The 58,391-nt window shown below is 50.6% G+C and overlaps 1 protein-coding gene and 1 long non-coding RNA gene across 2 annotated transcripts; one reads left to right on the forward strand and one right to left on the reverse strand.

Moving 5' to 3' along the window:
• Positions 1–243: 243 nt before the first annotated feature.
• LOC130158698 (BCL-6 corepressor-like protein 1) lies at positions 244–44,686 on the reverse strand. Its single transcript, XM_056359603.1, is given in 20 exon segments — positions 244–571; positions 2,938–3,085; positions 7,899–7,976; positions 8,917–9,062; positions 9,243–9,258; positions 9,261–9,408; positions 9,500–9,703; positions 9,816–10,061; positions 11,068–11,086; positions 12,662–13,058; positions 13,217–13,297; positions 13,543–13,708; positions 14,025–16,592; positions 16,866–16,956; positions 19,880–20,018; positions 22,617–22,783; positions 23,263–23,361; positions 40,372–40,487; positions 41,333–41,480; positions 43,889–44,686. Coding segments are annotated over 15 exon segments (4,611 nt in total). The 5' UTR covers positions 19,966–20,018; positions 22,617–22,783; positions 23,263–23,361; positions 40,372–40,487; positions 41,333–41,480; positions 43,889–44,686; the 3' UTR covers positions 244–354.
• Positions 44,687–49,559: 4,873 nt separating this feature from the next.
• On the forward strand, positions 49,560–51,756 carry LOC130158699 (uncharacterized). The gene is made up of 2 exons (XR_008825458.1): positions 49,560–49,692; positions 50,488–51,756. It is a non-coding gene; the product is annotated as an uncharacterized LOC130158699 (long non-coding RNA).
• The last annotated feature ends 6,635 nt before the right edge of the window (positions 51,757–58,391 follow it).

The following is a 58,391-nucleotide window of genomic DNA, read 5'->3' on the forward strand; positions in this document are numbered from 1 at the left end:
CTCTGCATCTTTTCAGGAGCAGTTTCAGGATACAGGTACATCCTGGGCACGTACAGAGGCTAAGCCATCCCTGTGCCTTGGAGCGCACCTGGGCTGGGGAGTAGGGAAGCAGGTGTAAAATGGGTCTTTCCAAAAGAAACAAATAACAAATATTATGCACACTCTGCTCCCAAGGGTGAAGCCAGACAGAAAATGGCTGCCCCACAGCCAGGGTTGCCAGGCACTAAAGCTGGACACCAGCAGTGGGGTTTGGGCACAGCTGGGCTGAGCTGCAGAGCTTCCACTACCAGCACCAGTGCAGAAGCAGGTGTCTGTGTGCTGGGAGGAGCAGCAGAGTCTCCCCAACAGCTTGTCCTAGTGCACCAGCTCCACTGTCTCTGCAGCACCCTGTGCCAGCTCGGGACTCTCCTGTACCTCCTCCTGTGCCAGCACCTGGCTGAGAGAGACCTGACGCTGGAACTCCGCCTTGGGCAGTGTGGCGATCTCAAAGTGTGGGAAGCGGGCCTGGAATATGCGGGAGGACAGCTTCAGCCACTTGAGCACATCAGAGAAGAGGAACCAGTTGCAGGGCCTGCAAGGACAGCAAGGGGATGGTGGGTTAGGGGTGGAGGAGTATGCCCACCTCACTGCCTCCCTGCGACACAGCACTGCTGCTGAGGCCCAGGCACTATTCTCCGTGGGGTCCTCCTCCGCGGGGCCTGGGCAGACCACACGTACAGGACCCAGGCTCAGAGATGCACCTCGCTTTGATCACTATTTTGCAGGTCACAGCTTTTTAAAGCACTCAGGACAGGAACATCGGTGTGGAAGGTATGCCACCAACGGTGTCCCGGCAGCATCCCCACCCAGCAATGCCACACCAGAGGCTCCGTTTCCCACCCGGCCATTTCTCCTGGGTGCCGTATGTGTCCCTCTGGATGGACAGAAATTGGCAGGCACAGAAACTCACTAAACAGAAAAGTAGCACTTTTGTTGCTGCCTCTTCCAAGTCGCCTTTCGCCCCGCTGCAATCCCGGCAAATCCAAGAGCCATGGTGTCAGAAGGGGTGGAGAAGGGAGGACTGCTCCAGCGCTGTGCCCTGATGTAGCCTTCCCCACGATGGAGGGGAAACAAGTCTACTGGGACCCATCAATGCAAGCCACTGCTGCCCATTGCTGGAGAAAAAGAGGGCTAGGAGCAGCATCAGGAGGAGGAGAGAGGGAGGCTTGCAGCAGGTTTGCACGCAGAGATCCTTTACTACCCCCGCCTGCTCATTGAGGGCGGCCAGGTCTGTCCCAAGCAACGCAGGTTGCCATGCTGCCGCACAGCCAGAACTCTGCAGGAACGTGAGCAGCAGGACCCCAAGAGATGCACACTGCCAGATGCTGACTGCATTCCTACAAGGCCCTGCCTCCAACCCAGTGTCTCTAACCTGAATCTGAAGGAAAAGCACCACCTAAGGTACACAAGCTGCTCTTAACCTCAAGGAGCTGAAATGACTGATATGCTGCTGTCTGTGAAGGGGACACCAAGCCTGTGACCACCTGTGGTACAGAACAGCAGGCATCAGACAGATGACACAAAAACAGCTATTCCTTTTGGCTTTACCTGTGCTGCTTCTCAGTTTTGTGTTAAACAAGTCGTCCCTTAAACCCGTCTTTTCCGAAACCAAAGGGGTCTTTCCTTGCTTGATTCCCCCATGTATAGGTCTCCCTCACCTGTAGTCCCTCATTCTTTCTCCTCTTTTCATTAACTCTGGGGGAGAGGACCAAGGACCAGCCCCATGTTTACTCCTGCCCTCATTTGGATAAATCCTGCCGTCAAGTCTTTGCTGACTGCAACAAGAAGCCAAGGTGACCACCTCAGAGATGGACTTCTGAGAATCACAGAATGACAGCATCACAGAATGGCTGGGGTTGGAAGGGACCTCTGGAGATCACCCAGTCCAATCTCCTGCTAAAGCAGGTTCTCCTAGAGCAGGTTGCACAGAGTCACGTTCAGGCGGGTTCTCAATGTCTCCAGAGGAGGCTCCACAGCCTCTCTGGGCAGCCTGTGCCAGTGCTCTGTCACCCCCAAGATAAAGAAGTTCTTCCCTCGTACTCAGATGGAGCTCCCTGTGCTGCAGTTTGTGCCCGTTGCCCCTTGTCCTGTCACTGGGCACCACTGAAAAGAGTCCCATCCTCCTGACACTTGCCCTTAAGGTGTTTGTAGACATTGATGAGATCCCCTCTCAGTCTTCTCTTCTCCAGGCTAAAGAGACCCAGCTCTCTCAGCCTTTCCTCATCAGGGAGATGTTCCAGTCCCCTCATCATCTTGGCAGCCCTCCGCTGGAGCCCCTCCAGCAGTTCCCTCCCTCTCGAACTGAGGGGCCCAGAACTGGACACAGCACTCCAGATGCGGCCTCACCAGGGCAGAGTAGAGGGGGAGGATCACACAATCAGTCAAACAAATTCCATCTTACCCTATATCTTCTACTTGCTTCTCTGACTTGGGGCTCACAAAGTGTCGTTTCTACCTTCACATTATTCTAAGTAAGAGTCTGTCCAATGCTTCATTATGAGATGGCTCATGACAGGGAGTGTGCCACAAGAGGGTTACTGCTGCAGCAGCAGCAATTTGCTCCTTCTGGGGAAGCTACAATAGCACCATTCCTCAGTCTCTACCTGCAGAACAGGGATAAAGGTATCATCTCCTTTGGAGGAGTGCTTTCTGGTCTACAGGACACAAGTGCAACTCTGTATGGCCTGTCTCCTTAGCACACAGTCAGCTTGGGCTCTCAAAGTTTCCCAGGCGGGTATGAATTTTATATTTCATGTTATCTCTCACCTGGAGAGCAGCCTAAGGCTTTCTTGTACTGTTGCTAGCCTCATAAGCTCAAGGGCTCTGTTCTGTGAGCTCGCCCTCCAGCCCAGCATTAATGTCACCCAAATGCTCTCTGCTCTGGGAAAAGATACTCACCCCCGAGACACTGATACTCGGAGGTTATAGCTGGGAAGCAGTGGCTTGTCTGAGAACTCAAACATGAAGTTGTCTTGCTCCTCTTCCTCCTGGTCTGAACTTCCTGGAGGGTTGAGCAGAAGATCACATCCAGTGCTATCTTTCCCCTCTGCAACAAGCAAAAGAGACATTGGCATCACTCACAGTTTCACACCAGACAGTGCTCATCACTCCCTGGGGAACAGCTCTGCCCAGCTGAACCGGCTACCACTGCAATTTCCCATGAACCTTCCCACAACATCACAGCAACTGTAAGAGCCAAGTCCCGGGGGCTCTTCCTGCTCTCCTTCGAGCCCCTCATCTCAGAGGAACTCTGTGTGAGCGCTGGCTGCTCTGCACAGCAAGACTCCACTTGGTGACCGCATCAGGTAGAAAGAACATCTTATGTCATAGCAGCAACCTTTAGGTTTACACTGATCCTGCACACAAGACGAGGCACGGCCTGCTTGCAAAACGAGCCACTTTGACTGGTAGTCTTTTCTTGGGCCAAACACGTGCTGGCCCCCAGGCTCTCCCTGAAACAGCCTCAGTCCCCTCTGCTTTGCCAGCACAGGTGTCCTCAGAGCCTGCGCCAGAGCAGGAGGTGGATGTATGAGGTGCTTTTTCTGCACAGATCCTATAAAGGAAGGCACTGCGCTCTGCTTGTTGAGTACTTCTCCATCCGGATTCCACTCTTGACAACTGTCAGCAGGTTATCTAGAGGTGTGTGCCAGCAACCGTGTCTAAGTAAGGACTGCAAGGCTGTGCCACCAAACTGAGCAGCAGATCTAAAGACTAATACAACCAAACAACACCAAGCATGACTTCAGAGAATCAGCCCTGCAGATTTCTGGCTTGAAGCTGGCTGTTCCAGGAGGTACCTCAGCTTCAGCGGGATTTGTGTCCATAAGAGATGGCAAATAGCGCACTTGATCCATCAGCCATTTAAAAGCAGTTAAATTTACCATTCACTAATCTGAATTGAAAAACCATCTGTTGAAAAACAGCTTGCTGTCTGGATTTCATTGTTAAGAAGTATCAATAGTCTTAGGTTTGCAGAGTGGTTTTTGTCCCGCTGAGATAAAAGAGAGTAACTCCAAAAACTTCCAGAAAATAGAGTTCAGATTCTACAGAAAGAAGTCAGACCAAATGTGCTAGTGAGCAAATAAACCAATCACGCAAAAGTTCAATACCACCTGCAAGAGAAAAGGCTGGGGAAAAAAAGAAATCTTATGGTGTGCTGCATGAGAAAGCTCCACGCACCATACTGCTCTACAAATAAATCCAGCACCCAGTGAGAATGTTATTTTAATAAAGAAACAACAGCAGATGACAGGAGATACAGGCTCAAACAGGGTCTCAGGAAAAAAAAGAAGGAATTTCTTAGTCCTGCCAAGGGAAAAAAAAATCCCTAAGAAACAGAAAAACAGAGTACTTAAATCTTCAAAACTCATTGTAGAATAGGACAAAAATAAGTGACATGAGTATTGGTCTGACATCACTGCTAGGCAAAGCTCAGATGCTATCACCAAAAAAATTCCAATTTCTTGAGCAACCCAGGGAAAAAAAGAATTAAATGCATTTAATGCGGCAACACAGTCCAATGTCTGTCCTGAAAACTCTTCACACTCGGTCCTGTCCGTTAGCCCAAGTGAAAGCTGCGACAAGAACAGAAACATTCTGTACCACTGCAGAGTAACAGGGAGACAATCAGACACAACAATGCTACTCCCAGGTGTAGAACAAGACCCTGGCGTGGGACTTTGTATCTGGAACTACAGTAGTGTGAAGTCCAAGATGCTGATGACTTTACCAGACTCAGACCTCAGAGATCCCACACCCTGGCTTCCCTCATTATCTTTTGGCTCGCAGAGATGTGCAGACCTAAAGGAAAATGTGGACAACATTCTTGCCTCAAAGAATAAAAACAGATCAAGCAGGGGCCTGGGATTTCTCCTCCACCCTGAGGGACATGCAATGCTTTGTGCTTCAGTTAGTGGACCTGATGGAAGGCAAATTTTGAAGGACTGAACCACTGAAGGAGGAGGACTTTTTTCTGCTGAGCTGGTTTGCTGCCTATGACAGCTGGGAGCAGCTCGGTTACTCCAGAGCTGAATGAGGTAATCCCCTGCCCTGGGCAGTATTTGCTCCTGGTGACCCGAGGTGACTGCTGAAGGTAACCAAGCCAAAAGGACCCATTTCAAAACACTCAGTAAACGCCACTGTAAAGAAACCAACCCCTTCTCACAGGCTCAGGCATCTTGCCCTTCCTTGCCAACTCACACAGTGTCCTGGCAAAGCACAGGTGACAGTGGTCTAATGCTGCCATTTCACCACTGCTGTAAGCTGATCTAGGTGTGGATGGAAAGGAAGGTCCCTTTCTGTGCCCGCTGAAAACAGACCTGGCAGGATAAAGGATTACTTCCCAACTGAGTTAGTTCCTTGCCACAACTTGCCACGCAGCCTCCCAAAGGCAGTGTCAAGGGCAGCACTGGGAACACTCCCTGCTGAGGGGCAAAAGAAGGGGCAGTGTGACTGAGCCTCTCACTGCAGCGTGGTGGTGATTTGGCTTGGGATCTCTGTCACCCTCTCTCCAAGCCAGAGACAGAAATATCCCACATCATCACCAAAGCCACAGGGTTTCAGAACATTTTGCGTCACTGACATTTCTGCAGGGATATTCGCTGATGTCTGGGAGGAACCTATGTTCTCCCAAGAGCTGTGCAGAGGTAACTGTTAAAGTTTGAAGCACCTGAGATGCAAGCATCAGGCCAGTCCACACTGGAAGGATCTTTACTGCAACGAGGATGAAATGACATTTCTAGGGAAGGGTACAGGCAGATAATGTGGGATTTGTCTGGCTTGTTAACCAGCTTCAGGTAGCGCAGGAGAGATGGAAGACAAAACCTGACAGATGGCACCACATGAATTACAGAGACCCAGCAGAGACGTACCCACAGTGGCCAGGATTTAGTGTGAAGTCCCAATGCAAGAGGTAGGACATGCCTGACAGGGAAAGTAGTCTTTTTCCACCCTCAATTGAAGAAATACTCTGAAAATCTCGACTAAGGTCCAGGGGAAGGAAAGGAAGTGCAGTGCCCAGCGCTCCCTGGGGAGATTTTCCATGTATTAGCCAAGTGTCTCAGCAAGGCCTTTCTGAGTGGTAAACTGCCACTACCGATGGCATCCCAGCACTCCTGCATTCCTCCAAGAAACACCAAAGACTCAATGGTCGTTTGCTTATTGAAAAAAAAAAAAGCCTTTTTTTTTTTTTGCCTATGGGGTGGAGGGCAGAAATGTGGGAAGACATGATGCAAGACAAGATATTTCAAGACAAGACAAGGGCTAGGGAAATGAAAGAACTGAGACAAGCAGCTAATTTGAACAAAACACAATTGGCTTGCTTTTCCAAGATCCACCCGTTCCATTTCAGGCATTAGGGTATATGAAAAACAAGATGGCACATTTCTAAATTACTTGCATGTGGCAGTGGGCCTCCTAGAGAGGGTATGACAATTGGCAGTTTAAATCTCATGCCAGGATCCTCAAGAGGAAAGGACGCTGATGAACAGGACACAAGCAGATACTAGAACTCAAGCACATCAGCTCTCTGGGCAACCAAGAACTCAGCATGCTGTAGTAATCAAAGCAAGCCAAACTCTCCTACCCACAAAACCACACACAATTTTCCTTCCTTGTTTATCAAGAGGAATCCAAGTGGGAAACAGTGACAAATCAAAAGAGGTAATATCTTTACTTTTAAAATATTCAGGTCAAAGAATAACTATTTTTCTTGTGGTAAAGAGGCTGCTTCTTAAAGGACTGCGATAGTTTCAGGAGTGAGAAATTCAGAGGAAGGAGGTTGTGGTTTGAACAGTCTTCTTGGTGTGCCTGAGGTGCAAAAGCCTACAAATAAAGTGTTCTTAGGAGTAAAGAATTTCTTTTACTCTGAAATGAAGAGACACCACGGTCCTCCAAGGATAAGTCCTCTACCAAGAGTACCCTTCCATATGTATCTGATTTTTTTTCATTTCTAGGAGGATGTTGGGAATGACTATGTGAGCAACTAAAATCAACAGCCTTCTAGCTTGCCAGCATACGTAACCCAAGTCTTTATGAAGGGCTTGACAGTGCTGATCTCCTGTCTCAGAAGTGGTTGGGAGGGACACTGCAGTCTGCCCAGTCCCCCAGCTAGATCCAGAACATCTTCACTCATGGACCCCTGGGGAATGGAGCAACACAGGGAACAATTTGTGGACCTTGTGCCTGTATCATTTCAAGAAAACTTCTAAGATGGTAACCACAATTTCAGAAAGTGACAGTAAAAGGTACAAATCATGCCTTCACTGGGAAATGCCCAGCACTGTAAGAAGAGGACCTCACCTGGATGAGTGCCTCCCCTCCAAAGCAGAGGAGAGGGATGGGCAGCTCTGGGAACCTGGAAGTTCAAGACTTCTACACCTCGAAGGAATAAGTATGTCCTCTGCCTTCCTTGGGTTTATCTTGATGACTGGTTAGCTGGGGAGTAGCAAGAACTGCTACAAGAATAACATGCTCCTGGATCGATACCCAAAGACCCTCAGGAGGCACAGCAGCATGTGGATTCTAGCCTTGCACACCGTGTTCAGCCTATTTGGAGGGATCTACACGTGCAGCTTCCCAAAGAAAATGTCCTTTTCAGGAGCAACTACCAGCATGCAACATGACAGCAAGATCTCTAAGACATGAGCTGGGAAGGACACGGACAGACCTGAGTGAGTGATGTGTCATTACCTAGCATTACTTCTCTCTGCTCTGGACTTTGGGTATTAGCTTTTCCCCACCCCGCCACCCCACTGCCCATGTAAAGCAATATAGGATCAAACAAGACGAGGCTTCAAAGTTTTAGCCCCTTCAGTAATGTATATATGTACAGTACATGAAAGGGCATAGAATGAGCTCACCTAGTACAGAGCTGCTGTAGAAGTCCCACGCTGTTCGAGGATCCCCATCAGTGCGCCCCTGGAGATCCAAAAGGTAATCTAAAGAGAAAAAATGGAGAGGATTAACATTTAGCTACTGGTCAAAGCATGACCCTGGCATGCATATCCATTGATCTGGGGTGAGCCAGTTCACCTCTGCTGCTTTTCCCCACTTTGCAGTTAGGCATTATGGGGAAAGCTGAAACCTGACTTGCAAGAAGGTACCTCAGGAGAGGACAACGCGACCCTGTGCCTGAGAACATGAAACGGAAGTTGAAAAGAGAAAATGGACAACACTAAGTGGGTTGGAAAGAAAGGTTCTTAGGGTGGATTTGAGTTCAAAATTACATCTCCGACACCTGCATGTATAGTTAAGCCTGGAGGAGCTCAGACAGACAGTGGCAAACAAGTTTTTTTCAACACGGGAGACTTTCTGCCTTGTATCTTTCTGGGAACCACTGCTACTCTAGCTGTCTCTTCCTTGCTGGGATGTAGAAGCCACAACACTCATCTTGCTTCTACACAAACAGCACAGAAAGCAGGTACGCTTCATTCCCGGCCATAGGGAGCCAAAATGGTCCTTTCTAACAACAGCAGGCAGGCAGCATTTGGGCAGAGCTGTTTTCAAGTAGAAGGCATCATCACTTGGCAGCAAAAATATGCTCACTCAGGTTATGCAGTGCAGTGTAACTGGGAACTGTGGAACAGTCTCCAAGCCTCATACACAGTACTGTCTTCAGTTGTGTGACCACGAGAGGTCACTGCCACCTCCTTGCATGTTAAAGACTGAAAAGTGACTTGCATCTTATTTGGAAAACCATATACAATTCTATAATCAAGGTTTGGGTGGTAAAACAACATACACATGACAGGACAGAACTAAAATTATTCAGTCACCTGCTGCTCAAGTACTTCTAAAACATCTGATACCTAGATTTGGTCCCGTATGCTGCCAGACAGGACGGATGGAAGCACTGCTGCTCCCAGGCTTGGCACCTACCACAGAGGAAGCGCTTCATCACTTCACTGGTGGCAAGCTTCACAGCTGTCTGCCCAGAGTAAGTGGCCAGAGTGGGATCAGCACCATAGGAGAGTAGAAGCCACATGGTTTCCAGGTTGTCATTTGCTACTGCATCATGGACAGGCCTGCAAGGACAGAAGCATTAGCAGAAAAAGAAGAGACTAGATGGGTCTGCAAAGCAAACGCTCTGTTTTGAGTTAAAACAAATCTAGCAATGACCAACAGCTCATCCTGAAAAACACGCCCTGCTCCCTGCCCCTACGCTTCTCAGTGCTTCCCCAGATGTTCCCCTCTCACTGGCTTGCTTTGTGCCATCCTGTCACTGCAGTTCACGTTGGCACCGTGCTCTAGCAGAATGTGGAGGATGTCGATCCAGCCTCGCGCACAGGCTTCATGCAGAGCTGTGTAGCCAGCATTGTCACGATGGTTCACATCACTGCTCTTTTTCTGCAGGCAATACAGCACTACATCCTACATGGACAAAAGCACTGCAGGCCTGGTTACACACAAACCCAGACAAGGCAGCCCAAGACACAGAGCAGAAAAGGGCACCAAAACTCACCTTATAGCCCAATCGAGCTGCTCGCTGCAGAAGGGTCTCCCCTGCATTTTTGTTCACAATCAGCCGCCGAGCTCCAGGAGGAACGTTCTGGGCCATGGGCAATTCAGGGGAACTCCCTGAGACCCGACGGGACTTACAAAGCGTCCACAAGTCTTGGGGCTTCTTCAGAGAGCGCATTTTGGGCTGGTTCCAGCAGCCCTTCCCCTGAAAAATAATGGAATACAACTCCTTGGCACATGTGGCCGTGTCTTACTAACAGGAGTCCCCTTCTCTCTCTTCTCCCCACACGTGTTCCCCTCATCTGTCCAAGCCATACCTTCCCCTCATCACAGATCCCTGCCAGGTGTTTGGTTTTACATTTGCGTTTTCCTGATGGTTTCTCCAGCTCTTCTTGGACAGGAGAACTGTTGGAGGGCTCCAGGAAGAAGCCATTCCGAAAGTCTGGGCGTCCTTGAGATTTTTGGGGCCTGCTCCTCAATCGTAGCTCTGTGCCTTTACCCTTCGCAGACTCCTTCTGCTTCCGGTACCTAAAGTCTAAAGGAGAAATGGGAATGAGAAGCTTCTCTAGGTATGGCACGGAAGGCCAGCAACCCAGACCTCTGCCCCCAGGCAAAACAAACTGCCAATCTTTGATGGCTGCAGACCCATGGCGGAGGCACTGCAGTAAGTAGAAGAGAGTGAGTGCACAGATTCTCCCCACCAGGGATGGACTCAGCATGGACACAAGACACAAGTGGTCCTGGTCCAAAAAGGCCAAGCTTAATGAGAGCTGGGGCTTGCACACAACTGACTAAGGCTTTTCCTTGGGTCTAACAGGAAGCCCAGTACAAAACAATCCAGCTCGTCAGCACGCTTCCCAGTAGTTTGATAATTGCATGCTGCTCTATGGTGTGTTCCCCTACCTGTGAGGCCGAGCAGGACTCACATGGGATACCCCTTGGAGCGACAGAAAATGCTGGAGGCATCCCCCTTAAGCTGCCTGCAAACAGTCATTGTGTTGCTACCCGCAAAACCAGACCTTGCCTTGCCCTCTCACATCTTCCCCTTAACTTAGTAGCACACTGCAATTTCAACTAGTATGCATGCAGGTAGGAAGTACCATGAGGCCTCAAGGGAAATCCAGTCTTTTCTCCCTTGTGTTATACAGAGTTGCAGGGCTGCTCATTACAGAGTCCCATGCATCGTGCAAGGACAAGCGCTCTGCTTCCCTGAAATAGCAACATCCCGTAGCAAGGGCACGACAGCAGCAGGAAAACAAAGTATGGAATAAGAAAGCAAAGCCCTGTGAACAAATAACCACCCAGACTTGTATGATGCCATACACCTCCCTCTGTGCAGACGATCAGTGCTGGAATAAAAAAGGTTACAAAGGAAGAGCCCTGCACAGACCAAAGGACAGATGAGGCATCTATACACAGCTCTGCAGTGTCTCTCAAGCCTGGCTCTCCCCGCAGCTTTGGGCACTTTGTTTGGGAACAAAGACTTTGCTTCATTTCTAGGTGAAGAGCTAGGGGATGCCCCAGTGGATCACTTCAAGGAATCGAAAGGATAAACTCCAGGAACAAAACTTTACGTCTGTTAGGGACACTGCTGCCTTCAGTGCCAAGGCAGGTTTTGCAGCACTCCAGTAGCAGCATCTTCAGCTTCCAAGGTACGCCGAGACTCTAGATTCTCCATGTCAAGCACCGCAATATAACTTCCATTTATGTTTTGCTACTGCTAGGAAGCATGGGCCACAGATCCTGCACAAAGAAATGGGTTTGGCCAAAATACCAAGGTAGAACCACAAATAAATCTCAAAGCAAGCACATCTCAAGTACTGCTGTGCTGTTCTGTCTCCACATCTCAGGAAGAAGAGAGTGGAAGTGGAGAAAGGCAACCAAAACAACGGAGGAGTGGAAAAGCTGCCCTACAAGAAAGACTGGGATTCCTCAAGCTGGAGAGGAGAAGGAAGAGGAGGATGTGACCAAAATCTGAAAGAATCATTCAAAGGTGGATCAGCTGCGTGGAGGAATCCTGTTCACCCAATCCTGCAGCACAAGACTAAGGAGCACTCCATGAAATGAGTAAGGGGTCAGTTAAAAAAAACAGACAGAAGAAAGGACTTTGCACAGCACAGAGAGAACTTCAGGGCTTCATTGCCACTGGAGGTGATGGAGGCAGATGTTATCTGCAGGACAAAAAAGGACTTAGGCAAATTCATGGACAACAGACCCATCAATGAGCTGTAGAAGGCCTGAGCAGGGACAACCCTAGTTTAGCTGTTCTGCATACTGGGGAAGCCTAGGCAGCCGAAGTCCAGGAAGCAACCGTGCTCAAGTCCTGGCCCTGCACAGCCTCTGTGCTTGCCGTGGTCAGAAGAAAACTGCAGGCTAGACAGACCCCAACACAATGCAGCATGCAGGACTGTACTTAGGCAAGGAACAGGAGACATCTCCTTGCTCTGAACAAAGTGGAGCGCACCCATGAGATGTGGTCTGGGGCAGAAGTTCTGACTTCCACCACACAAAACACGGCATTTGTTTTCAAGCTTAAGCACAACTCTCAGGCTACAACTAAGCAAAATTTTAGCAAAGAATGCAGCACGCAGCAATCACTAGCCTGCTTGCTGTTTTGGAAGTAATCACTGGACGGAGATTTCTGCTGGGCTGTCTGTAACACTGTCCTCCTCTTTTACAGCACTGCAACACTTTCACAACTAACCCAGGGCAATATACAAGGACTTGAGATGCTCCTTCTCCGGTATCTGATTCCTTCTGCCAGCGTGCAGTGGCTCTGTATTCTACAGCAAAGCTTTTAAAGTAGCCCATCAGTGTAGGTTAAATACTCCTCACTTGGCAGGTTGCCTGTCCATGTCAGGGAACACCTTCCCAGCAATGAACAGCACCCTTGGGCTGTAGAGGAGTCAGGTAGGAAATGGCATGAACCTAAGAAGAGTCGAGAACATGGCAAGGAAGAGCCAAGTCTCTTGACTGGTATGTGAAGAGAAAGGGGTAAAATGCTGACACATCAGACAACACATAGTGACATTAATAATGACGGAGTTTCATCATTACCAAAATCCCCACCAAAATCCCACATGTAACAAAAAAAGCGCAATAAAACAACAACACCCCGCGCTGGGCCGCAGCTTCATACTGGAATCCCCTTCCCAGATTGTACCTGCTTTGGATTTTCGCCTCCTCTCTCTCGGTCAAATATTCCCCCATCTGGTATTTCCGACTTTTCTGTCGTCTCCTTTTCTTCCTTTTGATGTGGCTGTCATCTTCCTCCTCCTCATTGGGCTCCCACAGCTGCCTGGGTGATGCCACTCTCCAGGGCAGCTCCCGATTCCTCCTCGTGTAACAGCTGCTCCTCTCAGACAGAGACCTGTCCCTGGCCCTGCGACTGTGATAGCGTGATGTCCTGTGGGATTTTCACAGCCTGCGACGTTTCAAGGATGTCTCCTCCTCCCCTTCCTCCTCCTCTTCTTCCTGATCCTCCTCCAACAATGGTAAAATCTCCTGACCGCTCACATCACACTCTCCTGTCACACCAGCCGAAGAGCCAGCGATGCTTCCTGCAAGAAAGTGAGATCTCTAGCTGACAAAAAAGCCAAGAGTATCTACAAGAAAACCCCTGCAAGGCAGGACAGAAGGCAGGGACAAGGCCACGTAAAAAGGGAAAGGCTCACAGTCCACCCAGGACTCCCAGCTGGGTCTCCTAGCACCAACTCACCCGACTGACTGCGTGTCCGACTGCTCAGCACCACCGGAATGAAATCCCCAAAGTTGTTCTTGGGCTTCTTCTCAAGGTAACCTGTGGGGAAAACTGCGCCTTGAGAAAACATGCTACAGATCTGTCCACGCAAGTCTGCTGGCCTGGGAAGGGCAGTTCAGCATCACATCGCAGCTCTGTTTTGGATCCCAACCCACTACGGGAAGCCACTAGCTCCAGAGGCTGTTCAGCTTCAGAGTAGCAACAGTTTGGCCACATGGGCATTAGGGTGACAGGAACCGCTGCAGCCTGACCCCGCAATAATACATTGCCATTCACAAGGGTACCTTCCTCGTGGCTGTCCCCACGGTGTGCTGGCGATGGGAACTCCGTCTTTGCTGGCCTCCTGCGCTTACACTTTACCCTGAGACTGCTGTGATCCTGCCCTGATCCCAGGCCGGTTCGGCCTTCTCGCTTGCCAAGGTCATGCAGATCGTCATGGTGTTTTCGCCACTGTGAATGGAGGACATGGACTGAAGCCTGAGCTGCCAAATGACTGAGCTGGAGTAGCAAAAGAGAAGGGACAAAACGCTGTCCCCTACTCATCATGCTGGTGCCCTCCAGCACTTTTGACACCCCAGATCCATTTTTGCTCTAGATAACCTGCAGACACGGGTACATTAATCCACTGCCAGGTAATGCCAAAGAGCATGGGCGGAAAGCCCTGTGCACTCAGCTGTGCCCTCCTCTGTGAAGAGCTCCCTCCTCGCCTGCAACCTCGCCTGCTAACCTTTGCCATAACCCAAGAGGCCCAGCCTATACCACCTACCTTCTGGCCATGCGCACTCCGGCTCCCCGATTTGCCTGGGGGCTCCTCACCATCCTGGGTTTGACACTTCAGTCTCTTGTGGGCCTGCCTGGCGTCCCCACCATGCTGCCGCTTGGACTTGCAGTGCACGCTGCCCTCTTGCTTGATTTGGCCTGCTCCTTTGAGTTTGACCTCACCAAAGGCCTGGGGAGCAGTCCCAGCTCGTAGACAAGTCCCAGAGGTAAATGACATGTCACAGTCCACTCGCTCCTTCCTGACCCTGCACAGATTCACCTGACGCACGCACTGGAGGGGCTCTACTGCTGGTGGCTCCTGGGAGCCTTCGCAGCCTAGCTCCTTGCGCTGACTCTCTGTGGGCACCTCTGAAATCATTCGCAGGCTCTGCTGCCCAGCTGCAGGCAGATCATGCGACAAATATGCTGCTAACACTTGGGTTTTAGGCTTTGCGTCCAACTGTTTGCGGCTACAGCTCCCCTGAGGAGCCTCAGTCTGTACATTACCCTCCTTACTGGAGTCAGCCTCTGGCCGATCACACTCTTGACTCTTCTGTGGAATGTCCAGCTTCCCCTTCCCCCCTTTCACATCCACAGCACTGGTCTGAAGAGATGGACCAGCAACCAGTGGGACTGGATTGGCTGGCTCCTCATAGAGCTTGGGCAAGGCCCGGCAGCTCTTGCTCTTGGCTACAGCTTCCCGTTCCTCGGGTGGGAGCCTGGGCAGCCCCTCCGGCAGGCTCTGGGCAGCTGTGCTGGACTCTGTGGGCTGCACGCTCGGGAATGTTGGGAGCTCACCTGCACCAGCTGGCTTACAGGAGCTGTTCTGGTTTGGGGGCAGCTGCCCTGCTGTAGAGATGCCGATCGAAAGCAGGGGGGGTTGATGATAAGGAGACCAGCCAAGAGGCAGAAGCTGAGGATTGGAAGGTTTTCCATTCACAGGGCATCGTGGGTACACACTTCCCTGGCCAGGATTCCAGGTGGACATGTCCTTGGACTGACACAAAGGAGCTCCTGGAGCAACTCTACCATGAAGTCTCCTGGCGGGATCCTGCTGTCCTTCTGTGCTGACCTGGTTGGACTTCTTCCCACAGGGAACCCCAGCACTGCGAGGCTCTCCCTGGTCAATGATGGAAATAGGCTCCTGCTTGGGAAGGTGGCGCGGATCTCTGCTGAAGCTCATGCCAGGGTCCTTGCTGAGCAGCAGCGAGGCAGGCACCGGGTTGGCGACGCCGACACAGGTGCCTGGAATGGTGCTGATGAGCGTGGTGTTCTTCACCCAGGAACCCTGCTCGCCATTGCGCAGGAATTCAGGGAAGATGACTAAGGGAGGGGTGGTGCCAAGACACAAGGTGACGCTGCTGCCCGTAGTCTGGGCTGCACGCTGGGACCTGGACAGGACTGTGGTGAGGAGAGCTTTGCCACTGGTGTGCACGGGTGTGAGGATGGGCATAGGAGGTGTTTTGCGTTGACTGGGTGGAGGCAGTTTCTGACGATTGGACTTGGAGGAGAGATCGAGAGGCATCTCGCTGCACTCTGGAGAGGAGACCATCTCACGCTCGAGCTGTGGAGGGGACTTCAGAGGAGAGAGTGAAGTGGCAGCCCCCGGTACTTGCGGCTCGGGAGCTGCCGGGGCTCTGGCGTGCGCACCAGTGCCAGAAGACGGAGCAGCACTCCCGCACGATGCTGCCAGCGCAGCCTGGCTGGATGAGAGGGAAGGGCCAGCGGTGCATGAGGGAGCGCCCTCAGCAGCAGCCTGGGCACTGCTTCCACCCGAGGGCGAGGGGCAGCTAAACTGATTCACCTCCACAGACACCACTTTGGCGTCTGAAGCCAAGGGTCTGGTGACAGAGAAGGGGTAGGGGTAGGAGCGCAACTCTGGGGAAGCGATAATGCCTGGCAGGCAACGCTCGTGTATGTAGGAAGGCAGGACAGGGAGGGTGAGGGTGGAGGAGACCCCCAAGGTGGCTGGCAGCGTAGCCACACTGAGTGGCTGCCCGCAGCTGGGTGGTGGGATGTACACCAGTGACTGGCTCGGGCTCAGAACTGCCCCAGCCTGAAAGGTCAGGGGTAGTTTTTGCATAGCAGGGGCCTGAGATGTGGGAAAGCACACTCTGTTCAAAGTAAAAGTAGCAGGAGTGGAGGCAGAGGTGTTGCAGCTGGAGACAACCACAGACAACGTCCCTTCTGCCAGCGTGCCTGGCCCCTGTGCTCCAGTGCTTGGGGTGGTTTTCTCCTTCCCAGCAGGCTCGCTCTCTGGAGCCACGGAGCAGGCTGGAGGAGCATCAGCCTGCTTGTCACTGTGAGGCTCTGCAAGTGTCCAGGCAGCATCAGCACCACCGCTCTCCTGCTCAGCAGCTCTGGGGACTGGAGGCTCCTGCCCTCTGCCATCCCCCTGGCTCACCAGAGGGCCCAGGGCATCATCTTTCACAGTCTTTCCCACACGCTCAGGGTTTGGGTTGGGATCAGGTGGCTGCTCTTCCAGTTTGGGCCCCAGCTTTTCCTCCACCGTGTTGCCATCAGCATCCAGCCCCTGGGCACTGCTGCCACCACTGCTGACTGCTGTGAGCTCCACCTGCAACAAGAAGGGAGAAGAAGGTGTTCCTGAGAGCTGTGAAAGTGGCTCCTAGCACAACAGGCAGGACCTTCTCTCTATGCCCCGCTCAGGACACAGAGGCAGAAATGGCAAACAGTTCTTGCCAAACTAGAGCGCTGCTTTGCCTTACTGCACCTAAGTGCACCACCTTCAAGAAGGAGCCTGCGGGACCCATTAGGGTAGATGCTTTTGTTTAGCTTGTTCCACCAGGGAACGCCTTCTTGAACCCAGATGTGCACACGAGGAGCTCACCTCGGAAAGGCTGCTGCTGACGCAAAACTCTTGAGACCCCAAGTGCTGGGAGCTGCTCGTTTTAGACTCCTCATCAGAAAGGGGGGCTCTCCTAGTCGAGGAACAAGACACAGCATTACGAAAGCCCAAGACACCCTCCCAGGATCCTACCCCTCCCTGTCCCCGCATGGGACAGCAGATCAGCTGGCAGCCTGAAGCAGCATGCCTGCTCCAGGTAGCTAGCTCCTCATCAACACAGGTTATGTGGCCACTGCAGGCTGAGGGGATGAGGAACACTGCTGTCCACTGTGGCCTCCCTCTCCCAGAGCTCTGCCCGCTGGATAGCACCTCCTCACACAGAAATGCTTACCCTACACCACCTACGGGCCTGACAAGACCTTCTCTGTGGCACAGCAGCTCTGTGCACCCTCCTTACCCATGGCCATTTTGGCACACACACCCTGGTGTCACCATGGGCCAGCCCAGCCCTCCCTGGCTGCGCTGCATCACACTCCGGCTCCACACATCCACTCCCAACCCCTCCGCTTCCTGTTCTGCCCCACCACACGTTTCCAGTCCCATCCTCCCCCGAGCCCCAGCCTGCCCCTCTCTTCTTCCACAGGCACCTCCGCACTCCCCATTCCTCTGTCTCCCAGCCACGCTCACTCCCTGCCCTGGGACTCCCCAGCCCAGCCCTGCTGCTCCCCGCCAGCCACAGGTGGACATCTCCCCCCAGCGCCAAAGCTATCTGGGCTCAAGCCGTCCGTAACAGAAGCAGCAGGTGCGGGCAGCCGCCTCGGTGTGCAGTGCCCTGCTGGCCTGCGCGTCTGACCCTTTCTCTTTGGAAGACAGTTTCTGAGCGGAAAGCCTGAATTTGGGGTACGGACTGTGAGCTCTGTGGAAATGGAGCACACCGAGGAGACAGTTGTTCTTGGCATCTGCGAGAACCCTGCACAGGAGACAGCGCTTGTGTCTTCAATGCCCTGGCCTGGGACACTCCTGCCCCAGCAGTATTTACCCCACAGGGATTCTCTGCTCTCGAAGGAACCAACCTCCAGCTCAGCTTCTGCTGCTGACATGATTTTTCTGGATTTGCTCCCCTAACCCCCAGGCTTTCACCACAAAGTAATGGACACAAGCTACAGGAGCCAGCTTTCTCCTCAGGCTCCCGCAGCCCCAGCACAGGCACCCCGCTCCGGGCTGCCTCACAACCCCCGTGACAGCCTGGTCCCTTCGAGGGGCTCCTGCCCCCTCGGCAGCAGTTTGGCAGGGCCCCTCCAGCCCAGACCGGCCACAGCAGGCCGGAGAGGCCTGTCACTAGCGAGGGGAGATGGGGGGCCGGGCCGGGCTGTGGCGCGGGGGCCGGGCTGGCAGGGGCCAGGCCGCCTCAGCACAGCCGGCGGGGCTCTGGCTGCCGCACAAGGGGGCCCGGACGTGGCCAGGCCCCGGGGCCCAGCCCCGCGCTGGGGCAGACCCGGCCCCGCCGGACCGGGAGGGACCTTTGCGGGGCGGGGAGCGGGGGTCCCGGAGCCAGCCCGCCGGCGCAGCCCGGTCCCCGAGGAGCCCTGCGGCGGCCGGCCGGGCGGAGCGCGGGCGGAGCGGGGCCGGGGCCGGGGCCGGGGCCCGCCACACACAGCCGGGCGACGCGCCGGTGAGACGCCAGGGGGCGCCCGAGCGCAGCTGGCTGCCCGCGGCACGGCGGGCGAGCGGCCGGGAGCTGGACAGCGGGACCCGGCCCTTCCCCGCCACCGGCACCGCCTCCTCCCGCCCTCGGCTACCTGCCAGGGCGGCGGGGCCGGCTCTGCCCCGTGCCGGGCCCAGGCCCTGTCAGCTGCCGGGACGGCCCCGAGGGCAGCCCCGGCCCCGGTGCTGCGGCCTGCCCCGCCTCCGGCCCCGAATGCCGCCGACCGGGGCTCCTCCACAGGCCGGCCCGTGCCGCGGCGTGGGGAGCCCGCCACACCCGGCTGCAGGGCACGGGGACGGCACGGCCAGCCGGTGCCAGCTGCCTCCCACCTGGCCCCAAGCGGGGCGGGCAGCCACGGGACAGCGCTCGGCTGCAGCCGGCCCGGTGTGCCCGTCTCACTCGCACCCCGAGCTTTGATGTTTGTTGTCAACTAGGAGTAGCTCCACGTGGTTTAGGAGAGGCGGAGGGCAACGCCATCCCCAGCTCTTATCTGAGGGACACACAGCAGGCCAAGCGGCTGCTGAGGGCTGAAGATGATCTCTGCCCGCATGTCTGCCTCAAGCCACAGTCTGAACTCTTCCCTGTCCCGCCGCTCTTCTGACCGGCCCTCGGAGGACTCGCCGCCAAAAGCCTCAACACCCACAGTCAGGAACGACAGGTGCGTGCTGCCTTCAAGCCCGTCAAACTTTTCTGGCTCTGGCAAATGCAATGAACACACGTAGTAGCCTCAAGGAAGCCACAAACTGATCAGTTTTGAGAACTCCCCCAAGAGCTGTGGAATAAAAAGGTGATGCAAAGCCACGGGGCAGGCCAAGAACTCATCTTGATCGATTCTGCCTCCCAGTCACTAATCCTCCCTAATCTCCTATTTGGTGGCATGTCACAACTCTCCCTTCTAATCATTTGGTCTGTACTAACCCTCCTGGGTCACCGCCGACAGGTCTTAGCTACTTGGCTCGCAGCGGGTCAAGCTCTTCCCCTCTCTGCCAGTTAAGAGCACACGTCTGCTGAAGCCAACAGCACATGCAGACGACTCAGCCTCATCACCCACCAACGGCATGGATGTACTACAGCTACACGCAGCCAGCAGTTCCTCTGCAGAGAACTCCAGCATGCTCTGCTTGTGGGCCCTCCTTGCTGGAGCACGGGATGTGGGGACCAGCACAGAATGCCACTGTTTAACCACACACCCATCCCCTCCCTGCAGCTCTTTCGCACCTCAGTCCATTTTACACCACAGGAAGAACAGGTTAAGCCAGCACCAGCTCCCTTCCCGTAGCCTTTCCCGATCCCTAACGCACTTTCTCCACTCTCTTCCTCCTTCCCCTACCACACCGCCCACGCACCTCACCTCTCCTCGTTGAGGCCACACATGCGAATCCGGTCTGTGCTGCTCCAGTTGTGCACCCCACTGTAAAGAGGTGCTGTAGAGATCATGACAGCTGCTCGTCACCAACCGGGACTTGCTGGGGCTCACGGGGCCACTCTGCCTACAAAAGAAAAACAGAGGATTAGTAACTCTCCCTGGGATGCTCGCATTCAACCATGCTTGAAAAAGAGCCATCCGCAGCTTCGCTGTCAGGCAGGTTTGGTGCAATACCCAAAATGCTACACCTGTGCCTGGAAGATGGCTAGAAGACATCAGTAGCGCCTTGGGACAGAATCCACGGTACGCTCATCCTCATATTAAACAATGTTACTGCCAAAAACCTCTAGCTACCCTGAGAGTTTCACACAGGTGTCTTTGCACACATATGCACCCCTCAAAAGAGTCCTCCACTCTTCTTCTTCCCCTTCCAGAGGAGCCTCCAGACCCCGGTAGTGAGCCACAAGACCAAGCTTCTTCATGATGGTCTGTTACAATGCTGGCATCCCCATAGCTTCATATAACTTTCATAAACCGGCACACAGCGGCTTCAAGGGGGAAAGCCTCAAACAAGAAGGCAGCTGGGGTGCCCTGCAGGGGAGCAGAGGTTTGCCAACAGGGCCGTCAGACAGTGCCATCAAGTGATTATCCCCTCCCTCTGTCAGGAAGGTGCTGGTATTCAGTATGATTACGGGTGGAAAACATGAGGAAATCCAGAGATCCATGAGCATCCAAGATTCACCGTCAGCTGGAGGAGCTTTTGAGGGAGAACGTTGCAGCCAATCGTGCAGCACTGCGTGTTCAAGCATTAAGGCAGCTTTGCTGCTCAAGTCCTATCAGGGAAAAAGCAACGAAGGAAGAGAGGCTCTACTGTGCTAACAAGTGGACTTGGTCGAACCAAGTAGGACTGATGCCAAAAGGCAGAGAGAGATGCTGTCAAAGAGGTTCTCGCTTCAGAGAAATACTAAACACACGAAAGTAAAGCAGGCATAGAGCCACAGCAATGCTCTTGGTGCAGCGGGTGAGAGTGGGAAGAAGCTGAAAGTGACACATGATCCCAAATCTCCCTCGGTTGCCTTTTCCCTGAAAAACCTCCTGGTGACAGGAGGACTGAACAGGACAAGAAGCAGCTTGCACCATCCGTTCATGCTGAAACGAGCCACGCAGGGATCTACCAGGCAGCAGCTCAAGGGATCAAGATGTGGAACTGAATGACACCTCTGAACACAGCTGCTGCCAGCCATCCTCACCCCAGCCCAAACATGCCAGTGAGGATCCTCCAGACAGGAAAGAAGGGTCAGGCACCCAGGAGAAATCGGGGCAAGGTAGCTTGTTTGCGAAAAAGAAGCAACTGACCCATCTGCACATATGAGGGCACAAGTGAGCAAACAAACTAGGGAAATCAGAGGTCAGGAGAAGAGGGGGAAACCTGCTAAAAGACACAAACCGTAAGATGGAAGAAATACTGTATAATGGAGGGAGACCCAGGCAGACGCTAAGACAGAGAGCAGGGTCATACCCAAAGAGAATGAGAGGTGGCTTGGAGCAGGAAGGGGAGGAGTCTTGTGATGCTTGGAGAGAAATGCAACATAAAGGAAATAGGGGAACAAACTATCTGCGGGGATTTCACCATCTTAGGCTAAACTGAAAGAAGGGAAAGAGAAAAGTTCTGCCCCTGAGCACAGTGGCAGGACAGATGCTTCAGAAGATATCAAAAGGGACCTTCTGTGCAATGGGGGAAGGGGATGCACACAGCTACACGATGTAGAACAGGAAGGAGTTGGAGATGAGCTGAAGCCTCAACTAAGCACAGATCAGGCATGACCCGAGAACGGGCTTGGCAAGGGAAAAATGATAGTGGCGTGGTACAAGGAGCTGGGAGAAACAGCACATTTTGAGTACTTGAGTGAGAACCGGTCAACAGAGGAGGCACAATGGCCATGAGAAGACAGCCAGCAGGACATAGTAACAGAGATAGTAACAGGACATTAGTGCTTTGCTACTGTTTGCCTGCAGTTTACATGGGAATTAAGAGATCCGTTCCTCTAGAGCAGCTCTGATGAGACACATGTATCAAATTCTGGAGAAGTGAATGATCTGATCTGGTAACCTAAAGCCTATTTCCGTTACATACCCTAATCAAAAGTCTGTTAGAGTAGACCTTACGCCCTGCTGTTCCTTGCCTTTTTAATGTTAGTGCGTTCCATCCTAGGGATTTTAAAAGAATGGCTTTTAAAGCAGCCTTTCCCAGCAAGCCAGATGTTGGATGAGTCACACTGGAATAAGGGGAGGGGAGTCTGTGGTGTATCCCTGTGGCGCATCACTTTAAGATAGTGCAGTGCACTCTAGGGCAAATAAAAGAACAGCAAATCAGGAGAGTTCAGCTGCTGTGGCTATTTACCGTACAGCAACTTCAGTTCAAGCCATGCTGATAGTTCTTGTAATGCCTTAAATCAAACAACAGCTGTCTGTGGTCTCAAAGTATGACATCCTAAACATCTGCTGGTTTCCAGGCTTGAAACATTGCAGCTGCCTTACCTGAAGGAAACGTTACTGTTAGCATACCAGGAATCTTGGTGCTACTGTCATGTGACATTTTCACTAAGGAACTAAGTGACTAGAGATTGTCACCTCACAAAACACTGAACAACTCCCTCTGGCAAAGATCCACTTTCAAGTACTTTGCAAAACATTGTGGTTATTATATTTTTCAGTTCCTTACACTGGCCGCAGAAATCCAGCCACAGGCTATTCAGTTTTATGCTTTACCAGCCTCAGGACTTCTCTCAGGACAGCTGGCAGTGACAGGAGAAGTCACATCGGTGTCTCCTCCAGCAGTCCCCTCATCCAAGCTGTCCTGGCACTGCTCCTGCTGACACATGCTTTGGCCTATGAGAAAGACCAACAGATGTGAACATAATGGAAGAAACCCAATAATCCCGCAAAGCAAAGAGTTCATTTCTGAATGTTCAGGGTTTGGTACTGAAGGGCACAAGCTATTCCAGACTTGTGTCTTCACCATCAGGTACTCCCTATGCCAACACAACAAAGGTTTCCACTGGCACTGGCCAACTGAAAGAGCTGGTACGAGGCATGTTTCATCTAATTGGCAACTGACTGTCACTTTTCCATCATTTGTCCTTCCTCCTCCAGTTCCCTACTATAAGTGCCCAGTTTCCAAACTTCACTCCAAAAGTTAAAGTCTTGCTGTACCTTACATCCTCACTCATCTCCAAGATCAATGTCAATTTGGCAGGCTGCAATGCGCACTGCAAAGAAAACCTTGGAAGCCACTCCTGCTGTGATCAGTCCAAATACACTTGCATTTAAAGAATATGAGTAATTGGGCCGAATTACCATGCCATTACCAAGTAACAGAGCTCCCATGGATCACGTCACAGTATTTTGTGCTTGGGTCATACTCCTGCAAGGCAGTATCATCTTCAAAATCTGCTCCGCAGATTCTCCTGGCGGGGCAGAAGAAGTAATGAAGGCGTAAGAAGCACATTCTGTCCTTACAGTGGAAATTCATTAATAAGCCCTCATCACGCATGAGCAACGACAGTAAGGATACCAACCTTTGAAGACACTGCTTTTGTCTGGGAGAAGCAAAATGTCTCATACACACACACACACACCCCCCCACACACACACACACCCAAGAGTCTCTTGTTTATGTGTTCTTTAAACCTTGGGTGTTCCCCTTACCTTCTCAAATGGCTCTGTAAATGACAATATTTAGGCCTGCCGAACTGCCTTTGTCTTGGGAAACAAAAAGAAGACAGAAGCAGCAGGACTCCCCTTGTATTTTAACCATAACAGTTGTTCTCTCAGGTGCCTCAATGATCACATACCACAGTAGCATGTTCCTATCCCTATTGTTACCTGTAAAAGCCACCAGAATGTGAAAAGCAAAGGCATTTAAAATGATCTACAAGGTGTCCAGACTGGAAAGCTTCAAGGAGGCTCTCAGCCTGGGAACACCTCTTTTCAAAGCCTATTTCCTAGAAAAGAAGCTGTGGCGAGGGCTGTCCAGATCAGGACGTAACACAAATGCCTGCTGGGAAGCGTGTAGGATGAGAGAGAAGGAAGGTTACGCCACCACTGTGATCTGAGACACAAGAAATAGCTATCTAGCCATTTTGAACATAGGTTGTTGTTCCTCTTCCCTGAGTTGGTGGTTTGGAAGCAGAACAAGCCTGTTGAGCCCTTTGCTCTTCATTCAAAGCCGTGGCGGAACAGTGCAGAGAGGCTTTAGCTCTGGGGAGCCGGAATCGAGCTCACTGCAGTGAAGGGTCACTCCTGGGCACTGTTCAAGCCCATTCCTGTGACTGTGCTGAGCCCAGTGACAGCAGGGCTGGGGTAATCATTCACACACTTCTTTTTTATTTTTTTTTTAAATACATTGTCGTGGTTTAACCCCGGCCAGCAACCAAGCACCATGCAGCCACTTTCTCACTGTCCCCCACCCAAAGGGACGGGAAGGAGGATCGGGAAGGAATGTAAAACGGGTTGAGATAAACGCAGTTTAATAGGTAAAGCAAGAGCCACACACGCAAACAAAGCAAGGAATTCATTCACTGCTTTCCTTCGTCAGGCAGCTGTTTGGCCATCCCCAGGAAAGCAGGGCTCCATCACGCATAACGGTTACTCGGGAAGACAAACGCCATAATGCCGGTTGTACCCCCCTTCCTTCTTCTCCCCCCAGTTTATATACTCAGCATGACGTCATATGGTACGGAATACTTCTTTGGCTAGCTTGGGTCACCTGTCCTGGCTGTACCCCAGTTTCCCGTGCCCCTCCAGCCCTCTTGCTGGCAGGGCCTAAGGAACTGAAAAGTCCTTGATTTAGCATAAACATCACCCAGCAACAGCTAAAAACATCAGTGTGCTATCAACGTTGCTCTCACACCAAAGCCAAACCACAGCACTGCACCAGCTACTAAGAAGAAAATTCACTCTATCCCAGCTGAAACCAGGAGAGAATCCCAGCACTGGACACAGCACTGCAGGTGCAGCCTCTCCAGGGCAGAGCAGAGGGCACCCCAGGCAGCCCTGCAGACACATTGGGTGCCTTTGTGCAAGCCACAGAGTGCCACCACTGCAGTGCGATGAGCTCTGTCCTCCCTCTACCCAGCAGATGCAGAGCAGCCCAGGCACACAAGGCACATCACACCACGGTCTCCATTCGTGCACCTGCATTCTCAGGCTGCTGCGTTTTCTCTCCACCAAGCTGTACTCACCCCCTGGGTGGTCCACTCAGGGAACACACCAAGCAGTTTCACAGGGGTCCTGTCAGCAGCACCTTGTCATTCCTGGAGATCTCCTTCATGCCCACCAAAGGCCCTCAGGGGCAGCAGATATCTTCAGGCCTGAAGAGAGCTTTGCAAGCTGGTGTTTCCAATGTCTAATGAGGGCAGACAGGGTCTCCACAGGTCTCACAGAGCTTTCTGGACCCTGGAAGCCCCGGCAGCTGGTGCTGCTTGGGCTCCTTGTTGCCTTTACTAATAAGAGCAGTGACATTTTGTTGTTTTTGTTGGTTTTCTTTTTAAATTTTTTCTTTTTGCTTGCCTTTAATTTGTTTACTTTTTTTTTTTTTTTTTTTTTGTCCCTTAGGCATCTTCAGAGCAGTAATACAAGTCAAATAAGGAAACACTCTGTCCAGGTCATCTTACAGACAAGATGCCTTCACAAAAGGAGCCTCTTGGGGCACAGGGATTCTTCAGCCACATTCACCCAAGCGAGCCTGCTGACTGCAGCGTTTTGAGAAGCATAATGGAATGCCATGTGCCCAAGCACAAGAGCTGTAGCTGAAGCGTGTGAGTGAGGAACAGCAGCAGAGGCACACCCTGCTTGACATCCAGCTGCTGGGATCCTTCACTTCCCTGGGTGGCATTGGGTGCTGCCCGCAGGTGTTCCCTGCAGCCTGACCCTGCAGCCAACTCAGCAGGGAGGGAACTTTGTACCTACGCCTGTCAGATGCCAGCTGCAGGAACAGCGCTGAAGGAGACTTGGAGCAAAGCTGCCTTTGTCCTGGATGGCGAGGTCATGGTGTGACAGCGAGATCCAGCACTGCACTGGTAGCTGGCCTAGGGAAAAGGTGCTGGAGCCCCGCTGGTCCTGCCATGGCAGGGGCAAAACTGGCTGCTCCCAGCAGGCAGGGGCAAGGCAAGATGCCCTGAGCAGGGCAGGGACAAAACTCAGTGCCCCAAGCTGGGCAGAAGCAAAGCTCACCATCCTGATTGAGGCATGGGCATAAAGAGCCCCCTGCACGGGGCAAGAGTATACCCAGGTACCCTGTGCAGAGAAGGGGCAAAAGCAGCCTCCCCAGGCAAGAGAGGGGGAACACCAGCCATCCCCAGAGGCACGTGATGATAAAAGCCACCCAAGCAAGGCTGTGGCCAAACTGGATGCCCCACGTATCTTGGTGTATCTTGGGGGACAGATGAAATTCTTTGGCAGTGAACCTGTACGAGCCCAGGTGCTTTGCTACACGAGCATCACAGATGCAGTCCTGTACCTGGGACCAGTGGAAAAGAAACCCTCTAGCAACGTGACTGTGCCAGCCACAGCTGTGCACGGGCAGCTTACAGCCCTGAGCGGATGTTCACTTCTCTGGCTGTGTGGCACAGGGAAGAGGTGGGAGCTGTGCTGGCGGTTAGTCCCTTTGCCAGCAGCATGTGGGGAAGCTCAGCGGCACCGGCTGCCGGCTGCAGGGGAGGTGCCCAGGCTGGGGCGGCTGCGTGGCCACCTTGTCTCCCCGTGCAGCCCCGTGTCACAAAGGGGCAGTGATGTGGCGCCCACCCGGAACTTGTGACCTCACCAGGCCAGGGCTTGACATCCTGAGCAGTGGGCTAGTGAAAGCCAGTTGGGCTGAGCTGCCCTTCGGGTAACTCATCTCCTTCATTGTCTGCTTGTGTGGTTACCTGTTTCCAAGCATTTATCATTTACTGCTGACTGCTCCTCAGCTTCCACCCTCTTTCAAAGGTAATTATGGTGTGACTTTTGGGAGAGATCCTAGAGGAGGTAGGTAGGGGATAAAAGTGTAGGCTGATCTCTACCTCCCAAGCTGTGTGCTGGGGTCTTCCTCCTTTCTAGGCTGGTCAGAGAGGCGCTGTGGGTAGAGTTCCTGTTTGCTAATTCTTATTTCTTTGCCATAGTCTAGGCTACGGAAGTAGGGAGGTCTTGAGCCCAGCCTAGACTGACCAGAAGCCCACCTTGCACTGAAGGAGCGGGAAGGAAGAATGAAAAAGGAGCCCGGCATAGGCAGCTGTTAAAGTAGCGGCCAAAAGCTGGTCACTCCTGCAGACAAGGTGGAAGAGGGTGGGCTGGAGAGCTGGGCGGCTCTGCTGCTAATGGTAGCCACAGGCAGTTACCACTGGAACACTTTTGATGGCAAGTGCTGGTCTGTGGGTTTCGTTTGTGTTTGGTTTTAATGATTTTGTTGAGCTCCAGTGATTTCATTGCAATCAGGTGACAGGATTGGCGCTGATCTTCTCTTTCTGGAGCGCGTCCTGACATCCTTGGTCAGCTTTCCCCTCTGTCCCTGAGAGGAGCAACGGCTGCAATGGAAAATGACTCCCGTGAGTAACGGCTTCGCCAGCAGGCTTGGGCTTTGTGAACCCCCAAATGCAATGGGCACGGCTGGTGCTCCATCCCTGAATACTGATGTGCTGACAGCCTCGAGGGAATTCCAGGGTGTTTCCTGAGAGCAGCCAGACCTACCCAGGGCATTTCGACTGGACGCAGGAAAACACATTTGGTCACTCCTCTGCCATTCTATACAAGCCTTTGAATGATGACATTGCTAGTAGAATGACCTGAGGTCAGTAGGGTTCCCTTCTGGGCTAGGTGCTTGCTTGTTTTCATCAAGTTACAGCCAGCGAAAGGGAAGACTTGACCTGATAATGCAAGACTCTAGAGGGAAAGACAGGTAGCCCAAGCCCAGAAATCAGAGTGTGGGTTTGTTGGACTTCCAGCAAAGTAAGCAGGTGAACAGACCATTTTCCAAAACGCTTTCCTCACCAGTGAATTCCAGTGGCAGTGTTGGGCTTCCCGCAATGTTTCTGGCTTGGGGGTTGGAGCTGGCTGTCCTGGGTGCGCCTGCAGACAACTCAACTTTTCAAATATGCTTTTGCGCAACAGTACCGTCTCAACTCTTCTCAAACATCATTTCCCTGCAGTGGTTGCCGATGGAATGGCTCTGCCACAAAGGATCCTCTTTCCCCCAGAGAAGATTTGCATGGAGTGGCAGCAAAGACAGAGAGCTGGAGCAGGCCTCTGGAACCCAGGCACTACGTGCTTTGTCAACGTTGTCCTGCAGTGCCTGACATACACCCCACCTCTTGCCAGCTACCTGCTCTCTCGAGAGCACAGCGGCTCCTGTGAGTATTTATAGGAACATCTCCTTGTCAATCTGTCGGGCACTTCCCAAGGACCCCCAGAACCTGGAATTAGAGGCAGGTGAAAAGTAGCCTTTCTTTGTCAGCTGCTCCCAAGTCAGTGTTCTTGGAACACTCAAGCCTGGAAGCTGCTTGTCGTATCGAGGTGTGTGCACTGTCAGAAAGATGCCTCCTTCTAGCCCTGGGTGTCGTTCCCTATTCCTGCAAGTTAAACTCTCTGCCGGTTGCACAGAAAATTTCTGTCAGTGAAGCTCTCAAGAAAGTTTACTGTGCACTAAGATGTCCTGGGCTTGTGGGGCACCTTGGGAGGAGTGGAGGCTGTTCTTAGAACTCCAAGATCTCCATGAGGTTACCCATTGCTATGGGTATTTTTCTAACCTGAGAAGCTTGCTCCCCTTCCTCGCTCTTCAGGTCACCAGCAAGGCTTCTGCATGATGTGCATCATGGAAGCACATGTTAACGATGTCTTGCACACGTCAGCCAGCGCCATCATGCCCACGGCCATCATCAATGCCCTCCCGCGTAAGTCATCCCAGGTGCTTTGACACGTTATCCTCTGTTATTATAGGACTGAAGTACTAACTTCTTCTTTTTTAGAAATAGGAGAATGTTTCAAGCTTGGCATGCCAGGGGACGCCTGTGAATTCTTCCGCTGTACTGTAACTGCCATGCACAGGGCTTGTATGAGTGGACACAGCGAGTAAGCACAATCAAACTACCTTTCAGTGTTCCCAAGCCTTTTGGTCTCCTTGATGTATCCCCATCAAGGAAACCCTATGGCCAGGGCTTCCAGACAAAGGAAAACTCTTGGAGGAGGTAACTCTCTGCCTTCCCATTTCCTTCCAGCTGGGACATCTCTACTCAAGCAACTACCATCATCCATCAAATATTTGGGGGCTTTATGAGATCCAGAGGTATGTTTCCACAACCATTGCTCTCCTTGGACTCGTCTGTGCCCTGCTGTCTGCCTGTGAGAAAGAGATGAGCATGTGGCTGGCTCTAGTAGGGATGAAGAGCATCAACCAGCACAGTCAGTCGACTTCCCCTATTGCTGAGCATTTCCATTTGCCTTCCAGTCACGTGCTGCAGCTGCAATGCTGTTTTTGATTCCTGTTTGTCCTTCCTGGATATTTCTTTGGATATCAAAGTAAGAGAGTTTGTCACTGTGCTTCAAGGCGTCCGAAGCCCCTTGTAGCTTTCTAGAATCAACACAGTTATCTTAAAAATGTCTGCTGTGAACACAAGAGAGCTCGGTGGGGGGTGGGAAGCAGTATGGATGGTGTCCTTCTGCAAAGGCCATGGCAGTGGTCTCCCTTGGAGGTGCTGGCTTTAAGCTGCACAAGCATGCATTATCCCCTCAGCACCCCTGAGGGACTCTCAGCCTTCTTCTCTTTGCCCTCCCTCAATACCCATCTGGCTCCTAGGCTGATGGCTTGTGTTGTTTTCATTACTGACGACCCTGCACACCGTCAGTAGCTGAACTGAGCGGTGGCACGGTGAGGTAGCTCTTCGTAATGCCAGGAACCTCTGGGAAATGAGGGAAATGTTTGGCATCATACCCTCTTTCCATCTCCCTCTGGCCATGGTTTGCAGGGTCACGGTGGGTCTCCTCAGCGGCAGCCACCTGTGTCTTGTGGGCAACTCCTCCTGAGTGCTTGGGCGAGGGCATTTCCCCCAGCTCAGAGCTCTCCTTTCTCACGCCTCCAGGCAGCCTCATCTGTCACCGCGGCTCTGGAGAACTTTGTGAAACCTGAGCAACTGGGTGGTGAAAACAGCTTTCGATGTAGCAAGTAAGATGATTACTGACAACCGATTAATACTTGTTCCTGCGTGAAAGTGCTGCGTGTCATCGAGCAGAAGTAGCTTCAATGCACAATCATGAGAGACAACTTTTTTTTTCATATGGCCTTATGGTACTGAAGAGTCTTAGCATAGCGTAAGGATGTGCGAGACAGGAAAGGTTGTCTGGCCGCCTTGGGGCAAGACAGGGTGCTTTTCAGCACTTGGCTCTCTGCTTGGTTTCAAGGTGTGACAAGATGGTTACAGCCTTCAAGAAGGTTACAATCGATCGCGTGCCCAGGGTTCTCACGCTGCAACTGAACATAGCTGATGCCACTGGCGAGAAGATCCACAAGGTGTGTAGGCAAGTGGAGGGCAACTCTTTCTCTTCCTGGAGCAGATTTGCCAAACCAGGGCACTCTGTCACAAACTGTTCAGGTGGAGCTTCTCATGTTCCCTTCTGGGGAGAGGAGAGCTCCCGTGGGAAGGCAAGCATATACTCCGCCCTGACCAAGCTGTTTCAGCCAAGAACAGTCTCTTGCCACCAATGCCACCAGCATGATGTCTTGCTTCAGGGAAAACCGAGTGTTGATGAGCCCCAAGGATGTATTTCTACACTGCTGGCCTCTGGTCTTGGCTGGATATTTCATGTAGTATTCCAGGATCCTTCCTGAGCCCTCTCGGTCTCTCCGCAGTTTGTGCAGTACCCCCCGTGCTTTGATCTCCGGCCATACATATCTCAGGCAGCTGCAGAACTGCTCCCTTATGCCTTATATGCTGTTGTGGTGCACATCGGTGACAGCTGTCGTCAAGGTCACTTTCTCTGCTACACAAAGGTAAAGAGCCACTTCCTTCGTAGCGGGGAGGAATGTGTGCTGGGGAAGGCAAACTTTGATGGCAGTGTTTCTGGTAGCCAGGGTTTTGGGGGAGAAGGTCTCCTTACTGGCTGGATGGGATTTGGGTTGGTGGACTCTTGCTTCTCCATTTTTCTGCCCGTGTTGTTCTGGAGAAACTATGCGGTTCATCTCCAGATGTCCTTGCCTTTCTTTGACAGGCCAGCAACGGGCTGTGGTACCAGATGGATGATGTGTCTGTGAATTGTTCTGACCTGAACACAGTTCTCAAGCAGCAAGCCTATTTGCTGTTTTATGTCAGGTAATAGGCAGTACTAAAACGTGTCCGGAATGCATTTCCTTTTCCCGGTTTTGCTGTTTTTTCTTCTGATCCTACTGAGTCTGTCTTAGGAGACAGTGACTACCTGCATCATCCAGTGCTGATGCATGTGAACTACCCCCCAGCAGTCCTTACCTTCCCTTGCTGGGCTTTGGGCTGCTGCCCTGATGTAAACTGCTCCTTGTCTGCTATCGGTAGCTGGCCGATAGACAGAAGAGTACGTGAAGGGGGCCTACAGGGAAGATGGAGAGGGACTCCTTATCAGGGAGTGTAGTGGTAGGGTGAGGGGCAGCAGTTTTAAACTTAAGGAGGGTAGATGCAGAGTCAGTATTACAAGAATTTGTTTACAGTGAGGGTGGAGAGACACTGGAAGAGGTTGCCCTGAGAAGCTGTGCATGCTCCCTCCCTGGAAGTCTTCAAGGACAGGTTGGATGGGGCTTTGAGCAACCTGGTCTACTGGAAGGTGTCCTGGCCCATATCAGGTGGTCGGAACTAGATGATCATTAAGGTTCCTTCCAACCCAAACCCTTCGGTGATTTTATGATTCTATTAAATGGAGGCCATGGTGCATAGGAAGACAAGGTCTTGCTGTGACAGGGGTAGACCCCGTGGGAAGACCCCAAATGAATTTCCCATTTGTAGACTTGACATGACTTCTCACTGTCATAGAAACCGTTCCAAGTAAATGAGCGAGCCCCAGTGAAAGCTGCAAGAGCAGCCCTAAACAGACATCACTTTTTTTTTCCTTTTTTTTTCTTTCCCCTCCCCCAGATGCTCTGATGTGAAAACTGGTCAGCAGACTTCATCCTCATCTGTGCTATCATATGCCTGCTCATATGAAGCCTAGAGAGTGAACAAAGGAGGGGAGAAGTTAGGGAAGACTCCATTGTAACTTCAGGGATCAGTCGACGGGCGGAACTTGTCTTCTCCCACACAGGAATGGCTACCGGGCAAGAACTTTATTCTGTGACTAACGCACGCTAGCTGTTGTTAGCCGTATGGTTTTCAGCTTCTTTTGCAGTCAGTGTGCTATCACCAGCAACCTTTGAACCTTATTCTACCACAAACTTGTACATTGGATAATAAAAGCCTTCAGGTGAAGTCCATGTTTTGTATAAATCCTCAGAGATTTGAGTAGTCAATACACGGGATTTGACTCAGTGACGCTGTCAGCGGGGCTCCCTGAAAAGGTTGGTCAAATCACCCCCTGATACGGTGGTCTGTCAAAGTGCAGATGGTGGGCAGGCTGGTCAGGCACAAGGGTCTCGTCTTTCTTGGGAAACCGACGGGCTGATCAAATAGAAAGGGCTTGAGGAAACCTCACTTCTTAACATGACACCCCCTCAAGTTCCAAATGTCCCCATATGCAATTCCTTCCTCCATTTTCCAAATGACGCTGAAGGAACTGGGGAAAAAATGTACTCAAATCTCAGTAACCGAGATGATTTTCACAGAATCACAGAACGGTCGGGGTCAGAAGGCACCTCTGGAGATCACCTAGTCCAACCCCCTGCTAAATCAGGTTCAGCCAGAGCAGGTTGAACAGAATGACATCCAGGCGGGCTCCGAATATCTCCAAGCAGAGAAACTTTTACTTGAATGTGAACAGTCTTGGGGAAGGTAGTAAAAACGCCTTCCAAACCTTTCCTCTTATGTCACAGACTTGTTTTGCAAACATCTGCACAGCAGCAGCGGTTGCCATGGCTATCTCCTCCTGGAGATAACATTCACAGAGACCAAAACTCTCACCCTGCCTGAGGCTTGCTTCTTCTCACTCTCCCTCTCAAAGACCCCAGACTGAATTCCTGTGGATAACTGGCTAGCTGAAAAAGTTCACATACACATAGTCCAGCTGGCTGGACAAAAATGCACATTGCTCTCAGCTTATCTGAAGTAAAGCAAAAATAACTGTCTTTGGCTGTTCTTGTTACACAATAACAGGAAGATTTTGGTGGGAAAAGAATGTTGCAGGTGGGAACAGATAACTACAGAAGAGAAACTAGGGGCGGGCTTGATATTTAGGCAACTAACCAATAATGAGCTTAACTTTTGTAATATGTATGAGCTAATTATAACAAGGCATAAAAGGTGACTGTAAGGGACAATAAACGAAGTCTGCTGATCACTCATATTGAGCGACTGCGTCTTCCCTCCGTCGCGACAAATGGCGCCCGAACAGGGACCCTAGAGAGGGCTGAACCTGCGAGCCACGGTTCGACGGAGATTCGGGTACCGGTCCTGAAAGCAGCGCAGGAGGCGGAAGGGCACAGCCCCCGCGCCCGGGAGCACCTACAGAGGGTCCCGCCGGCCACGCGTCGCCGAAGTCTCGCAAAGGCTGCAACAGCGCTGACGAAGGTATGGAGAGACAAGCGACGTACGATTCGCTCATATGCTTTTTAGAAAAGCGGAGCGTTCGGGACATAGATTGTAAAAAGGCATTACCCGGGTTATTAGCGTATGGGATAGCATCCAGGACCCCCGCGGCAGCGGCGAGCGGCAGCGTGCGGCCCGGCAGGCCCCTTCCCGGCCGCGGTTTCTCTCCGAGGCGGCACCCCCCCACCCCCCCCCCCATCCGATCGGTGCCATGGCGATGCAAGCGGCCAAGCGAGCTAACATCTGGCTGCCCCCAGAGGTCAATCGGATCCTTTATATTCGGAACCTGCCGTATGAAATCACAGCGGAGGAAATGTATGATATCTTTGGGAAATACGGACCTATTCGACAAATCAGAGTTGGAAACACTCCTGAAACAAGAGGAACAGCTTAAGCTTCTCAAGGAAAAATACGGACTTGATTACAAACCCACCAAAAAAAAAAAAAAAAAAAAAAAAAAAAATGCTTCAGATGTCACCTACAAGAAATGCGTTTCTGCTTTGAACTAGCAAACATCTCTGTTTTTAAAAAGAAGCCTTTTTGCCTTGATGGAGATAATTTATTCTGTATTCTGTATTTATGCTGTATTCTGAATGTGGAAATTGGTTGGGACTAGGAGGCTGGCTTAAAGGCATTTTGCAAATGGGATTATTATTTTTGATCATTATTGTAACAATAGTTTCTTGATCAAAACCAGCCAACACTATTTGTAAGCATTAGGCATATCTGAAGAGAATGCCTTTATTTGAATCAGCAGTTAAGGTGTAGTTTAGTTTGATGCTGTGGTTTTATCTGCTTCTGGTGACTTTTTGAAGTGATGAAATCAGAGATACTAAGAGTTATGAGGTAGTAAGGTAATAATCTAAGTAAGGGTGCTGTCTTTTATATCTACAAGTGCAATATGCTTTTATGTAGCACAGAGAAACTTTGACAATAATGTTGCTTGAGCGAGATGTGCATGTGACAACTTGGGAAAAGGGATATCACAACTGGAGTGCAACAGTGTTTCTATGTCTGGCAGAGTGAAATCTTTCAAGACCTGAGTTTAGACAGTCTAAAATAAATTGTCAGTATTCAGAAAACCCATCTTAAGCCTCTTTTGCTTACATAGTGTTATGGAAGTCAACTGCTATTGTAGAGAATTAATGATTTTTTAATACATATTAACAAATACTACTATTTTAACTTGAGGCAGTTGAGTGAGAAATACGTGTAGCATTTGAGGGAATGTCAGCATAAACCGCACTTACAGTAAGACTGCATTTTTAATTACTGTACTCGTTAAGATTCGATGATGCCATAAGGCTAAGGCCTTATATCACAGATTGGTTCTGAACTATAAGGTGTGTGCACATGTAGATATGCACATTTGTGTTATTTTCCTTAATTGGCTACAAAATAATATAATTAGGTTGGGGACTAGATCTTAGGAATTTACCTATTATACTTCTGTTTGTTAAGGAACGTGCATAACACAGCACCCATGTAGGCTTGGCTTGTGGCATAGTTGTCAAATTTAGCATAGACATTCAGACAGATAAGCAACGTACTCTTCTTGTGTGTATCACCTACAAGCCATTATGGCTTAGTGTGTAAATCTGTATGTAACTATTGAAAAATCCACTTATGAATGTATATAGCTTAGAACTAATTTTTTCCCTTTGTTAATTCTTTGATATCAATGAGGAATTCTTCAGAAAATGTATGGACTGGTTGGTTGCATAAGGGCAGTTGTTATTTGGACAGAAAATTCTTAATGGTCAGGGATTTTCCACTAAAATATTTGCAAATATTCCTAGTCAAACATCAGTTTGGTTTCTTTTTGGGTTTTGAGCTTGCATTAGTCCATGTTCAGAACTTTAAAATTACCTTTGAATTTTTTAAACTTTTTATATCACTGGAACAGAAAGAGCATCTAAATTAAAGCTTCAAGCTAACTTTATTTTTCAAGTATTTCAGGAATTATACTTCTGAACTGAGATTTTATAAGTTGGCTGTGTATTTTCCTGTGTTAAAATGCTGTTATTGAAAATGGTCAACCAAGCCTATGTCGCCCAAAATAAAAACGGGGGAATTGTGGATAACTGGCTAGCTGAAAAAGTTCACATACACATAGTCCAGCTGGCTGGACAAAAATGCACATCGCTCTCAGCTTATCTGAAGTAAAGCAAAAATAACTGTCTTTGGCTGTTCTTGTTACACAATAACAGGAAGATTTTGGTGGGAAAAGAATGTTGCAGGTGGGAACAGATAACTACAGAAGAGAAACTAGGGGCGGGCTTGATATTTAGGCAACTAACCAATAATGAGCTTAACTTTTGTAATATGTATGAGCTAATTATAACAAGGCATAAAAGGTGACTGTAAGGGACAATAAACGAAGTCTGCTGATCACTCATATTGAGCGACTGCGTCTTCCCTCCGTCGCAACAAATTCCCAGTGCTATTTTCTTTTTAAAAGAAAGGTCAACCAAACAGCCACCTGCAGCAAAACCAGGTGGAAGAGGCTTGCTTTGAACCAGACGTCAGGAGTTTCCCTATGCTGCAGCTCGGTCCATGGGCCATGTGGTCCATATGGAGGTACCGTCCAGATCACTGGGTTATCCTTAGGTCCATTTCAGATTTCACAAACTGGCAAGGCATTTTTACTTGCACACTACAAATAACCCTTACACCAGTACAGCTACGAGTATTAACAGCAGTTACAGAATGCTGTGCAGGAAGTTTCGGAAATTGTAGCCACATAAGGTAGACACTCCTGATCTGGCTCTGGTCAAGCTGGGATGAGCACTGGGAACCACAGAACTTGGCCAGCACTCGGTCTATTAGGAAGCAGGTTAAATGAGGCAAAGGAGAAGCTCACAACTCTGCTGAGCTGGGTTCTTGGCACCAAGGTACCTCTGTGACACCTTCACTGTGCTGCAGTGTAAACTTGGCCTGCGATTTTCAAAAATTGAAGATCCATCTTTAAAATGCAGCTCCTTGGACAATAAAACTGTTGTGTCAAACAAGCACACGCACCCCTCACCAATGGTGTTTTGGGGTTTTTCTTCATACCTTTGCTGCTTCGGCACAAGCCAGCAGTACAGAGGGCTTAGGCTACACTACGAAATGTGGCTTCTGTTTTGGGAGCTCTAACTAAACATGCAATGGACAGTCTTTAAGTTGGGAAAGCTGACAAAAAGCTTAAAACCAAATAAAATACAACACTTCTTTCATTTTTATAGAACTCCTTAGATTTGCATTTTTTATATAGAAATGAGAAATCAGGGGTTAGTCATGCTTTTTATGCTGTCTAAAGGCTTTATTCAGCAGTGCCTCCCCTGTCCATTGTTGTGTCCATCTTTTTTCAGATTCTCTGTAGCTGGAAGAAGTTTTTTTGCCAGCCACTGCAGACGAGTTTTCCTACAAGGCACAACTGGTCCATTTAAGTATTCCTTCAGCATGATAATGATTTCAAAACTGCGCCTGCTGGTCTGAACCCAGATTTCATGTTCTACTTCCCCCTAACAAAATAAATATAACATTCTTTTCTGTAGCTGCTGCATTGCAACAGGGTCTCCAGGAAGGGATTCTGCATCCAGCCCATCATAAAGAATCACACAGAATTCAAGAGACTATTTTAAGACCAACACGCTCTACACTGATTATACACCTCAGTGGTGAAGATGAGAATGAGGAGTACAATGAAGAGGAAGAGAACTGTAAACCGTTTTTTTCTTTCTTTTACAAGGAAGAAGAATGGTGGGGTTTTTCCAACTTTTGCAATGCACTGCACAAATGATTTCTTAAAATAAGCATTACATTTCTAGAAAAGAGCTGTCAACAAGTTTTTGAAATAGTTTGCCACTAATCTTCAAAATATTGGAGCTGATAGCCACCAGCTGTAGCTGACGCAGTCTTTTCTAATTCCTGTGAAATGCCTAGCTGCCTATTTCCATAGTGGTATCATTCCTAAATCTCCGTTTCTTTAAAGAGAGTTTAAAATGGGATCCACCAATCAGGTGATCAGGTCCACAATTCAGATGGTCATCAAAGAGTCTGCAAAATTTCTCAAATTTCAGGTACTTCTTTATGGGAAGCATACTCTTTGCTACTTTAACAGAATGTGTAGGTGTAGGTGTAGGTATTTACAAAGAGGCGTTTTGTAAAACGTTAGTTAAAACGTTGACTGTCTCTCACTTAGAGATGAGAGATTCTGAGGGAAGGAATGGATTGCACGTTCCCAGAGAGTGAAAGCGAGAGAACACCCTGCTCCCACGCGTTCCCTCCGTAAATGCCTGTGCTAGTTCTCAGGCGGCCCCAAGCTGCTTTTCACATCCCCCCTGCCCTTCAGGCTGGCTGGCAGGGCTGCCTGTTAGCACTCCCTCACTGCCTTTCAAGCTGCGTAAGCCCCAATCCCATCAACAAGACAAACGGGAGGGCTTTGCTATCCTTATTATCCTCAACGGAGACAGAGAAGGAGCACTCATGTCACCAGCTCTGCTGGCAGGCATCACAGGACAGCAGGTCTGAGCAGAGGGTTTGTGTCAAGCCCTCCCTGGGGACACGTTGATCCCAAAGGTTTCCTTTTGGGTGTCAAAGGGTGATTGCTTAGAAAAGGAGCGCTGAGGATGGCTTTGGAATCATTTAAGATCAACAAAGAGTAGCTTCTGAGTACGTGTTGGGCCTGCAGTTCCGTTGCACTTGGCAAGAGCTGCTGTTAAGGACTCCTTTTCCTGGCCAGAAGCAGAGTTTGTGGGCAGACAAAAACCAACAGAAAATCCAGAACCAACAGAAAATTCTTAAATCCCTTGCTGAGGAATTATCAAAAGCTTGACTCCGTTTAGTGCTTCTGGGTCTGAAGCTGAATTTCAGCAAGCAAAAGCATCTGCGACAACTCTTAGGTTTTGTGTCCTTTTGATGCTGCAAAACATAAATAATGCTACTTGCATGCATCTCAGTTAAATGTACCGTGGCTAGCTTCTTCAACCAGTCTGGAGCTTAAAGGTCAGCTTCAAAATGCTGCCTGGTGTACTTTTTTCTAAACATAGCTTCAGTCCGCTTGGAAGAAAATGCGATTGGCTACACAAGTCTTGATGCAAGGTAGAAACAAAGCCTATTTGTAGCCTAACATGAGTGTCAAATAATAATTACCTGATCAACAGACTGACAACCTGGCTGAAGACAATGCTACCAAAGAGGATAAAGTACAGGCTACGATGATACAGTCTTGCTGTGAATACAACCCAGTCAAGTAACTGTCAGGTATGTTCTTTGAAGGTTATGGGAACATTGTAGAGATGTTTGTTTTAAGAAGATAGATACATGCATATGTTTTCCTTTTTTTTTTTTTTTCTTTTACAAAAAACTTCTAGTTACATGAAAGACCCCTGGGATCCACGTCCACCATCAAACATTTGTTTTTGTTGTGGAAACCCTGGCCACAATAAAAAGAACTGCCCAACAAAATGGGTCATTTTGTGGGGCACTTCTGATGCTACCGAACATTTTAGGGTTTTTACCTTGGCATTTATGTGACAAAGACATGAACACTCCCAGTCAGAATTGTTTCTCTTGGGGTGAAATACAGAGGTTATATGGCAATGTTGCAAAGCCCTTCCAAATTCAAGGGAAGCCTGGAATTATGAATTACAGCAAAGCAGTAGTTAAGTCACAGTGCAATTTGATGGCATCACATGAATTTATCAGGACATTTAAGCTTTTGAAAATACTTCAAGGACAAAATGCTTAAAAGTTTTTACGATGGCTGGACAAAAAGTGGGATGATGCAAAAAACAAGGGTTCCTTTTGTCACTTTTCACTAAGCTTGCAGAATGTAACTTATACAGAGATACTATAAAATGGTGCATAGGCACAGCATGTTAACCATAACTGAGGATGTGTGTCAAAGGTAAAGCCGTTGATTTGGTAACACATCTGTAGTGAGAATGATGTTGCTGTCTGCTGGGAGAGGGGGGGAAGAGAGTAAGACATTCTGCCCCTCTACGCCTTGCCCTTAACATATTGTTATCATGCCCGAGACAGATTTTTTTTTTATTTTTTTTATCTAGGAAGAAGGAGATTGAGTTCAAATCTCTATTCTGTGTGCTGCTTTTTAAAACCCCAGGGCATCTGTCCTTTTTGGAGTAAAATGGTGAGTCTAGCCTATAGCAGGCCAGGGAAAGGCTGCTGAGTACTTCCTTCCCTGCGTTTTCTCCTGCCCTTTTTGACTGTGGCACTGAAGGCCACTGCTGCTTGGGAGCCCCCATCCCTAATACAACAGCCCAACATTCCTGTTGAAGCTGAGTAAGCTTGGTTTTGGTTAGCTAACAAATATGAAGTCGTTCTCCTGAAGCAAGTGGTGGAGTCATAGTATACTACCGCGTGTGGGTTAGTGTCCCACAACCCAGGGGAAAAGTGTCTGAGCTGCAGCAGCTAGCAAACTAGTTGTCCAATACAACAGTTGAAGGGAAAGTCTGGCACTTCCCCTGTTCCAGCCTTGTAGTCCTGCTACTTCTTGTTGTGCGTGGTGAGCATAAGGACCGCTGAGCTGACTGGAATTGGCTGAAATAAGGACTGGTCGAGCTGACCAAACTTTTTTCTAGGTGAGTCTCCCCTAGAAAAAGACCATTACTATAGTCATAGAGCAAACACCCTAAAAATCATTCTTCTTGTTTAAGTTTTGTAAGAAATATATATATATAAATATAAAGAAATATTTATAGAACTGTATAGATCTGTGCTAGAAAACCTAGGACATCTACTTACAGGTAGCTCAGTAGAACTCCTTCTTACTGATTCAAAACAATCCATCCAAGACACAAGCTGAGGAAAAACTTCTTCTGTTTTTGAGTCGATTACTGTACTCTGGCAGCAGCACATTGCTGGAGACAGAAGAGGAGAATTAATGTCTTCTGGAAGAATACAGTGTCCAAAAGAAATGCAAACCCAGCATCATTAAATCTGCACCCCAATCCAGAATGTTAACTGTGTCCTCAGCAGCATCAAAACAGGTTTGCAAATGCATGAAATTTATAACTATTGCATGTATTGTTGCGATGACATAATGAAAATAAAAGGCATACCCAGTGACTAATGTTCACTCTGATTGAATACTTATTTCCATTGAATTTTAAACTCACTGGGTAAAAAACTTGCTCAACTTTTTTTTTTTTTCCTGGAAAGGATCCCTTTAGCAAGTGTTGTGACCATTCCTTAAATGGTTTTCAGTTCATCGGTTCCCCTAAAGAATTCTCCAGTTAACCTCATTCTATTATGCACGTGTGAAATATTTTTTTCCTTCCTAGCCTGAAGTTTTCTTTTAACCTAAACGTAGATAGCTTAAATTGATATCACCTAGGCTCTTTTATCTTTATGCTACTCTTTTCCAATAGCCATGATGTTTTGTTTGCCTCTCAGATGGGAAAAGTGTGTGGTTGTAGAATGGTAGTGCATTTTTGTCTGTGGGGCAAAAAAACAAGGGCATATTGGAACCCCACGGTTACAGCTCTGAACGTTAAAGCTTGATCTGTTCACGCATTCCTGCTTGGCAGCATTTAATCCTGGCACAGAAAGGGAATTCTGAAGTCCCTGCATAGGTGATACTCAGTTCAGTTGAGCAGCTTAGCAGCAGGCTACTTCTAGATCTAACAAAAAAGAGTGAAAAGAATAGTGATTTGAATTTGAAAAAAACAAGGGACGGACACACACCAGAATACAGTAATATTACCCAGAAATCCTGTGTCTTTGCATCTCACGTACATTCTCATTGTTTCTTCACTCCTTTCCTGTTTGCACAGGTGAAATGGATCAGCACTTCATCTGGCAAGTTGTTTTTCTTCCCTTCCTCCTGAAGGGGAGGCAACTCCCTGAAACTCCTGGAGAGCAGATAGAGATAAGGAGCATTAGATGCGGGAGCTGGAGCAATATCAGAAGACTGAGGCCTATGAAGTCTTTAGCAGGAGAGCACAAGACAGACAAAAAGGCAAATCACACAGACAAGGTATTGAACGGGACAAAGAGATGTGCCTGGAACAACAGAAGATTCCCAGCTGGCTGTGCAGACTGACTCTCGTTTACAGCCTTTGATTTAAAGGCTTGTTAAAATGTGGATGCTCATCTCAGGGAGCTCACCTGTGGGCATGAAACAGAACATTTTTATTCCCGCAGATCCAGGTTTCATAAACATGGCATATAGCAATATACACTAGAAACAGCAATTGTCATCAGCAGTGGCCAAACCATTGTTAATTGTTCTCCATTGTTCTGTTATTGCTTGTTAAAGACAATGTGTTTTGAATTAGGAAATTTAAAGTGCTGAAGCAGCTAAAGTGGCAGAACCAGGCCTCGTCCCCAGTATAGCCCTAATCCAAGCCTGGTTTAACACCCAGTCCAGTTAATCAGTGGGAGAACAGAGAAACAACAGATCATCCATTTGTGCACACAGGTGCACAATTTCTAGAAAAATTAGTAGATGTGACTAGGAATTGCTTGTTCAAAGACTAAGTGTGCTTGAAGGAGTGTGTGAGTTAAAGCTGGCAGAGATCATGATCCGAGGAGGAGCCTGGAACCCAGGCAGAGACTGGAACCGAATAGATCAGTCAGCTGGGACAGGGTCAGGTGAGGGATTTGCAGAACTGACACGACCAAAGGAAACTTCTAAAAACTTCGGACACTGACTAATGATTTGGTAAGTGTATATAAGCCGTGCTGTATCCCTTTGCTCTGCCACTCGCTGGGGTGGTAGCCCAGCTCTGAGTTGTGATTAAAGCAAACCAAATTTAACAAAGTTGTGATTATACCAAACCAAAGCTGCCGGCAACTAGGTGAAATCACCTGATGAGACTTGGACATGGGTAATTCCAGACACAGACCTGAAAGTGCTCTTGCGTTTAAATTTTAAAAATCGCAGACTGGTGAGGAAGGTAATCAATTTGATAAGAATGGAAAATAGACCCAGCATTGGAAGGGGGGCAGCCCTTGCTGAGGTTTTAGAGAACTGGGAAAAGATACCCCCGGCACAGGCTTTGCTGAAATGAAAATTCATTATTTTGTGCCAGGAGGAATGGCCATTCCTGACTCGTACTAGAGGAGGACCCATGGATATGTGGCCTCCTAGAGGAACTTCTAAGCCTCATAAACAAAAAAATGTTGAGAGTAATTTTAGAAGACTTTGGCAGCCAGGATATTGATTATTGGTATATTCGGTATAATTTGGCACAGCAAAGACATGAATCACCTAGAAGAAGGGTCCTAGCTAATGCAACTGCAAATTATTTTTTTTATTTGTTAGTTGTTTAACTTATTCTCACCCTCACATACCCTTCCCCTGAGTCGTTTGCCTCAGTATCATGTGTATTCTGTGTATTAGTTAACAATTGTTAACTAGTTATTTTGCCCCTTCCAAATCTTTCATCTTTGTGCATTACATGCCCAAAATGTGGGTGAAAGGACAGGATAGAGGCTTTTCTATAGGCTTGCTTTCCAACTAATCACCACCAACAGAGAGAGGAACAAACTCCAAAGCAGGGAACATCTTGAGGTTTGCCTGTGGCACACTGTGAGCTCACAGGAATGACTTAATTGCCACTCATCCTCTTGGCTTCATACTACTACTATAGCAACCTCTGGACAACACTTTTCTTATGGTACATATGCACAACTGTTCCAGTACTTCTAATCTCTCCCCAGATCAGCATGTCCCTGACATCAAGTTAGTTTCAGTTTCCCTTCTGGAATTTAACTACTACTTTTAATTAAACAAGGACCTCACAGATGAAGACAAACTACAAGAAGGAATGTCAAATGCATCTATCAAAAAATAAAACCCCAAGCCACTTTCTTGTCAAACTTTAGTTCCTTCGTGTTTTACTCACCAAGAATCAGTGCGGGATGGCACACAACGTATAGTATAAAGCAGTAAGCATAATGCCTTCAAAGACACCATGTACTCCCAGAGGAGTACAATGTCACTTTTCTGACTCACAAGGGAGAAAATGAATTGTGGCCGCTGAACATCCAGCATTCAGAAAAAGACGGAATGCAGCACCAGCCTGCGGATGGGGCTGGCTGAGCTGGAGGGACGCGTGCTGCTCTCTGTACACGAGGCCAGCCAGCTCTCCCCAGCCAGCTGCGTGCAGCTGTGCAACACAGGAGAAAACCAGAGGCACTCAAGAGATGAAAATGGCAAATGGATGAAAATTTGTGATCCTATCGCAAAAAATCTGAGGAGGTAAGGCATACTTCAAGGACAAAACTCCATGCTTTTGCTCCGGTGAGAACTTACTGCTATTTCATCTCCCCTCCTCAGGCTTCTGCTCAGCGTTTCCAGCAGGATCAGAGGGCTCATTCTGCAGCTGCCGAACCTGGGACAACTCCTCTGCCCCATGTGGGTTATTCACTGACTGTCAAGTTCCACCACCGAACGAGCTCGTCTGAAAAAGCCCAGAACAGCAAAACCCTTGAACCGTCGATGCCCTGCCTGGCAGCCACCCTGACAGCGGCAGCTGCATTTTACCCGAAAAAAGCCTCCTGCAGCATGTGCGCTCCCGTGAGGGGCCCGTTCTCTCTAATCCCCCCCGGAGCAGTCTCCCCCCGTGCCCGGCCGACCCCCCCCTGCCGCGGGGGCTCCGCAGGCGCCGCTCCCTGCCCGCACCGGGGCTACCGGCACCCGCGCCAAGGCAGCGCCCGGCGCACCGGGCCCGGCTGAGCCGTCACGGCAGGGCCGGGGGCGGGGGGGCTGCGGGCCCGGCTGCGGGGGGCAGCTGCGCGGGGCGAGCGGGGCAGCGGCAGGCTCGGGGGAGCTCTGGGGAGGCGCCAGCCGCCGCCGCCCCCCCCCCCCGGCTCTCGGGGCCCCCGGGCCGCCCCCCCCGGGGCCGCGGCGGAAGGAGCCCCCCCTCGGGCCCGCTCGCCGCCCCCGCCGGGCTCGCCCCCCGCAGCAAAGCGCCCCCGGCGCCGCTCCGGCCCGCAGCGCCGCCAGCCCCCGGCACGGCCCGGGCAGCGCGGCCGCAGCCGAGTGCCGGCAGCCGGCACCGCCCGGCGCTCCCGACACGGCGCGGCCGCCCCCCGGCAGCGCTGCCCCCGGGCCCCCAGCGCGGCTCCGGCCCCCCCCGGCCCCGCTCCCCGCCCCGCCCCGGCCCGGGCCCCGCCGCCCCCCCGGCGCTCTCCCCCGCGCCCGCCGCTCGCCGCCCCGGCCCCCGCTCACCTGCCCCGGCGCGGGCGCGGCCCGGCGGCGCTCAGCGGCCGCTCCGCTCCCCGCCCCGGCCCCGCCGCCGGCAGCCGCCCCGCTACAGGGAGGGGCCGCCGCCGCCGGCCCCGCTGCCCGCCCCGGGGTCCCCTCGCCCCGGGGTCCCCCCGCCCCGGCCCTCAGCCGGAGCCCCGCGGGGAAAGGGGCCCTGGCCCGACCCCTCCCCCGGGCTCCCTCGCAGCCCCCCGCCCGGCGCTGCGGCGAATGAAGAGACGGGACGCAGCTTGATGCAAGCAAGTGCCCATTTATTAGTGATTTTCTTACAATTATATATGTTTCTGCCTTCTACATATTACACACTGATTGGTTAAATCTTAAGCGTAAAAAACACTGATTGGTCAATATTTAAGGCACACCGTTAGAACAACAGGTACTTACTAGTTTATCTTGACCTAGCAATAATTTTTATTCCAAGGTTAGGGAGTTTCTACGCGGCTTTCTTAATTACATATTGGCGCCATCCGTTCCCTTATCTGGCTACTTGTTTCTCTGTCCGTCTGGTTGCCTCCTCAACTGTGCTGGCTCAGGGGTCTGCAGTTAGCTTGTTCCTTTGCTCCCAGGGCTTGTGCCCTACAAGTTCTAACAAGTCTCTATTCATCAGGCTCTCAGTACTTGGACTCTTGTCCTTGAGGCCTTGTCCTACACGGCGCCGAGGGGGCGCGGACGCAGCCGGGGGCGGCGGCGGGGAGCGAGCCCCGGGAGCGAGCCTGCTGCGGGGCTGGAGGCCCCCGCGCCCCCCCTGCCCCGGGACGCCTCGGCCGGCGTTCCCCGAGCCGCGCTCGCCGTTCCGGGGGGCTCGGCGACACTCCCCTCCGTGCCCGCGCCGGGACGGGCTCCCCAGGGCACGGACGCCCCCGGCCCCAGACCCGCCCCCCCCCCCCCCCCCCGGCATGTGGGCACATGAAGGAGACCCCAGCGGGGCGCGGAGGGGCTGGGGCGGGTGCGGGGCGGGTGCGGGGCAGGGGGAGCTGAGCTGAAGGGGGCGCTGGGCGAGCGGGGCCGCTCGGAACGCGGCGCGTCCTCTCGCAGCCCGAGCGGGCTGGACTCTGAACGCCGCTGTCACGGCTGCTCGTTGCGGGTTTGCACACGTGCCTGGCACAAAAGCAAACGCTCCGGCTGGTGCTGGAAAATGCCTTATCCCTTCCGTAGCTGTTCCGCCTGGGACAGAGTTAATTTCCCCCTGGTAGCTGGCACAGACCTGTGATTTGCTGTGGGACGAGCCCCAGGCTAGTAACACGCTGTTGCGTGCTGCCCGGCAGCGCCCTCGCACCAGCGAGAGGGCTGGGGGCACCGGAGGCTGGGAGGGGACACGGCCGGGACAGCTGACCCACTGGCCAGAGGGCTGTGCCATACCTTATTTCATGCTCAGTGTATAAACCGGGGGAAAGCTGGCCAGGGGGCCGTGCTCGGGAGCCGGCTGGGCAGCAGTTAGTAGGGGGCGAGCAACTGCGTTGTGCATCACTTGTATACTCTAATTCTTTTCTTATTCCACTTCCTTTTCTGTCCTGTTAAACTGTCTTTATCTCAACCCACAGATTTGACACCAGCAACACCCCGCCACCACCCCCCCAGTTCTACCCCCCAACCCGCTGGGGTGGGGGGGCATGGGGCAGGACAAAATGAGCCAAAGTGCCACCTGTGTGGTATTTAGCTGCTTGCCAGGTTCAACCACACCACCGCCCTTGCAGCACCGCTCAGGGAGATAACCCCATGAGGCCGCAGGACGAGGCTGTACCATCATCAGCATCCAGGCTTACGGATCCACCGCAACAGCCACAGCCCTTGTGCTGCTGCTGCATGTCTTGCTCGCTTGGTCAATAAAGCCCAAAGTGTAAAACTTCAAAGAGCAAAATGAAAAATAAAGAACAAATCTCGGTAATTCACTTTCTACTAAAAAAAGTGTGGGTATGTTTATGTGCATCCAATAAAAATACTTACAGTGTGGAAGTGTTTGATTTTTGTTTTGCACTATTGGAACTTGCATAGCTGTGAACTGGTACTATTAAATTACCCATCTCCAAAATACAGTTATAATTTGACTAGGGTGGGGGTTTTTGTTACATAATTGGGAGTGACATCTGGCCAGCTGTGCTGCCCAAGAGAGATGCTACTGATCTGCCAGGGAAATGTGCCATTGCAGGAAGGAGACAAACAAAGTACTTCGGAGCACTCCTTCAAAACATCGGGGAAAATCCCATAACATTCAGCTGCACCTTTTTAAACATTGATGCCAAAATGGCACAGAGTAACGGCTCCGAGACAAATTTTGTCTGTAAGTAGCAGCTGGTTCACACCGGACAAACTAGCCCCAAAGTTTTCAGTGAAAAGTCAGGTAATTTATAGTTTTCATGAGAGGTTACAACATCTTTACATACACATTCGTTTGATTTCTACATCTAATCATTCTATTCATAATAGGTGGGATCTAGGTGGAGTAAACCTTTCAGTTTTCTTTGTTCAACGATCTCTTGACTCAGGGTCTCCTTATCTCCTTCAGGTGCTCACCTTACCTTTTCTAGTTATTCAGAGTACATTCCTTTAACGTGGTCAGTGGAACCTTTTCTAATTATTCAGACTACATTCCTTAACTTTAACACCGTCAGTGGAACGGAACAGGCCAGCCATGCCGTCTTCACCTTATCTCAACACAAAGTTTTTCATCTTACCTCACACAAACGGAGCATCACCCAGAGCATTGTACCAAACCCATCCTGACTGATCTTTTTAAGACCTTGCTCTGTTTCAACATTGAGAACAAACCCCTAACTGCTTAGGGACACCTAATAAATTACGTGCTACCCCCCCACTCGACCCCACCCCCCAAACGACCCCACACCCCGACTCGACCCCACAACCCCAACTGACTCCAGCCCCTACACTTGACACCACCCCACACTCGACCTTAATCACCAAATCGACCCCACCCCCCCACTCGTCCCCACCCCTCGAATCGACCCAACCCACCGACTCGACCCCACCCCTCACTGGACACCACCCCCGACTCAACCCAACTCCACAACTCGACCCCACATCCCCACTCGAACCCACCCCCCGACTCCACCACACCCCCGACTTGACCCCTCCCCCCCATTTGACCCCACGTGCCCACTCGACCCCACCCCCCCACTCGATCCCACCCTCCCTCTCAAATCCACCCCCCCACTCGACCCCACATCCCCACTCGACCCCGACCCCTACTTGACCCCACCCCCCCATTCGACCCCACCCCCCCAACAGGACCCCTCCCCCCCACTCGACCCATCTCCCCCACTCGACCCTAACCCTAACCCTGACCCTAACCCTGACCCTAACCCTAACCTAACCCTAACCCTAACCTTAACTCTAACCCTAACCCTAACCTAACCCTGACCCTAACCTGACCCTGACCCTAACCCTAACCCTAACCTAACCCTAACCTAACCCTAACCCTAACCCTAACCTAACCCCAGCCCTAACCCTAACCCTGACCCTGACCCTAACTCTAACCAACCCTAAACCCTTCTGCAGTACCCAATTTCTGTCGCTAGATGGCAGCAGCGCCCCACCAGCCCTGTGCTGAGCACCGGCCGGGCGAGCACTGGGCGGGATCTCAGCCCAGTTTACACCACCGGACCCCGGGAGCGCTCGCTGCGGCTGCGGGGTTCCCTTCGCTCTGCCCTTTGCCCACTCGCAGCCCGGGCATTAATGCTTATTGCCTCCGTATGCAAAAGCACCCACGTGGCTCAAGCTGTTAAATGCTTTCTGCATGACGCATTCCATTTTGCTGTGGGAAACAGGGGTGCATTTGCTCTGTTTGCATTTGGAAGCACGTTAGTAACAGCGATTTTAAATATATTTTATTGAAATAGAAGCGATTTTGCAGGAGTGCACTTTTTGAGTAGGACAAAGCGACTGCTGTGAATGTGTGGCTTAAGAAAAGCTCATACAAGTTTTCCCCTGCACAAGTAAGCCATTAGGAGCTGCTGCACGGTTTAACCTCTTGAGCCCATAGCCGTTCCGTGTGAGGGAAAAGTGAAGCGTTACCGGAATGAAGGGGTGCGGAGTACGCGGCAGGGCTGGAAGGTGGGACAAGGGAGCGGGGTCTTTCCTCCGCCTGCCTCTCCCCGCCCCCCCCTCCCCCAGGCAGCCGCTGTGGGCACAGCCCGCGCCCCGCGGGCGGCCTCCGCAGAGCCCCGGGGGCCGGCAGGCCGAGGGGAGCCCGCGGCGGCACCGAGCCCCTGCCCGCCCCGGCGCGGAACGGCAGCCGCAGCCCCTCCTCGGCCGGCTCCGGGCCGCGCTGCCCGGCGGGGCGGGGGCGGGGCCGGCGGGCGGGGGCGGGGGCGGGCCGGGGGGGGGGCGGTGGGCGGGCCGTGGGCGTGGGCGCGGGCGCGGGCGGGGGCGGGGCCGGGGCGGGAGGGCGGGGGCGGGGCCGGCGGGCGGGGGCGGGGGCGGGGCGGGGGGGGCGGGGGCGGGGCGGGAGGGCGGGGCCGGGGCGGGAGGGCGGGGCCGGGGCGGGAGGGCGGGGGCGGGGCGGGAGGGCGGGGGCGGGCCGGGAGGGCGGGGGCGGGCCGGGAGGGCGGGGGCGGGCCGGGAGGGCGGGGGCGGGCCGGGAGGGCGGGGGCGGGCCGGGAGGGCGGGGGCGGGCCGGGAGGGCGGGGGCGGGCCGGGAGGGCGGGGGCGGGCCGGGAGGGCGGGGGCGGGCCGGGAGGGCGGGGGCGGGCCGGGAGGGCGGGGGCGGGCCGGGCCGGCCCCGGAAGGTGGGTTCATTTCCGGCCCGCGCGGCACCCTGGGGCGGCTGTGGCGGAGCGGGGCCTTCGCCGGGAGCCTGGAAGACTTTCGGGCCGGGGCGTGCGCCGGCGCGCTGGGTGAGCGGTCGGACTGTGGGCGGCCGGGGACCGGTGGGCGAGCCCGGGCGCGGCCGTCGGGCAGCGGCCGCCTGGGGGGGACGTGGCGGGCCGGCGCTCGGCCGCGGCAGGGAGCGCCTGGTGCCGGCGGCGGACGGGCTGAGGCGGGCGGCCCGGCCCGGGACCGGCGGGGCTGCCGGCGGTTCTCGTCTCCCCGGCAGTGGCGGCGGTCAGCGGGCTGCTCACGGTGCTGCCTTTTTTTTTTTTCTCGGAGCTGCACCGCTACCTCAGCGAGGAGGCGAGGAGCGGCGGCGGGGCGGCCCCGGTGCTCCCTTGTGGCAGCGGGGCCCGGGAGGGGGGTCGGCCCGCGGCGCCCTGCCGCCCCCCCCGCCGCCTCCGGGCTGCCCGGGCAGCCGCTGCAGCCGCCGCAGCTCTGCGCGAGGCTTTGTCTTTCCCCCAGCCGCTGGCCGGGCCGTGGCAGCGGGCTGGGGCCGCAGAGGCTGCCTTGGGGCCTGCGGTAACGCTGTCGCAGGGGGGTGGCTCAGGAGCCTGTTCAGCCCCTGCGAGCGGGCAAGGGAAGGAGAAGCAAGCCGGCGGTGGAATCCCCACTCCTCGCCCCCGAGTGCTGATTTCTCTAAAAAGTATTGCAAAGGGCAAGCGTTTAACTGCCGGGGAGGGTTGGGAGGCAGCAGCTCAGGTGTCTCGCTGATCCTGTGTCATGACAGTCAGCTCCTGGGCCGGAGCAGCCGAGGGGAAGAGGCCTTTGGATTTGCTTCCCAGTGAAACGGGGCTCTTTTGTTTTTCCTTTGTACTTAGGTTCGTCTGGAATTGTATGTTGACAAATCAAGGGGAGCTAAACGGAAGGTCAATCTAGATGTTACTTTTCCACATGTGCCTTGTGCTTGTGAGTCAGACTGCTGCCTGTGAAGGGATAACTTTTGTACTTAGGGGTAGGGACATGCATGACTTCTGCCTACTAGATGTTTTAATCACTCCTACCATCATGCAGATGATTGTTCCTGAGTTGTCAAGGAAGTTGGTAGTAAAGACAGTAGCAACAGCATAGGAGGCAGTAAGATTTTCACTGCTGCAGCCTCATATTTGATGTCCTACACTAAAAGCATAAAGAAAATCTGAGATAAAGTGATAAATTGTGTGCAATTACATAGATGAACTGAAAACTTAAAGCCAACACAGGAAAACACAAAGTGGTATGCATTTTTCAAAGAAAAGACAAGGTTTGAGTCTGAAATATGGACTCTTGCTTATAATTTTGGTTAAAAGCCATAGAAAATAGGCTAAGGGAGAGGAAAGAATTGCCTATTTCAGCATTTGTAATCTGTCAAGGTGTTAGGAAAATTAACACTACCACAGAATATACAAAAGAAAGACATAATATTTTAGCTTGGTGACTCCATAAACTGCCTGATTCCACATATGTGCTCCTATTTGCTTCTTAAGATGTTATTTTCTTTAAGATGGCTACAATGATGTCTGTGTTATCACTTCATTCACAGGGCATTTCTTCAGAATATGCTCATTTGGAAAAAGAAAGTCATTACCAATTTGTATCTTTCCTGGTGGCTGATCTCACAGCTCTTAAATCACATTGAAGGAAGAATGTGAATCTTCAGACTTGTTTGCAGAATGGGGTGGGGGTGTGTGTCTTTCCTTTGATATTTGGAGGCATAGCAACAGATTACTCTCCTCAAGAACATTCAGAAAATGGTTTTACTTAAGTGATCTATGATCACTCAACTCAACAAAGTAAAAAACCCTAGTGCCACAAGCCTCTAAATACATATGCATGTAACTGCATTTGAGCGCACTGTTAAAACCAGTGGTCCTACCTCTAAATATAAAAGTTAAGGAGGAAGAGAAGTTTGTGGTGCAGAGGGTGCGAACTCATAAGGGTGTTCCTACAGATTCTGTATATGGGAGAAGTGTTTTATTTAAATGCGTCTGGACAATAAAACTGTAGTAAAACCACTTCTATATGCTTTTGGAAAAGTATTTTGTAATTTCTAATTACTTTCAAACGAAGCAAATGCTAAGGACTAAATTAAATCAAAACAGAGTAGTGTACACACTATGTCCTGGTGTTCCCTTACAAAAAAATCCTATTACTTAAGAAAGTATTTATTCCTGTATGAGGTAGGTGGTGGAAACAATCTAACACTTTTATAATAAATGTGGCTGTTTGCAAATATTAGCTTTCTCAGGCTGACAAGCTAAAATACAGATGTTCTAAGACAGCTGGTGCCTAATATCAGTCTTAGTTTCAGAAATTAAGCTGTACAAGCTTTCAGTCACTGTTGATTTTTTTTTTAGTGCTACATATGCAATCTACTTTTTCACCATTATGTGTATATGTGACAAACAACAGTCTCAACTTGGAGAGTTTTTACTTGCTTTAATTTACTGCTAATTAACACTGATTTTTTGATCACCAAGTCAGGTACAGGGGAAAAAACCCACAATCAATCAAGCACTTAACACTCTTCCTCTCCCTTCCCCAGGGTCACCTTAACTCAAACACGGCTCCTCCCTACTTCCTAGTGTAAGCTTGCTTTGTTTACGCTGTAGGTTATTAAATCCATCCCAGTTCCACAGGGAGGTGATAGGCAGTACAGGATGTCAGGATCATGTGCATAATGGTTTCTCTCAAATGCCCTTTGCTTTTTCCTGGTTTCCTCTCCCACGCTTTGCTTCTTGCCCTTTTTTGCAGATGGTCTTTGCCTTTTCAGGTTTTCCTGCAGCTCTGTCTCGTAGTGTCCCTACTGCAGCATGGGTCATCCATGGGCTGCAGTCTTTCAAGGCTGTTCCTGCCCAGCATGGTGCCTCCTTACAAGACCCGGTCTCCCGATGGGTGCTTCCACCCCCTCAGCAGCCTGTTTCTTTCTTAAGCATGTTTTTTTTAACAATGGTGCCAGGACAACAGATGATATTGTGATTACTTCTGTGCCACCAGTAAACTTGACCTGAAAAAAAATAACTAAACTCATCTTTAGGAAAGTAGGAGAAATATTTTTCTCTATGGTTCCTAAGATCACAATAGTAATTGGCATCTGTACTTCTGCAATGTTTACACATAGCAGCAGGAGAAATTATGTCTGCTGTTGTCTCCCTGATGCATGGCACCTGCTGCTACAACCAGAAACAATGAGAGACTGGTGGAATGACCACATCCAAGTTTCTTGTGATGCTTTAAACCAAAGAACCACAAAAGTCTCAACATAGTGTTGTGGGATTTACTGAAAGTTCAAAATACATTTCTACGAGCAAAACCACAGTGGTGACAGAAAGACACTTTCCAGAGCTGTAGGGAACCCAAATTCCATATGGCTTAGCAAGAAGATTGAGAGAATGGAATATGATCCCACAGTAGTTTCCACTCAGTAGGGTTATTGCCAACTTAGAACAGAATCTAAGTCCAAATTTACAGAAAAAAACATTAAAAACTATTCATTTGTTGCAAGTTGTCGCTTTGAAAAGCCACTGTGTACCAAGACATTTCCAGGAGACTGGGATGGGGGGAATCAATAAAAATGCATGTTGAGTGCTGATACACGTGTTCTGTGATAAAAAATGTGCATATGTAATCACAAATCAGTGAAGACAGTTGTGGGCTTTATACCTAGTAATCTCTTTGTTTTCTTGCACTAATCTCAAGATTCCATCTGAACTGTGACCCACACTTTGTGTTACTCAAATCAGCAGTTCTCAGGATTTAAAAATGGAATCAGGGAAGGGGGATGTGTTTGGAATTCATGTACACATGTTCTCCTTTACGTTTGTCAAGAGATTTTGAAATGGCTTTTGCCAACTGAAATAACAGCTAGAAACATACTTGACATTTCACTTTTCAGTATTTGTAACCTTGGTGCAAATGTTTCATCTCTTAGATTATCTTGTATGCTAGGATGCAGTTCATGAAAAATTGATCTTCTGTGTTGCATCCAATATTTGGAGATTATACCACCTGGAATCTACTTATTCCAACACACCTGGTGCTGTCTCTCTTTTTAGCCTGTAATATGACTTAGCTTTGCCACTACCATGAATCATAGTTTCTGGGCTGTAGAGAAGCCTGTTTACTTTTTTCCCAATGTGTTACATACCATATAATGTGGAAAATGACTGCAAATATATGGATACCATGAACTCCCAGTGTGATTCTACTGGAATTTCTCTGCCAAGGTGAACAGGACTTTTGTTTTCTATTTTTTATGTTTGTTTCATAAATGCCAGCGATGGTGAAAAGGACTAGGCACTTTCAGTATCAGAAGCCAAACTTCTGTTACCACTGAGTATCTTAATTGTTTTGCTTTCTGTTTACTTTCACTGTTCTCCAAGCATTTCCTCATCAGTACACTTCCAGAAGAAACCACAAGTCCTGAAGTAAGAGGGGTTTTTTTCTACAATCACATGACAGAAGGTACTTAAAACCCTGTGCACCTTAATGCAAGTCTTATTTTGGCAGCTCATATAAATTCCCTCTGCTAGGACCTGAACATGAATGAAGTAATTGCTTGAAAGCCAAATACCATAGAAATCACAAACCACACAGAACTGAATATAATGTACATCGTTAGAAGTAACACTAATCCATTTATCATCTGGTGATTCGTCTTTGCCCTTCATTTCATTACAATGGAAAACAATCTGTGATCCTTTTCCAATACTTTGCCATTATAAAGTCCATGCTACAATATTTTATCAGTCCACTTTTGCCTAGCCAATTGTTTTTCAGGTCATTGCATAAAGAAGTTCAGTTTTATTTCAAAATTGCCAAATATTTAGTATAGAGTCCAATGAATGAAAATAACCTCTCACTACTACTACCCAAACCCAAATTTTTACATATTATTTTTTTAATCATTCTCTCTGTAATTTCTTCCTATTTCTTATGCTGTCTTTCTGCTATTGGTTTGTCTGGCAAATAAATTTTAAATCCTCACAATTCTGTCCTCTGTTTGTTCACAAAGAATTAATAAAATGTAATAGGTGCATGTTGATCATCCATTTTGCAGCAAGTACAGGATTTTTTGGCCTGAAATATTCCCTTGATGGTTTGGGGGGGGGGGGGGGGTTTGTAGATTTTTTTCCTTCAGCCCTAATGGAGGTTCCAAAGCAATTTGTGAGAACATTTCAAGGTTAGTTATTTGGGGCTAGCCTTCCTGAAATACTTCTGTTCTCATTTATCCTGTATCTTTAAATCTTTTAGCAAAGAAAAAAAAGTTAGTGGTAATCAAGATTCTGCCTGAACACACACTACTTAGATCTCCAACACCAACCTCCAATATCATCAAGCTCCCACTGCAAAGTCATAGCAGTAACCTACAACACTATAACATTCATTCTCTTGGTGTCACCACATCTTGACTGTCACACAATTCAAGCATGTTGAAAGTTACAGTAACTTAACACCCACAGTTTCATGGTTGCTGCTCCCATCAGGCTTCATGAGTCTGACCACTTCTTTCTTAATCAGCACTTGCAGGTCTAATAGAATGTCATCCCTGGTCAGCTTCCTTATCTGCTGTATCAAGAGTTGTTCCCAATGCTCACGTGAGATTTGGACTGTAATAGTGGCTTTTCCAGCAGATGTTCAAGCTGACAGTAAGGATGAGTGCTTATAATCATGATGCTTTCTCCAGTTCTCCAAAAAAAGGCTTCATCTAGTTTTTCTTCTCGATCAGACTGTCTATAGAAGATGCCCACCAAAATTTCACACATGCTGATCTGGTCCTCAGTCTTAAGTTCCCAAATGGCTCATCATCTGTTCTGAAACACAGTGTCCAGGCTCCTCACTGGACAAAGCACATCTCGTCTTCACCTTCCTGATCCTTCCTAAATAGTGCGTATCTGTCCAAAGCAGCACACTAATTATGTAATCTATCCTACCAGCACTGATTCCAATGAGATCATAGCTTTGCAACTGTGCATCAACTTGCCATTCCTCCTGTGAGTTTTCCATGCTGCACACATTCATGCACAGCATAAATGAAGCTTAATAAAGGGAAGTGCAAAGTCCTTGCATTTGGGATGAAAAAACCTGTTCAACAGGACAGGCTAGACAGTATCTCATAGAATCACAGATTCACTTAGGTTGGAAAAAGACCTCTGAGATCATTAAGATCATCCAACCATTAACCCAGGACTGCCAAGCCCACCACTAAACCATGTCACTAAGCACCACATCTACATGTTTTTTAAACACCTCCAGGATGGTGATTTCACTGCCTCCCTGGGCAGCCTCTTCCAATGCTTGAACACCTTTTCAGGGAAGTCGTTTTTCCCAAAATCCAACCTAAACCTCCCCCGGTGCAACCTGAGGCCATTGACTCTTGTCCTGTCACCACTTATCTGGGAGAAGAGACCTGCCCCCACCTGCCTACAGCCTCCTTTCAGGGAGCTGCAGAGAGCAATAATGTCTCCCCTGAGTTTCCTTCTCTGCAGGCTAACAACCCCAGTTCCCTCAGCTGCTCCTCATAAGACTTGTGCTCCAGACCCTTTACCAGCTTCTTTGCCCTTCTCTGGACAAGTTCCAGCACCTCTACATCCCTCTTGCAGTGAGGGGCCAAAACTGAACACAGGATCCCAGGTGTGGCCTCATCAGTGCCAAGTACAGGGGAATGATCACTGCCCTGGTCCTGCTGGCCACACTGTTTTGGATACAAGCCAGGATGCTGTTGGCCACCTTGGCACACTGCTGGCTCATGTTCAGCCAGCTGTCAAACAGCACCCCCAAGTCCTTTTCTTCCAGGCAGCTCTCCAGCCACTCTTCCCCCAGCCTGTAACGTTGCGTGGGACTGCTGTGACCCAAGTGCAGGACCTGGAACTTTCCCTGGAACATCATGCAATGGGCCTCAGACCATCTAGTCCAGCCTGCCCAGATCCTTCTGCAGAGCCTTCCTACCCTCAAGCAGATCAACACTCCTTCCCACCTTGTTGTCACCTGATCAACACTCCCTCCCACCTTGGTGTCACCTGCAAACCTACTGAGTGTGCACTCAATCCCCTCATCCAGATTGTCAATGAAGATATTAAACAGGACTGGCCCCAGTACTAAGCCACGGGGAACAGAATTTGTGACCAGCTGCCAATTCAATGTACCTCCATTTACTACCATTCCTTTACCCCAGCACAGAGTACACCCGTCCAAGCCATGAGCAGCCAGTTTCTCCAGGAGAAAGCTGGGGGAGATCGTGTCAAAGGCTTTACTAAGGTCCAGGTAAAGAAGATTCACAGCCTTTCCCGCAGCCACTAAGTGGGTCATCTTGTCATAGAAGGAGATCAAGTTCATCAAGCAGGACCTGGATTTCATAAACCCATGCTGCCTGGGCCTGATCCCCTGGTTGTCTTATATATGACGCGTGATGGTGCTCAGGATGATCTGCTCCATAAACTTCCCTGGCACCCGGGTCAGGTTGACAAACCTGTAATTCCCCAGATCCTCCTTCCTGCCCTTCTTGTAGATGGACATCACACTGTCTAACCTCCAGTCTTCTGGGACCTCCCCAGTTAGCCAGGAGTGCTGATACGTGATGGAGAGTGGCTTGGTGCGCTCCTCTGCCAGTTCCCTCAGTACCCTCAGGTGGATCCCATCCAGCCCCATAAACCTGTGCACATCTAAATGGAGCAGCAGGTCATTAACCATTTCCTCCTGGACTGTGGAGACTTCATTCTGCTCCTCCTCATCCCTGCCTTCCAGCGCAGGGGGCTGGGTACCCAGAGGGACGCTGGTCTTACTGTTACAAACTGAGGCAAAGAAAGCATTAAACACCTCAGCCTTTTCCCCATCCTTTGCGGCAGTGTTTCCTGCTGCATCCAATAAAGGATGCAAATTATCCTTGGCCCTCCTTTTGTTTCTAATGTATTTTTAAAAATATTTTTTGTTATCTTTTATGGCAGTGGCCAGCCTGAGTTCTAGCTGGGCTTTGGCCTTTCTAATCTTCATCCTGCATAACCTCATGACATCCTTACGGTCCTCCAGAGTTGCCTGCCCCTTCTTCCAAAGGTGGCAGACTCTCCTTTCCCCCTGAGTTCCAGCCAAAGCTCTCTGTTCAGCCAGGCTGGGGTTTTTTCCCCACCGGCTTGTCTTTTGGCGCATTAGCACAGCCCACTCCTATGCCTTTAAGACTTTCTTCTGAATAATGTCCAGCCTCCCTGGACGCCTTGGCCCTTCAGAACTATCTCCCAAGAGATGCAGTCAGCCAGTCTCCTAACCTACCATCAGGCCACTGCTGGGCTTCAGGCCTCTGACATACCTGCCCCCCGTCAGGCCGTTGCCGGACTTCAGGCTCCAGCGTACATGCCTCATCTGGGGACTTCGCCAGGCTTCAGGCCTCTGACAAACCTGCCTCCCGTTGGGCCACAGCTGGGCTTCAGGCCTCCAGCGTTCCTGCCTCCCCTCGGGCCACCACTGGGCTTCAGGCCTCCGACGTACCGGCCTCACTTTGGCCCTTCGCCACGGTCCAGGCCTCTGACGTACCTGCCTCCTGTCATGCCGCTGCTGGGCTTCAGGCCCCCCATGTACCTCCCTCACCTCAGGCCACAGCCGGGCTTCAGGAACACCAGCTGGGATGATCCCGAGCAGCAGAACCGGAAGGCCCAGGGTGACGGGGGACATGGACAGGGGGAAGGCACAGGGGGAGGGTGGTGGGTGAGATGGACACTGCTGAGGGAGGGAGGGTGTTGTGTGTGTAGAAAGAAGC

Source organism: Falco biarmicus, chromosome 14 (assembly GCF_023638135.1).
Source record: "Falco biarmicus isolate bFalBia1 chromosome 14, bFalBia1.pri, whole genome shotgun sequence".
Taxonomy (NCBI): Eukaryota; Metazoa; Chordata; class Aves; order Falconiformes; family Falconidae; genus Falco; species Falco biarmicus.